This window comes from Pezoporus flaviventris, unplaced genomic scaffold (assembly GCF_033815535.1).
Source record: "Pezoporus flaviventris isolate CSIRO_AGI_PZ_B2104156 unplaced genomic scaffold, CSIRO_AGI_Pfla_v1 ptg000046l, whole genome shotgun sequence".
In the NCBI taxonomy this organism is placed as follows: domain Eukaryota; kingdom Metazoa; phylum Chordata; class Aves; order Psittaciformes; family Psittacidae; genus Pezoporus; species Pezoporus flaviventris.
The window spans coordinates 1067931-1136679 of record NW_026892594.1 but is presented as its reverse complement, the minus strand read 5'-3'; the positions used below and the strand labels follow the sequence as shown (position 1 = coordinate 1136679).

The following is a 68749-nucleotide window of genomic DNA, read 5'->3' as shown; positions in this document are numbered from 1 at the left end:
ACTCCTGGACGCTGTGATTTCCCACACTCCGATGCTAAAGGCACCCTCTCCGCAGCTACTCATCTTGTTCTCATTCATCAAGTGGTCAGCAGAAAGTTGGGGTCTGGTGACCAGAGAGACCATAAACACAAGGGCTAAATCTGCAAACAAACCCACGGAGACTAAATTCAACAAAACCATCCAGTACATTGTCAGAAAAGACAAATCCATATCCCTGCATGCAGAAGCCAAAGCCACTTGGCAAACAAGTCTCAATAGAAAATGGCTCCGTTCATGGCAATCTCTCTGCAGTGAGACGTGATGAGCATCAGCGGAGAGACAAACATGAAGTACAACTGTCAGACCAGACAGACAGTATTTGGGAGCCTATGTCAGCAGAGCTGCTCCACCAACACAGCCAAGACCTGAGATCCTGCTTTTCCTCACCTTCAACTTGCATATGGAAGCAAGTTACTCCCCCCAGGGAGCCAGGAGGATCCACACTGCCTCCCCCTCTTAGGAACAACCCTTCCCATGGCAGCAGATCCAGGAGGGCACGGGCAAGCCCTTAGAGGACCCACTGGCTGCAGAGAAGTTTTCTCAGGTCACACTTTCAAGGTCTCCAATAAGAATTTAATTCAACAACCCAGTTACTGCATAGTAAATCCCCTGCGTACTAGGTACATGTCTTGATTGCTGCTAAACCTCAGCAAACGACTCTTAATCATCCATTGGCAATTAATTATCAAACTAGAACTAATTGCAACAGATAGGTAGCCGCTTAGATTGAAGTCACTTGTTTTACGTTAATTAAATATAGAGGTCCGTGAATTACACAAACATGCTCTAACCAACATACAGGCAGAGACGAGCAGTGGGGGGGGAAACGAGTTATTATTTATTGGCCCAAGAAAGCAGCCACAACAAGTGCAGGCTGCAGCATGACATCCTCAGCACAGCTCCCTTGGGCCTGGCGCTGGCAGCAGGGCGCTACTCCTCCACACGTGGGGTGAGGCATGAGCAAGTGAAAGCCTTGCGCAGAGCCCTCAGCACTCTCCTGAAGCGGGAGAGTCGTCGCCGTGGGGCCGCTCCTTGGTCTGGAAGAGTGGCAATGCCTGTGGAGGAAGAAGAGCTGTAGGCAAGGGACTTCCTTTGGCAACCCGTTCCAGTGCCTCACCACCCTTACAGTAAAGAACTTCTCCTTAACAGCATCCTCATTGGCCTCCTTCAGATACTGGAAGGTCTGCTAGGAGGTCTCCACGCAGCCTTCGGCCGATGGAGGGGAGGCTGGGACACACCCGAACTCACGCAACCACTGCTGCCGGTCTGGCCTGGGTGCCACCCAACTCGGGCAAGTACCTGGCTGGTTCTCCCTGTCCTGAACTACAGCAGGCGACGTTGACGGTGACTCCACATCCAAGCTTTGTGCCACGTCTGGCTCTTTCACCTGCTGCTGCCTTGTTCCCTGGATGACAGTCACAGCCTTGCCCAGGCTGAGCAGGGCAGGTACCTGCCTCTGTGCCTGTGGTGCTGCCTCCTGCTCGACGCAGGCAGGAGAAACTGGTGCCGGTTCCACCTCCTCCTGTGCCACTGGAGTGAGACGTGCGCGGTGCTCCTCTTCCTCCGCAGATGCAGCTAATGTAGAAGCTGTCGACTCAGTGGCTGTGGGTCCGGCTGGGATAGGAGACGTGTTCTGCAGGTCTCCACCTGCCTCCCCTGTCACTTCAATGTCCATGCTGCTGGGGAAGTCAGACCCCTCCTGGATATCGGCCTGGGGGTCCTGGAAGAGCTCTGGGACGGAGGGGTTGACCCAGAGGTTGCGTATGATGATCTCTTCCACTTGGGACAGCACTTTATCAATGTCCTCTACCCACTCTTTCTCCTCTTTGTCCACTGCCGCATCCAGCATTTGGGTCATGCCCTGAGGTTCCAGCAGCTGCTGGCTGGTTTCCTGATCCACTGCCACAGCCTAGACCAGAGGCTCCCTTGTGCTGAGCAGGGCTGCTCCCTGTGGAACCAACTCACAGGCATCTGGGCTGAGCAGGACAGATGCCTGACTCTCTGCCTCTGGTGCTGCCTCCTCATCACCATTGTGAGAAGAATCTGTTTCCTCTGCCTCCTCCTCGATCATATTCCAGAACTGGGAGCTTGCACTGACACTGGGTGTGACACGCACTTTTGCATCTCTTACTACGATGCTGTCGGAGGCAGGTGCATTGCACTGTGCTTCTGCTGCCAGAGCTTGACTGTCAAAGCCACAAGAGGCTGCGGTCTCTGCCTCCTCCTCAACAGCATCTCTGAAATGGACCTTCCTGAGGATGCTCTTGGGTGTGACCTTCATATCCATGTTGCTTTCTTTGTGGCTGTGCGGGGCAGGTGCCCGGCCCTGTGCTCGTCCTGCTGCAGCCTGCCTGCCGATGGCGGGAGAGGCTGGTGCCTCTATCACCTCGACACCAGCTCTGAAAGGAAGCTTCTTGACGCACCTGGATGGGAAATTCAGATCTGCGTCATTTTCTGCTGAGCTGTTCATGGCAGGTGCCTGGCGCTGGGCTTGTGCTGCAGCAGCCTGCCTGCTAAAGCCACGAGATGCTGGTGCTGGTGCCATGGGAACGAGAGGTGCCTGGTACTCCTCTTCCTCAGGAGCTCTGGCCAAGCGGCTCCTCCTGGCGTGTTGCAAAGCCTCGATGTTGCTGCGCAGGGCGGGCAGAGGCTTTGCAAGAACCTTCTTGTGCAGCCCCAGCAACTTGTCATTGAGGCTGCCCTCTCGCCCCGTCTTCCTGCTCTGGGAAGCAGCAGTGCTCGCACGGGTGTTAGGATCAGGAGCAGGCTGAGTGGCGGTGGCTTTGCTGCCGTTAGGTGCCCTGACAGTGTATCTTCTTGTCATTGCAGCCCTGCTGTATGCTGGGTCCTGGCATGCCACTGCCTGCTGGTAGGGTCCCCGGCTCTCAGCGCTGTTGTTGCGCAGGACCACGCTCACATTTCTTGTGCCCTGCGCTGTGGCACAGGCTGTGGGCCTGTGTGGGGCAGGCTGCCAGCTCCGTGGCCTCGCAACAGTGCTGCCATGTGCGGGGATGTGGTGCTGCTGGGCAGCGGTTGTGAAAAGCTGCTTTTGGCTGTTGCTTGTCCTGCCGATGGCCATGTCAGTGAATCTGGCTGCAGGGGCAGAGGGTGCCCATGTCGGGCGAGGCAGCCTGCTGGCTTCTCTCACTGGCCGAGGTGGCGGCCGAGGTGTCCTTTCCACCACCACTGGCCGAGGAAGTGTCTGCTCCTCTGTCCTCATGCTGCGGGGCAGCACCGCTCTGCACCTCACGCTGCCCACCTGCAAGAGAAGTCGAGGAGAGAGGCTCTGTGATAGTCTCTTGTGCCACGTTCTGTACGTGGGACTGTAGTGGGGGAGGGGGTGTATTTGTGCCCTCCTGCCTACAGGTCCATGGTGACTGCCTGCAAAGTTTGTCAAGCCTTGCCATGAGCTGGACAGACGAATGGATAAACCTGATGCCTCAGCTACAGGAGCTGACCGTGAATACCCCAAGCAGACTGAGATAAACGGTTATCAGTTCTTCAGAAGTAGACAGGTCAAAGTTAAATGTAACATCATTACTCTCTCTCTCTCCCCCCCTCTCTTTTACCAGCTCCGAGAAGCATCACTGCAGTGCGAGGTGGCAGGCTCAACCTTAGCGGGCATCCCTGCAGAGGCTCTGCCTCCCCCACATCGCATGAGGCTTGGGCTTTTATACTGACCAAAATGCACACTCATTCCGACACAGGTGGCCAGCCTGTGCTGGAAGAAGTGGCCAGCAGTATCTACAGAGGTCTCCAAGAGCTGATAGAAACCTGGACATACTTATATTTACCAACTTCTAGTACATGAGTATCACAGAGAAACTGTATGGGCTCTCCCTGTCAGCTGCAAGAAAAAATCATAACATATACAGCTTGAGTATAAGAGGATTTTAACGCATACGCGGTCACTGTTTATCAGGCCTCCTTAACTATTTTGAGATCAAGAGCTTCCCACCCTTTAGCCCCCTGCTGTGTAGTAAACACACGATATGCAAAGATGCCCATTGCAGAAAATTCCCCAGTAATGATCAAATATTTGGTTACCCATTGTTACAGCTGAGCGTCTCCAGGGCCAGTAAGTCTGAGCAGACCTACCCGGGAGACGAAGAGTCAGGGTCTGGAAGCAGAGGATATAAATCTGGCTCGGATTCAGGGGATTCGGGGGCTGATCCTGCGCCGAACTCGGGGTCTCCGTTGCTCGCAGCTGTGTCTTTCTTATCAGGTGTATTTCGTTCGGTATGTAGCCATCTGCAGACCTGGCTCCTCCGTGACTGAGTTACAAATTTTTTTTCACTCTAGGGCGTAGTGGGTTGGAGAGGCTCGCGGTTCCTTTAAATCTCCCGCTCGCGCATGATCCCTATTTTCTACTGCGTGCTTCACAGTGGCGCCGCAATCGATCCGGCGCCGAGGCACCGCCCTCTTTCTTTCGGATTTCTCGACATTTATCATGCGTATACCTTCTAATATACTTTCTCTGTCCTTTTCAAAGTCCCTACTTTCGGAACTGGGGTGGTGGGGGAGCAGGGGGTTACACCTCCTCCGCGGCACCTTCTGATGGAGGGGGAGAAAAGGAAGGCGGGGGTGCGGGGTGGGGGGGTTGGGAAACCCTGTGCTCCCGCGAGTTGGGGGGGGGGGGAACGAGTTGTAATCTTCCCCCGGTTTCAACCGACCGGGGACGTCTGTTCCTAGTTTCTCCGTTGCTACCGCGGCAGTTTTCTTTTCTGCCTTGTATCTTTTTATACAGTTCATTACTTCCCTCCGTGGTTTACCGAGTTTCTTTGCCTTTTTATAATCATTAAGCACTGAGTCAAATAGTTCATCACCAAACTTTCGCCACTCACTCTCCTCAAATATTGTATTAGGATCTGCAAAAAAAATCTCTTAGCCTTCCCTAGCCACTAGACCTGCTAGCTGCTTTAGAGTCTCAGGCTCAATTCCCCGCTTTTATAAAAAGCACTGTAATAAGTCCAGGGCTACCTCTCGGTCCATTTTCATGGCCAGCCTTTTCCGGATCGTCTTCTTCTGGGTCGTCCTGTAACCTCGGTCTCCGGATCGGCCTCCCGACGCAGCAGTGTCTGGTACGCCCCAGCGGCGGATTCTTTCGGTTAGTCCAAGCACCCGGGTCCGTCACGCCACCGCAGCAGCATTGCCCGCGCTTCCCGGCCGCTGCCGCCGGCGCCGCTCACTCGCCGTTCCGGGTCCCCGTCGACCGGGGGCCTGTATCCCGGGTCCCCGCTAGTCGGGGCCCTGTATCCCGGGTCCCCGTTAAACCGGGGCCCTGTATTCCGGGTCCCCGTCGACCGGGGCCCTGTATCCCGGGTCCCCGCTAGTCGGGGCCCTGTATTCCGGGTCCCCGCTAGTCGGGGCCCTGTATTCCGGGTCCCCGCTAGTCGGGGCCCTGTATCCCGGGTCCCCGTTAAACCGGGGCCCTGTATTCCGGGTCCCCGTCGGCCGGGTCCCTGTATTCCGGGTCCCCGCTAGTCGGGGCCCTGTATCCCGGGTCCCCGTTAAACCGGGGCCCTGTATTCCGGGTCCCCGTCGGCCGGGTCCCTGTATTCCGGGTCCCCGCTAGTCGGGGCCCTGTATCCCGGGTCCCCGTCGGCCGGGGCCCTGTATCCGGGGCCCTGTCGACCGGGGCCCTGTATCCCGGGGCCCTGCTAGCCGGGGCCGTGTATCCCGGGTCCCCGTCGGCCGGGGCCCTGTATCCGGGTCCCCGTCGGCCGGGGCCCTGTATTCCGGGTCCCCGCTAGTCGGAGCCCTGTAATCCGGGTCCCCAGCGACCAGGGCCCTGTAGTCCGCGTCCCTGTTCGGGCGCCATTTGTAAGCAGCGAGGAGAAGCAGACAGGCCAACCCAATATGGGTGATAAGCAACTTCTACTTTATTTGTGACGCAGCTCACACATATATAGGAGTGGTATTCAGCCACTCCTTCTTGGCATAACAGTATTGGTTAGCCCCCACAGCTTCCTCCACATTCTCCTCCCAGGTCCGGTCTCCGGCCACCTGTGGGGGCCACCCCCTGCCTTGCTTGCACAGTCCTCCAGAACTCTATGGTCCTGCTCTTAGAGTCATTCTGCAACATGTATCCACTAAAATTCCACTTTATTTCCTCTAGTCCCTAGTTTTCATGTAACCAGTGGATCTGCTAGGGTAGATTCCCCAGGTCCCTTGTCAGTCCAGTTGCAATTCAGCTACCGGAGCCACCCCATGACACTCCCCTGCCCAGGGCAGTCTTACTTCCAACGTCCAAAACACCCTACAGCACGCACACACACACATCCGGTCCCATAGGAGAAGAACCCACTCCCCCTCCGCCAGACATCCCTCCACCTCTGCCTCCCCAGCACTCATCCCACGCTCAAACACAGGAGCTGCCCGAGCTTCTCTCCTTTCCCCCTTGGTTTTCCTTAACTTTAAGCATTTTCACCAGTATCACAAAGACCAAAATCAGAACTGTAAGAAGCCACAACATAAGTCAAATACCAGTAAAATCCAAAACCTTTTGTACAAGACGGAACATTGGAACAGGCTGCCCAGGGAGGTTGTGGAGTCTCCATCTTTGGAGACATTCAAAACCCGCCTGGACACATTCCTGTGTAACATTATGTAGGTGTTCCTGCTCCGGAAGCGGGACTGGACGAGATGATCTTTTGAGGTCTCTTCCAATCTCTAGCATACTGTGTGTAAACTAGAACTAATTGCAACAGATAGGTAGCCGCTTAGATTGAAGTCACTTGTTTTACGTTAATTAAATATAGAGGTCCGTGAATTACACAAACATGCTCTAACCAACATACAGGCAGAGACGAGCAGTGGGGGGGGAAACGAGTTATTATTTATTGGCCCAAGAAAGCAGCCACAACAAGTGCAGGCTGCAGCATGGCATCCTCAGCACAGCTCCCTTGGGCCTGGCGCTGGCAGCAGGGCGCTACTCCTCCACACGTGGGGTGAGGCATGAGCAAGCGAAAGCCTTGCGCAGAGCCCTCAGCACTCTCCTGAAGCGGGAGAGTCGTCGCCGTGGGGCCGCTCCTTGGTCTGGAAGAGTGGCAATGCCTGTGGAGGAAGAAGAGCTGTAGGCAAGGGACTTCCTTTGGCAACCCGTTCCAGTGCCTCACCACCCTTACAGTAAAGAACTTCTCCTTAACAGCATCCTCATTGGCCTCCTTCAGATACTGGAAGGTCTGCTAGGAGGTCTCCACGCAGCCTTCGGCCCATGGAGGGGAGGCTGGGACACACCCGAACTCACGCAAACACTGCTGCCGGTCTGGCCTGGGTGCCACCCAACTCGGGCAAGTACCTGGCTGGTTCTCGCTGTCCTGAACTACAGCAGGCGACGTTGACGGTGACTCCACATCCAAGCTTTGTGCCACGTCTGGCTCTTTCACCTGCTGCTGCCTTGTTCCCTGGATGACAGTCACAGCCTTGCCCAGGTGTTTCCTCACAAAGCGTCTGAGCCTACCCTGCAGGGTAGCAAGAGCACAGGCAGGGGATGGGGGCAATGTCAGTGGGATGACACAGGCAGCACCAGAAATAGCCCTGTCACAAAACCTGGGAGCTGCCGTCCAAGGCCTTGGGATCCCCGGTGCCAACCACACGCGCCTCACTCACCTGGCGCCGAGAGTCCCGACACAAGGGAGAAGCTGCTGCATCTCCACTATCATCTGCTCCTGGAGGAATGTGGGATGTTCCAGGCTCTGTTGCAGGGATCTCAGTCAAGAAAGCAGCCACTTCATCCTCAGGCACTGTTGGGGAGGCAGCGGCTGCACTGGCCTCTCCCTGAGGCTCCGAAGCCACAGCAGACTCAACGTGCTCAGGTGCTGCAGGCGTCAGTGCTGCCATTGACACACTCAGGATTTGGGTCATGTCCTGATACTCCACCAGCTGTTGGCTGGTTCCCTCTCCTGTTGCGTCCATGCCCATGCTGGTGGGGCAGCTGGATCCCTCCTGGGGATCTGCATGGGTGTCCTGGAAGTGGTCTGGGACTGAGAGGTTGACCCAGAGGTTGCGTATGGTGACCTCTTCCACTTCGGAAAGCTCTTTGTCCATGGCCTCTTCCCATTCCTCTTCTTCCTTTCTGTCTAACTCCTCATCGTCAGCTTCCTCGCCCAAGGTCCCTGGCGCTTCCTGTAAACACACAACAGGGATGAGGAAAATCAGTTGAGGGAGCAGTGGCTGGCCACAGGCAGAGGAAGGCTCATCCCGCTGTCCTGTCCCATCCTGTCCTTGGCACTCACCTGCCTGTGACTGGGCATCCGTCCCCGCCGCAAGGCGAAACGAGGCCTCTGGCCCTCCTGCTGCTGGAGCTCCCTTTCCACAGAGCTGCCCAGCAGCCAAGGCAGGCTGGCTCTCCTTTGCATGTCGAGCCTGTGACTGGTGTGGGCCATGCTGCTCCTCTCCGGCTCCTCCAGAGGCTCTGGCATAGGGAGCAGCAGGAATCTCTCTGCCACAGGTAGCCCATGCGAGACTCCTGCTTGAATCTCCACAGTATCTCCGGTGCCAGCCATATGTGCCTCGCTCACCGGGTGCCCAGATTCACGATCAAAGGCAGAAGCTCCTGCTTCTCCTTCGTTGGCTGCTTCTGGGGCAGAGTGGCATGCTCCAGCCTCTGGCACAGGCATCTCAGGCCATGAAGCTGCCACTTCCTCTCTCTGTGTTTCTGGCAAGACAATGGCTGTTTCAGCCTCTCCTTGATGGTCTCCACACACAGGAGACTCAGTGTCCCCAGTCCACACAGATGCCATTAGTGCCATTGCCTCATCTGAGTTTTGGGACATGTCCCGATGTTCCGCCAGCTGCTGGCTGGCTCCCTGGACAACGGCCAGGCTCATGATCAGGACCTCTTCAGAGATGGTCCTGGCCGTTTCTTCTACAACCACCTCACAGGCATCAGGGCTGAGCAGGGCAGGTACCTGCCTCTGTGCCTGTGGTGCTGCCTCCTGCTCGACGCAGGCAGGAGAAACTGGTGCCGGTTCCACCTCCTCCTGTGCCACTGGAGTGAGACGTGCGCGGTGCGCCTCTTCCTCTGCATATGCAGCTAATGTAGAGGCTATAGATTCAGTGGCTGTGGATTCGGCTGGGATAGGAGACGTGTTCTGCAGGTCTCCACCTGCCTCCCCTGTCACTTCAATGTCCATGCTGCTGGGGAAGTCAGACCCCTCCTGGATGTCGGCCTGGGGGTCCTGGAAGAGCTCTGGGACCAAAGGGTTGACCCAGAGGCTACGTATGGTGATCTCTTCCTCTTGGGACAGCACTTTATCAATGCCCTCTACCCACTCTTTCCCCTCTTTGTCCACTGCCGCGTCAAGCATTTGGGTCACAACCTGAGGTTCTGCCAGCTGCTGGCTGGCCCCCTGGACAACGGCCAGGCTCATGATCAGGACCTGTTCAGTGATGGTCCTGGCCGTTTCTTCTACAGCCATCTCATAGGCATCAGGGCTGAGCAGGGCAGGTACCTGCCTCTGTGCCTGTGGTGCTGCCTCCTGCTCGACGCAGGCAGGAGAAACTGGTGCCGGTTCCACCTCCTCCTGTGCCACTGGAGTGAGACGTGCGCGGTGCTCCTCTTCCTCCGCAGATGCAGCTAATGTAGAAGCTGTCGACTCAGTGGCTGTGGGTCCGGCTGGGATAGGAGACGTGTTCTGCAGGTCTCCACCTGCCTCCCCTGTCACTTCAATGTCCATGCTGCTGGGGAAGTCAGACCCCTCCTGGATATCGGCCTGGGGGTCCTGGAAGAGCTCTGGGACCGAGGGGTTGACCCAGAGGTTGCGTATGGTGATCTCTTCCTCTTGGGACAGCACTTTATCAATGTCCTCTACCCACTCTTTCTCCTCTTTGTCCACTGCCGCATCCAGCATTTGGGTCATGCCCTGAGGTTCCAGCAGCTGCTGGCTGGTTTCCTGATCCACTGTCACAGCCTGGACCAGAGGCTCCCTTGTGCTGAGCAGGGCTGCTCCCTGTGGAACCAACTCACAGGCATCTGGGCTGAGCAGGACAGGTGCCTGACTCTCTGCCTCTGGTGCTGCCTCCGGTGCTGCCTCCTCATCACCATTGTGAGAAGAATCTGTTTCCTCTGCCCCCTCCTCGATCATATTCCAGAACTGGGAGCTTGCACTGACACTGGGTGTGACATGCACTTTTGCATCTGTTACTATGATGCTGTCGGAGGCAGGTGCATTGCACTGTGCTTCTGCTGCCAGAGCTTGACTGTCAAAGCCACAGGAGGCTGCGGTCTCTGCCTCCTCCTCAACAGCATCTCTGAAATGGACCTTCTTGAGGATGCTCTTGGGTGTGATCTTCAGATCCATGTTGTTTTCTTTGTGGCTGTGCGGGGCACGTGCCCGGCCCTGTGCTCGTCCTGCTGCAGCCTGCCTGCCGATGGCGGGAGAGGCTGGTGCCTCTATCACCTCGACACCAGCTCTGAAACGAACCTTCTTGACGCACCTGGATGGGAAATTCAGATCTGCGTCATTTTCTGCTGAGCTGTTCATGGCAGGTGCCTGGCGCTGGGCTTGTGCTGCAGCAGCCTGCCTGCTAAAGCCACGAGATGCTGGTGCTGGTGCCATGGGAACGAGAGGTGCCTGGTACTCCTCTTCCTCAGGAGCTCTGGCCAAGCGGCTCCTCCTGGCGTGTTGCAAAGCCTCGATGTTGCTGCGCAGGGCGGGCAGAGGCTTTGCAAGAACCTTCTTGTGCAGCCCCAGCAACTTGTCATTGAGGCTGCCCTTGATGTCTGCCGCCAGCATTGCTCGCTGGTGCTCTGCCTCTCGCCCCGTCTTCCTGCTCTGGGAAGCAGCAGTGCTCGCACGGGTGTTAGGATCAGGAGCAGGCTGAGTGGCGGTGGCTTTGCTGCCGTTAGGTGCCCTGACAGCGTATCTTCTTGTCATTGCAGCCCTGCTGTATGCTGGGTCCTGGCATGCCACTGCCTGCTGGTAGGGTCCCCGGCTCTCAGCGCTGTTGTTGCGCAGGACCGCGCTCACATTTCTTGTGCCCTGCGCTGTGGCACAGGCTGTGGGCCTGTGTGGGGCAGGCTGCCAGCTCCGTGGCCTCGCAACAGTGCTGCCATGTGCGGGGATGTGGTGCTGCTGGGCAGCGGTTGTGCAAAGCTGCTTTTGGCTGTTGCTTGTCCTGCGGATGGCCATGTCAGTGAATCTGGCTGCAGGGGCAGAGGGTGCCGGTGTCAGGGGAGGCAGCCTGCAGGAGCTGCTGGCTTCTCTCACTGGCCGAGGTGGCGGCCGAGGTGTCCTTTCCACCACCAGTGGCAGACGAAGTGTCTGCTCCTCTGTCCTCATGCTGCGGGGCAGCACCGCTCTGCGCCTCACGCTGCCCACCTGCAAGAGAAGTCGAGGAGAGAGGCTCTGTGATAGTGTCTCTTGCGCCCGTATCCCAGCTGTTGGGAGCTCATGCAGTTGGGCTCCCCTGCCAGCCCCACGGCAAGGCTCAGGCCCACAGGTGGCTGCTGCCTGCTCCCAGAGCTGGCTGGGGAAAGGGCTGGCCACCCGCAGGCCATGGCCCCAGCCCACAGCAACCCCGGCATGCCCGGGCAGCCTGCGGGGCACAGCATGGGCGGCTCAGCTTCCTCCCTCCTGCTCCTCCCACCTGCCCGTCAGCAGTTCCCGTGGTTGGGAAGGTGTTTGGCCCTGTCTCCCTCGGGGTCCCTACCTGTTCCTGCTGGGTCTCGATGGGCTGATACCTTCGTTGGTAGGGCAGCTGTGGTACCGTGATCCCACGCCGCCCTTCCTCAGGCTGTGGCCTGTGGCCCACCTGCGGGCAGGAGGAGGAGGAAGAGGTGTGTGATGGAGGCGGCTGCCTTGGCACAGCAGCCCCCGCAGTGCCGGCAAGCCCGGCCCCGAGGCAGCTCCATGTGGCCCCGTCCCACCACCGGCCTCTCACTCCTGCCCCAGCCCTCACCTGGCGCCTCCTTTGCACTCCTGGCCTGCCCTCGGCAGGCTGGGAGCGGGCGTTCGATCCCTTGTCCACTGGCATCTTCTGTGTCCTCGGATGCAGACTTGCTGTGGATTCACAGGGCAACTGCCACCTCTAGGGTGCGCCAGGGCCTTAAATACCCCACATAAGAGTCGTAACAATGCCCCCGTGGTTTCCATGGAGACGCCGATGCCCTCACCAGTTCCAAAGGGTCCCAGCTCCTCATGGGCAACTCCACAGCAACCACTGAAGCTTTGTGACAGCGGCAGCATCGTGCCCATGGCCACTGGGCAGTCAGGGATGCACTTTTCTCCTCCCTGTTTTTTTCCTTGACAAGAAGAAAAGGGAACGGAGAAAAGAAGGATGGGTAAAGGAAGGAAAAAAACAACCACAAGAGTAAACTACTTGGTAACTGGCACTCTCTCAAGTGCAAGCACGATTTTCTGAGAATAACATAACAGAAAAGCACTTTGGAATTAATTAAATAGTACATTTGTGGACACTTTTTTTTCCCAGCTCATCGACCCAGGGCTTGTCAAGCACCAAGGCCTCAGAGCTCATTCCCAAACACTTTTTCATGCAAATCTTATCGCCTTCACTCCCCACAGATCCTTGCTCCCCAGACCTTTCAGCTGCTTCTGTTGGGATCTGGGATCATCCCCGCAGCCCAAAAGAGCGTTGGGGTGTGATGTAGGAGCAGGGGTTCCTGCCTGGGTGATGCAAGGCAGGTGCCCAAGTTTGGAGTCAGGAGGATCTGAGCATGGTGTGAGAAGGACAATGCTGGAGATGTACAACATGGGGTTTAGTTTGCTTCTTTGGAGCTCAGCGGCTGCAATTTATAGGCTTTTGTTAACAACTGGAGCTAAACTTGATTCTCTCCAGGGCCTCTGGAAGGATTTTGGGCTGGTGGGTGTGAGCTGAGTATCCGCATCTGGTGGGGTTTGTGAGCATCCTTCTCCCCCAGCGTGGAAACTCCTCTCTGCTCCCAGTGGGAACAACCTCCAGGCAAAGCACACCACAGAGCTCAGCCTCTCCAGTGGGTGCTCACTGATTGCCTCTTGATAATGAAGAATGCTCACTCAAGTCCAGCAACAGAGGCACTGGCTGATGCACTCCCCACTTGGCACATCCCTTTGGGGCACAGTTTTGCAGCGTCACCTCTGCTGACAGCAGAGCCAGTGCCCAAATATCTCTAACCCCTTAAATGCCATGTGTCAGAGTATTGGTGCATTTCTTGAGTGCAGCTTCCTGTCCTTGGAAAGCTTCTTGTAACCCAACGGACTCGAATCTGGTGTTTAAATTGTGAATCTGATGACCTTTCAGATTCCTCCACACGCAGTGGTTCAGCGCTGACTCTTCTTCTGTGAGGTAATGAAATGGTTTCAGAGCCACCACAAACCCATAAGACCCTGTGTGGGCTTTCAGCAGACTGATTTCACCCTGACATTGTGTAGGACCCACTTTCTGTCCCTTGTAGAATAAATAATGCAAGACAAGTAATTGGAACATTGTTAAACAGTATAATACCTTGTTTTGGAAGTACCAAAGGCAATTTCTTCCGACCGAGGCTCGCCCTTTAGTGCAAAATATTTACAAGAAATTAGCAAAAATTAGAGCTTGATTGGCAACTACATGTTCCGTACAGGCCTCAGGCCAGTGGGCAAGTAGAAAAGGTGATCAAACAACAGATTAGTAAAATATGTCAAGATATTGATACCAAGCTTTAGACTGGCTCTATTAAGAATTTGAACTAAACCTCGGTCGAAAGAAGAGGCTATCCCATGTAAAATCTTATATGGAAGACCGTATCAGTCCCAGTTTAAAGGAGAAAGTCTTCTGGAAGTGGGAGAAGGCTATCTCCTAGAGTTTCTGATCAATCTGGGCAAGTAATTAGAGGAAATAAGAGAATACTGGGGACAAGAGCGAGAGGCATGGATTATCTGACTCACCCTTTTAGATCCAGAGACTGGGTTTATGTTAAGAATTTTTCAGGAGATCCTCTACAGGAGAAGTGGAGCAGACTGTACCAGATAATGGAACAACCTTTCTTCAAAAACGAAGAAAGCACCAGAACCAGAGAAGACATGGCGGATCGAACCTTCAGGCCCTTCACATATGAAATTGTATCAGTCGTAATTTGGATTTATGTGATAACTGACATACCAGCTTGGGACCAATACTTACACCTGATTAATATTAATTGTTTGAATATTGATTGCTTGTGGTATAACAAAATTTTCTTCCTGAAATTGTAAATGATCTATGATAAATTATGAAGATTGGAAAAAAGAAATTAAATTTAAATATCAAGTAGAAACAGGGAACTATTTCAAGAAGACCCTAGATGGTAATGGCAGTTAAAATAAAATTTTGCAGGAGAATTTTCAAAAGGACAGAAAAAGGGGATATAATAGACATTTGTTGGTACTAACAGACACCTTTTCAGGTTGGCCAGAAGCCTTTCCAACTAGAAGCGCACAAGCCCGGGATGTAACAAAGATATTGTTACAGGATGGTTGTGGGGATTTCGAAAGTATGTGCTGCATGAACTTAACTGACCATTCTGAATCAATTCATGCTAAGCTGCGAAAAGAAATGAAAATACGCAGGAGCTTAGAATTGTTGGAGGTGGAATGGATGACTGGCTAAATAACCTAGGAGTTACTGGATGGTTCAGAGAAATACTTAAACAAGGCCTTCTAATCTTAGCTATAGGACTTCTCATTTTAATGATTGTACCTTGCATAACACAGTGTATATCAAAATCACTTCATAAATCAATAGAAGGAACATGGATAGCTCTGTCATAAATAGTATAGTAAAAGAATTTACTCATTTTATAGAAAAAAGGGGGGATTGATACAGGGTTAACCAATGTACAGGGAGGTTGTACAGGGGGGCTGTACAGGGGGGGTTAGAGGAATTCCCTTGCTTAAACAAAAGTATTGTCTGTACCTATCATGCCTACTAAGCAGAACAAAGGCACTATCCATTGATAAGGAAAAGCAGACACCTGAAGGGGGAGAAGCAGATGGTTTATGGCTGGGACACCGACCAAACCCTAAGGCCATGCGTGAAGACTAAAAGGTGAAAAGTTCAAGAAGAGGAAGACTCATTTACTTCATCTTGAAGACCCCTACCCACAGGAGGAAGACTCATTTACTTCATCTTGAGACCCCTGCCCATGACCAGAGGGGGCACTGCGCAGGTGCAAAGGACCTTCTAACTCATTATAATATGAAGCGGGGATAAGACATGAATATGTATAGGCGTATTGTGCAACCTTATGAATATATATAACTTTAGAGAATAAATGTAGAGAGAAACAACACTGAGGCACACATGACTTTGAGGAATTATCCCTGTGCGTCTCAGCACTGAATAAAAAGCATACCTACTTTACAACTTTAACGAGTTGTGGAGTCTATCCGCGTATCAATTCAGCGCTGACTCCTCTTCTTCTGTGAGGTACTGAAATGGTTTCAGAGCCACCACAAGACCCATAAGACCCTGTGTGGGCTTTCAGCAGACTGATTTTGCCCTGACGTTGTGTAGGACCCACTTTCTGTCCCCCTGCCCAAGTGAAGCAGGATGGAGTTTAAAGAGACCTGAGGACAACCACCCTTTTGATGCTGGTTGTGACTTACTGCACTGCCTGGCACAAAGGTGAGGATGTTTCATCTCCTTTTCCAACCCAGAGGCATTGCACTGGGAGCAGAGGACCCAAATTCGCTCCCATCTCAGCCAGAAAGGATCCAAACCTTATCTTCTGATTCAGAGAAGACTTCAGGAACAAACTCGCCAACAGAGTTTCAAGTTGACAAGCAGGTATTCTTTATTGCGGCACCGGGAGACACGGGAATAGCTCCTTCTAATGTGTGTCTCTCCCAGGCATCAACCAGGCCGTGATTATATTGTCCTTAAACATACATATGCATTAGATTACATACATTATTACATCATAGTTCTCAGACAATGCCTCCTGTATGCATACAAAAATGTGGTAGTGGGCTTTCAGACCCCTGGTGGTTATTTCTTCATCACTTTCTTTTAGGATCATTGTCATATCAGTAACCACCAGGTGGTTCTGGCAAAGCTTATCTTGGTAATTTTGCTTTCTCTATAGTTGCTAACAAAGCCTAACATCTTGAGGTTACTTATTTACAACCCTATTCTTCAATCAACCCCGTTCTTCAATCCATCCTGTTCTTCATTCAACCCCACTCTTCAATCCCCCCTTTTTCTTGTCCTATTGCAAATTCTTTTGCAACTGAGTTATTTCATTTTTATTTAAAGTTTCCCAAAGTATTTCCCTGTTTCTAGTTGATGCTTAATATTGTTTCTCTTCCATTCGTCATAGTTCATCATGGTTTGTTTGCAACACCAAAAGGAGCATTGGACCGTTATGCATGTAATTACAACCATTCCAATTATTACAAATACAGTAAAAAAAAACCCACTGTCTCAACCAGGAGAGATTGGGTACCTGTGATGTTAATTTTTCCCAAATTTCCTCAAATCCCCATGAGGTGTTTTCCTGAGCCACCTCATGAAATATTTTAACTTGTTTCCACATTTCCTTTAGATCAGTAGTAACTCTTCCACTTTGATCTATATAGGAACAATCTATTCCAATTTGTCTTAAAGGGGATAGGGAGGCCAATTAAAGGAATGCCCAGTCTCTCTCCTGATTTAGGTAGCTGAGTACAGATCCAACAATCACTCTTGTTTAAGACATAAGTAACATTTTGTATCAATCTCAGATATAGATTTTGATTCCATGCTTCTACACCTATTATTATACAAGTCTAAATTATGATCGATGTAGTCTCATATGTGTGGGTCCTGAAGACTCAACATGCCATACTTTTTCCCTCTTCTGATGTGTTTCTGGCTCTTGAATAATGTATCCAAGCAGGTTGTTCCTTTATCTTCACTGCTGTAAAGGTGGTCAATAATATCTGGTACGGTCCTCTCCACTTCTCCTCCAGAGGTTCTCCTGAAAAATTCTTAACGTAAACCCAGTCTCCGGATCTAAAAGGGTGAATTGGATAATCCAGACCTCTTACTCTTGTTCCTAATATTCTCTTATTTATTTCTTCTAAGTGTTTTCCCAGATTGACGAGAAACTCTAGGAGATAACCTTCTCCCACCTCCAGAAGACTTTCTCCTTTAAACTGGGACTGATAGGGTCTTCCATATGAAATCTTACATGGGATAGTCTCTTCTTTCGACCGAGGTTTAGTTCAAATTCTTAATAGAGCCAGTGGTAAGGCTTGGTATCAATATCTTGACATATTTTACTAATCTGTTGTTTGATCAGATGGTTCATCTTTTCTACTTGCCCACTGGCCTGAGGCCTGTACGGAACATGTAGTTGCCAATCCATTTGTAATTTTTGCTAATTTCTTGTAACTATTTTGCACTAAAGGGTGAGCCTCGGTCGGAAGAAATTGCCTCTGGTACTCCGAAACAAGGTATTACACTGTTTAATAATGTTCCAGTTACTTGTATTGCATTATTTATTCTACAAGGGAATGCTTCTGGCCACCCGGAAAAAGTATTCCTTAACACCAACAAATATTGGTCTCAGACAAATTCAGAAAAATGTGTCAGTGCTGTCCCAGATAACTTCCTCCCCAGATTTCTATTTTCAATTTTAGGATTGTTCTTGAGACAGAGCTGACATTGTCACTAATTGAACTATGTTACATAGATTCCTTCCTTCAATTTGTTCATCTAAGTATTTATACAAAGAGTTGCTACCCCAATGAGTTTTATTCTGTTCCTCCTGAACTAGCATCCAGAGTTGGTTATAGGGGATTACAATTCGCCCATCAGGTATCTGAACCCAATCTTCTTTGTTTTCCTCTCCTTTGAGATCTCCAATCAATTTTCTATCCTCCTTTGAATATCTAGGTTTAGATTTCCCAATTGTTAGTTTGCCGTCAGGGATTAAGGGAATGAGTTTAGATTGTTCAGCTTCTCGTCTGGCTTCAAAATCGGCCAAATTTCACCTTGTTGATGCCCTCGACAATACATAATAGCTACTTCCTCAGGTAGCTGAACAGCTTTCAGTAGCCATAGAATTTCTGCCAGATGGAACTGTGTGCATGGACCACACCAAATGCATATTTAGAATCAGTCCAAATATTTATCCTTTCGTCTTTAGCCAATTCCAGGGCTCTCATTCAGCATGTTCCAGAGGTTTCGTTCAAATCTGGTCAGCTTGAATATACAGTCTCTATAGTGGGCAAGCAGTCGTGTGTCAATAGTTCTGTCGGTTGTTCCTGCAAAAGGATGCTGGATTCACATTAGTGACCATGATTTCTGTATCATCGTGTTCCACAAAGGTGGCCCGGTATTTTAAAAAACATGAAGGAGATAACCAGTGGGCTTCTTTCTGTTCCAGGACTGCTGATACAACATGGGACACTAGCACAGTAACCTTTTGTCCCAAGGTAAATATGCGGGTCTCTCCAATCTTCATGACGACTGCTGTCACAGCCCTTAGGCATCTGGGCCATCCTTTGCTCGCTTCATCCAGCTGTTTTGAAAAAATACACCACTGCCCTCTTACAGGGTCCTAGTTTCTGAGCAGGGACCCCCAGAGCTATTCCTGTTCTTCATAGGAATATAGCCAAAGGATTTAGTCACATCCAGAAGTCAGAGCTGCAGCTCTCATTAGCTCTGTTTTTAAATTTCTAAAGCCCTTCTCTGCTGAACCAGTCCATTCCAAAGAGAGAGGGGTCTCTTTTAACACTTCATATAGGGGTCTTAACCAGAACACCGTAATCATGCATCCAAAGTCTGCATCATCCAGTCATTCCCAGGAACGTCTGGAGCTCCTTGATGGTCGACAGTCATGGAGTTTGACAAATGGCTTCTTTTCTAGCAGTTCCAAGTTCTCTCTGTCCTGTTATTTCATATCCTAGGTAGGAACCCCGGGTTTGGATTAGTTGGGCCTTTTGTCTGGTTACCAAATAACCATTCACCCCAGAAAATTCAATAATCTCACCATTCACCGGACACATTCTTCCTTTCTTTCTGTGGCAATTAATAGGTCATCCACGTATTGTAACAGAGTCCCAGTCTGAGTGGGTGGTTTCCATGATTCTAGTTCCAGTGCTAACTGATTTTGAAAAATTGTTGGACTGTTTTAAAACCCTTGAGGTAATACTGTCCAAGTTAATCGGGTTTTCCTTACTGTGTCTGGATTTTCCCATTCAAAAGCAAATAAATTCTGGTTTTCTTTGGCCAACGGTAAGCAAAAGAGTCTTAAATCCAAGATGGCAAACAATTTCTGATTCAATTTAGTCTATAAGGTATACGGATTAGCTATTACTGGATGAATATCCTCTAAAAATTTGTTGATTCCTGAGATCTTGAACCAATCTGCAACTTTTCTTTATTGGCAAGATAGGAGTGTTATATTCCAATTCCTATTCAATTAATAATTTATATTTTAAAATTTATCAATGGTTTTTTTTTAATTCCCTTTCCTGCAATTTTAGGGGATATTGTTTTATTCTAATTGGGCAGGCCCCTCCCTTTTTATTTCTATATTAACAGGCAAAGCATTTTTTGCCTTACCTGGAACTTCCATACTCCCAGATATACCTGGATTAAGGATTTCTTCTATGTCAGGGAGGTCCTCCTGTTCGCTTTTTCTGTTGAATTAAAGATAAACTCAAAACTGCAATTAATTGATCGTTTTTAACTCTTAATTCCATTTTGATTTCTTTAAATGTTGCTTCTTGCCCTAATAAAGATTTCAAAGAGCTTAGCATGCATAAAAATTTTATGCGTTCCTATTTGTTTTCCCAATTTGTACTTTAAGGGTTTCAGAAAGAATGCCTCTTGTTGCCTTTTTTGGTTTCGGGTTTTGGTTTTTTTTTTTCTTTTCCTTGGTGGGCAGTAGCTCCCCCATCTGTAACAAATTCTTTTCCCTCTGATTTAACGCCGAATAAGTTGCTCCTGTATCTGTAAGCGGCGAGGAGAAGCAGACAGGCCAACCCAATATGGGTGATAAGCAACTTCTACTTTATTTGTGACGCAGCTCACACATATATAGGAGTGGTATTCAGCCACTCCTTCTTGGCATAACAGTATTGGTTAGCCCCCACAGCTTCCTCCACATTCTCCTCCCAGGTCCGGTCTCCGGCCACCTGTGGGGGCCACCCCCTGCCTTGCTTGCACAGTCCTCCAGAACTCTATGGTCCTGCTCTTAGAGTCATTCTGCAACAATTCCCCCCTTTTTCTTTGTGCAAGCAAGGCATTATGGGTTATTCTGTTCACCTGTTTTATCACACAACTATAAACAAGTCTAACAGCTACGATGATTAACCTAATCAATGATACATAAGTGCAATACTTTAAACAGCAGTGTTTGACTCAACCTGTAATGCCCCGTGAAAACAACCATCTAATTATTCTTAGAATACTGCTCATTTACTATTGCTGGGTAAGCTGAGCCAGGGTTCTCAGCTGTGCGTGCATCGAATTAGCATAATTAGAGAGACTCATACAACACATTCCATCAAACTCTTCACATCCATGCCCCTGTTCCAACAACAAAAGGTTCTGCAGTGTTGCATGTCTTACAGAGTCAACATTAAAACAAATCAGGAATTGCCTTCGATGTAGAATTGTCTGCTTAGCAACTCAGCAACCCAGTCTGCTTAGTTGAGCTGAAGCACTTACAGTGATTTGGCATATTATGATTGGATGCATGTTTTGAAGACCCTTAGTGACTAACATATAATTGTTTAAACACAGGTGTGAGAACTCAACCTTGAAAGCTTGCCAACAGTCCACAGTTCTCATTAACTTGGTGAATTCCAGCCTCTTATCTTGCTTGCTTAAGCTTCTTCAGGCCTCTCATGGCCTTGCTGTATCTTTCAGGACTATTCAAAGTTTATGTACCAATTATGCATTCTCCTGTGAGAACACTGTCTCCACATCTCCCCCCTTTTGTTTTATCCAGTAACAAGTCGCTACTACAGCAAGGCACACACACATTTACATTAGCAGAGTAACTATTACAGGGTGCAGCAGCATGTTGAAGATGCTGATGGCAGTGAAGGACTAGCCAAAGAAATTTCTTACCAGTGGAATTCTCCCCCCTCTTAAATTTGTTCCATCACCTGCTTTATAACACTACCATTGTATTAAAACTTTTCTAGCTTTTGCCTTAGCATTTTCTAGCAGCTACTGCAAATTTCCATACTCTAACATCTCTTTTACAAGTGACAAATCTATACAATACAAGGTGCAGTTTCTTATTAGCAACTAGCTAGTAAATACAGGTGGTTTTATACACAAAATCACAAGCTCTAATAATAGCTACTTTACAAGCACACATATTCAGGATGTTACTTTTCATCTGCCCCCAAGTGATGTTTTGCAGTCATTCGTTTTTCTCTATCTCAGTCTGCTTGGGGTATTCACGGTCAGCTCCTGTAGCTGAGGCATCAGGTTTATCCATTCGTCTGTCCAGCTCATGGCAAGGCTTGACAAACTTTGCAGGCAGTCACCATGGACCTGTAGGCAGGAGGGCACAAATACACCCCCTCCCCCAGGTTATCAGTTCTTCAGAAGCAGACAGGTCAAAGTTAAATGTAACATCATTACTCTCTCTCTCTCCCCCCCTCTCTTTTTTTTTTTTTTTCAGTCCCTGCAAAAGCCATCATTACTCCCACTACAGTCCCACGTACAGAACGTGGCACAAGGACCCTGTGGAGACTAACAGCAAACCAGCTCCGAGAAGCATCACTGCAGTGCGAGGTGGCAGGCTCAACCTTAGCGGGCATCCCTGCAGAGGCTCTGCCTCCCCCACATCGCATGAGGCTTGGGCTTTTATACTGACCAAAATGCACACTCATTCCGACACAGGTGGCCAGCCTGTGCTGGAAGAAGTGGCCAGCAGTATCTACAGAGGTCTCCAAGAGCTGATAGAAACCTGGACATACTTATATTTACCAACTTCTAGTACATGAGTATCACAGAGAAACTGTATGGGCTCTCCCTGTCAGCTGCAAGAAAAAAATCATAACATATACAGCTTGAGTATAAGAGGATTTTAACGCATACGCGGTCACTGTTTATCAGGCCTCCTTAACTATTTTGAGATCAAGAGCTTCCCACTCTTTAGCCCCCTGCTGTGTAGTAAACACACGATATGCAAAGATGCCCATTGCAGAAAATTCCCCAGTAATGATCAAATATTTGGTTACCCATTGTTACAGCTGAGCGTCTCCAGGGCCAGTAAGTCTGAGCAGACCTACCCGGGAGACGAAGAGTCAGGGTCTGGAAGCAGAGGATATAAATCTGGCTCGGATTCAGGGGATTCGGGGGCTGATCCTGCGCCGAACTCGGGGTCTCCGTTGCTCGCAGCTGTGTCTTTCTTATCAGGTGTATCTCGTTCGGTATGTAGCCATCTGCAGACCTGGCTCCTCCGTGACTGAGTTACAATTTTTTTTTCACTCTAGGGCGTAGTGGGTTGGAGAGGCTCGCGGTTCCTTTAAATCTCCCGCTAGCGCATGATCCCTATTTTCTACTGCGTGCTTCACAGTGGCGCCGCAATCGATCCGGCGCCGAGGCACCGCCCTCTTTCTTTCGGATTTCTCGACATTTATCATGCGTATACCTTCTAATATACTTTCTCTGTCCTTTTCAAAGTCCCTACTTTCGGAACTGGGGTGGTGGGGGAGCAGGGGGTTACACCTCCTCCGCGGCACCTTCTGATGGAGGGGGAGAAAAGGAAGGCGGGGGTGCGGGGTGGGGGAGGTGCGGGGTGGGGGGGTTGGGAAACCCTGTGCTCCCGCGAGTTGGGGGGGGGGGAACGAGTTGTAATCTTCCCCCGGTTTCAACCGACCGGGGACGTCTGTTCCTAGTTTCTCCGTTGCTACCGCGGCAGTTTTCTTTTCTGCCTTGTATCTTTTTATACAGTTCATTACTTCCCTCCGTGGTTTACCGAGTTTCTTTGCCTTTTTATAATCATTAAGCACTGAGTCAAATAGTTCATCACCAAACTTTCGCCACTCACTCTCCTCAAATATTGTATTAGGATCTGCAAAAAAAATCTCTTAGCCTTCCCTAGCCACTAGACCTGCTAGCTGCTTTAGAGTCTCAGGCTCAATTCCCCGCTTTTATAAAAAGCACTGTAATAAGTCCAGGGCTACCTCTCGGTCCATTTTCATGGCCAGCCTTTTCCGGATCGTCTTCTTCTGGGTCGTCCTGTAACCTCGGTCTCCGGATCGGCCTCCCGACGCAGCAGTGTCTGGTACGCCCCAGCGGCGGATTCTTTCGGTTAGTCCAAGCACCCGGGTCCGTCACGCCACCGCAGCAGCATTGCCCGCGCTTCCCGGCCGCTGCCGCCGGCGCCGCTCACTCGCCGTTCCGGGTCCCCGTCGACCGGGGGCCTGTATCCCGGGTCCCCGCTAGTCGGGGCCCTGTATCCCGGGTCCCCGTTAAACCGGGGCCCTGTATTCCGGGTCCCCGTCGACCGGGGCCCTGTATCCCGGGTCCCCGCTAGTCGGGGCCCTGTATTCCGGGTCCCCGCTAGTCGGGGCCCTGTATTCCGGGTCCCCGCTAGTCGGGGCCCTGTATCCCGGGTCCCCGTTAAACCGGGGCCCTGTATTCCGGGTCCCCGTCGGCCGGGTCCCTGTATTCCGGGTCCCCGCTAGTCGGGGCCCTGTATCCCGGGTCCCCGTTAAACCGGGGCCCTGTATTCCGGGTCCCCGTCGGCCGGGTCCCTGTATTCCGGGTCCCCGCTAGTCGGGGCCCTGTATCCCGGGTCCCCGTCGGCCGGGGCCCTGTATCCGGGGCCCTGTCGACCGGGGCCCTGTATCCCGGGGCCCTGCTAGCCGGGGCCGTGTATCCCGGGTCCCCGTCGGCCGGGGCCCTGTATCCGGGTCCCCGTCGGCCGGGGCCCTGTATTCCGGGTCCCCGCTAGTCGGAGCCCTGTAATCCGGGTCCCCAGCGACCAGGGCCCTGTAGTCCGCGTCCCTGTTCGGGCGCCATTTGTAAGCAGCGAGGAGAAGCAGACAGGCCAACCCAATATGGGTGATAAGCAACTTCTACTTTATTTGTGACGCAGCTCACACATATATAGGAGTGGTATTCAGCCACTCCTTCTTGGCATAACAGTATTGGTTAGCCCCCACAGCTTCCTCCACATTCTCCTCCCAGGTCCGGTCTCCGGCCACCTGTGGGGGCCACCCCCTGCCTTGCTTGCACAGTCCTCCAGAACTCTATGGTCCTGCTCTTAGAGTCATTCTGCAACATGTATCCACTAAAATTCCACTTTATTTCCTCTAGTCCCTAGTTTTCATGTAACCAGTGGATCTGCTAGGGTAGATTCCCCAGGTCCCTTGTCAGTCCAGTTGCAATTCAGCTACCGGAGCCACCCCATGACACTCCCCTGCCCAGGGCAGTCTTACTTCCAACGTCCAAAACACCCTACAGCACGCACACACACACATCCGGTCCCATAGGAGAAGAACCCACTCCCCCTCCGCCAGACATCCCTCCACCTCTGCCTCCCCAGCACTCATCCCACGCTCAAACACAGGAGCTGCCCGAGCTTCTCTCCTTTCCCCCTTGGTTTTCCTTAACTTTAAGCATTTTCACCAGTATCACAAAGACCAAAATCAGAACTGTAAGAAGCCACAACATAAGTCAAATACCAGTAAAATCCAAAACCTTTTGTACAAGACGGAACATTGGAACAGGCTGCCCAGGGAGGTTGTGGAGTCTCCATCTTTGGAGACATTCAAAACCCGCCTGGACACATTCCTGTGTAACATTATGTAGGTGTTCCCGCTCCGGAAGCGGGACTGGACGAGATGATCTTTTGAGGTCTCTTCCAATCTCTAGCATACTGTGTGTAAACTAGAACTAATTGCAACAGATAGGTAGCCGCTTAGATTGAAGTCACTTGTTTTACGTTAATTAAATATAGAGGTCCGTGAATTACACAAACATGCTCTAACCAACATACAGGCAGAGACGAGCAGTGGGGGGGGAAACGAGTTATTATTTATTGGCCCAAGAAAGCAGCCACAACAAGTGCAGGCTGCAGCATGGCATCCTCAGCACAGCTCCCTTGGGCCTGGCGCTGGCAGCAGGGCGCTACTCCTCCACACGTGGGGTGAGGCATGAGCAAGCGAAAGCCTTGCGCAGAGCCCTCAGCACTCTCCTGAAGCGGGAGAGTCGTCGCCGTGGGGCCGCTCCTTGGTCTGGAAGAGTGGCAATGCCTGTGGAGGAAGAAGAGCTGTAGGCAAGGGACTTCCTTTGGCAACCCGTTCCAGTGCCTCACCACCCTTACAGTAAAGAACTTCTCCTTAACAGCATCCTCATTGGCCTCCTTCAGATACTGGAAGGTCTGCTAGGAGGTCTCCACGCAGCCTTCGGCCCATGGAGGGGAGGCTGGGACACACCCGAACTCACGCAAACACTGCTGCCGGTCTGGCCTGGGTGCCACCCAACTCGGGCAAGTACCTGGCTGGTTCTCGCTGTCCTGAACTACAGCAGGCGACGTTGACGGTGACTCCACATCCAAGCTTTGTGCCACGTCTGGCTCTTTCACCTGCTGCTGCCTTGTTCCCTGGATGACAGTCACAGCCTTGCCCAGATGTTTCCTCACAAAGCGTCTGAGCCTACCCTGCAGGGTAGCAAGAGCACAGGCAGGGGATGGGGGCAATGTCAGTGGGATGACACAGGCAGCACCAGAAATAGCCCTGTCACAAAACCTGGGAGCTGCCGTCCAAGGCCTTGGGATCCCCGGTGCCAACCACACGCGCCTCACTCACCTGGCGCCGAGAGTCCCGACACAAGGGAGAAGCTGCTGCATCTCCACTATCATCTGCTCCTGGAGGAATGTGGGATGTTCCAGGCTCTGTTGCAGGGATCTCAGTCAAGAAAGCAGCCACTTCATCCTCAGGCACTGTTGGGGAGGCAGCGGCTGCACTGGCCTCTCCCTGAGGCTCCGAAGCCACAGCAGACTCAACGTGCTCAGGTGCTGCAGGCGTCAGTGCTGCCATTGACACACTCAGGATTTGGGTCATGTCCTGATACTCCACCAGCTGTTGGCTGGTTCCCTCTCCTGTTGCGTCCATGCCCATGCTGGTGGGGCAGCTGGATCCCTCCTGGGGATCTGCATGGGTGTCCTGGAAGTGGTCTGGGACTGAGAGGTTGACCCAGAGGTTGCGTATGGTGACCTCTTCCACTTCGGAAAGCTCTTTGTCCATGGCCTCTTCCCATTCCTCTTCTTCCTTTCTGTCTAACTCCTCATCGTCAGCTTCCTCGCCCAAGGTCCCTGGCGCTTCCTGTAAACACACAACAGGGATGAGGAAAATCAGTTGAGGGAGCAGTGGCTGGCCACAGGCAGAGGAAGGCTCATCCCGCTGTCCTGTCCCATCCTGTCCTTGGCACTCACCTGCCTGTGACTGGGCATCCGTCCCCGCCGCAAGGCGAAACGAGGCCTCTGGCCCTCCTGCTGCTGGAGCTCCCTTTCCACAGAGCTGCCCAGCAGCCAAGGCAGGCTGGCTCTCCTTTGCATGTCGAGCCTGTGACTGGTGTGGGCCATGCTGCTCCTCTCCGGCTCCTCCAGAGGCTCTGGCATAGGGAGCAGCAGGAATCTCTCTGCCACAGGTAGCCCATGCGAGACTCCTGCTTGAATCTCCACAGTATCTCCGGTGCCAGCCATATGTGCCTCGCTCACCGGGTGCCCAGATTCACGATCAAAGGCAGAAGCTCCTGCTTCTCCTTCGTTGGCTGCTTCTGGGGCAGAGTGGCATGCTCCAGCCTCTGGCACAGGCATCTCAGGCCATGAAGCTGCCACTTCCTCTCTCTGTGTTTCTGGCAAGACAATGGCTGTTTCAGCCTCTCCTTGATGGTCTCCACACACAGGAGACTCAGTGTCCCCAGTCCACACAGATGCCATTAGTGCCATTGCCTCATCTGAGTTTTGGGACATGTCCCGATGTTCCGCCAGCTGCTGGCTGGCTCCCTGGACAACGGCCAGGCTCATGATCAGGACCTCTTCAGAGATGGTCCTGGCCGTTTCTTCTACAACCACCTCACAGGCATCAGGGCTGAGCAGGGCAGGTACCTGCCTCTGTGCCTGTGGTGCTGCCTCCTGCTCGACGCAGGCAGGAGAAACTGGTGCTGGTTCCACCTCCTCCTGTGCCACTGGAGTGAGACGTGCGCGGTGCGCCTCTTCCTCTGCATATGCAGCTAATGTAGAGGCTATAGATTCAGTGGCTGTGGATTCGGCTGGGATAGGAGACGTGTTCTGCAGGTCTCCACCTGCCTCCCCTGTCACTTCAATGTCCATGCTGCTGGGGAAGTCAGACCCCTCCTGGATGTCGGCCTGGGGGTCCTGGAAGAGCTCTGGGACCAAAGGGTTGACCCAGAGGCTACGTATGGTGATCTCTTCCTCTTGGGACAGCACTTTATCAATGCCCTCTACCCACTCTTTCCCCTCTTTGTCCACTGCCGCGTCAAGCATTTGGGTCACAACCTGAGGTTCTGCCAGCTGCTGGCTGGCCCCCTGGACAACAGCCAGGCTCATGATCAGGACCTGTTCAGTGATGGTCCTGGCCGTTTCTTCTACAGCCATCTCATAGGCATCAGGGCTGAGCAGGGCAGGTACCTGCCTCTGTGCCTGTGGTGCTGCCTCCTGCTCGACGCAGGCAGGAGAAACTGGTGCCGGTTCCACCTCCTCCTGTGCCACTGGAGTGAGACGTGCGCGGTGCTCCTCTTCCTCCGCAGATGCAGCTAATGTAGAAGCTGTCGACTCAGTGGCTGTGGGTCCGGCTGGGATAGGAGACGTGTTCTGCAGGTCTCCACCTGCCTCCCCTGTCACTTCAATGTCCATGCTGCTGGGGAAGTCAGACCCCTCCTGGATATCGGCCTGGGGGTCCTGGAAGAGCTCTGGGACCGAGGGGTTGACCCAGAGGTTGCGTATGATGATCTCTTCCTCTTGGGACAGCACTTTATCAATGTCCTCTACCCACTCTTTCTCCTCTTTGTCCACTGCCGCATCCAGCATTTGGGTCATGCCCTGAGGTTCCAGCAGCTGCTGGCTGGTTTCCTGATCCACTGCCACAGCCTGGACCAGAGGCTCCCTTGTGCTGAGCAGGGCTGCTCCCTGTGGAACCAACTCACAGGCATCTGGGCTGAGCAGGACAGATGCCTGACTCTCTGCCTCTGGTGCTGCCTCCGGTGCTGCCTCCTCATCACCATTGTGAGAAGAATCTGTTTCCTCTGCCCCCTCCTCGATCATATTCCAGAACTGGGAGCTTGCACTGACACTGGGTGTGACATGCACTTTTGCATCTCTTACTACGATGCTGTCGGAGGCAGGTGCATTGCACTGTGCTTCTGCTGCCAGAGCTTGACTGTCAAAGCCACAAGAGGCTGCGGTCTCTGCCTCCTCCTCAACAGCATCTCTGAAATGGACCTTCCTGAGGATGCTCTTGGGTGTGACCTTCATATCCATGTTGCTTTCTTTGTGGCTGTGCGGGGCAGGTGCCCGGCCCTGTGCTCGTCCTGCTGCAGCCTGCCTGCCGATGGCGGGAGAGGCTGGTGCCTCTATCACCTCGACACCAGCTCTGAAAGGAAGCTTCTTGACGCACCTGGATGGGAAATTCAGATCTGCGTCATTTTCTGCTGAGCTGTTCATGGCAGGTGCCTGGCGCTGGGCTTGTGCTGCAGCAGCCTGCCTGCTAAAGCCACGAGATGCTGGTGCTGGTGCCATGGGAACGAGAGGTGCCTGGTACTCCTCTTCCTCAGGAGCTCTGGCCAAGCGGCTCCTCCTGGCGTGTTGCAAAGCCTCGATGTTGCTGCGCAGGGCGGGCAGAGGCTTTGCAAGAACCTTCTTGTGCAGCCCCAGCAACTTGTCATTGAGGCTGCCCTCTCGCCCCGTCTTCCTGCTCTGGGAAGCAGCAGTGCTCGCACGGGTGTTAGGATCAGGAGCAGGCTGAGTGGCGGTGGCTTTGCTGCCGTTAGGTGCCCTGACAGTGTATCTTCTTGTCATTGCAGCCCTGCTGTATGCTGGGTCCTGGCATGCCACTGCCTGCTGGTAGGGTCCCCGGCTCTCAGCGCTGTTGTTGCGCAGGACCGCGCTCACATTTCTTGTGCCCTGCGCTGTGGCACAGGCTGTGGGCCTGTGTGGGGCAGGCTGCCAGCTCCGTGGCCTCGCAACAGTGCTGCCATGTGCGGGGATGTGGTGCTGCTGGGCAGCGGTTGTGCAAAGCTGCTTTTGGCTGTTGCTTGTCCTGCCGATGGCCATGTCAGTGAATCTGGCTGCAGGGGCAGAGGGTGCCCATGTCGGGCGAGGCAGCCTGCTGGCTTCTCTCACTGGCCGAGGTGGCGGCCGAGGTGTCCTTTCCACCACCACTGGCCGAGGAAGTGTCTGCTCCTCTGTCCTCATGCTGCGGGGCAGCACCGCTCTGCACCTCACGCTGCCCACCTGCAAGAGAAGTCGAGGAGAGAGGCTCTGTGATAGTCTCTTGTGCCACGTTCTGTACGTGGGACTGTAGTGGGGGAGGGGGTGTATTTGTGCCCTCCTGCCTACAGGTCCATGGTGACTGCCTGCAAAGTTTGTCAAGCCTTGCCATGAGCTGGACAGACGAATGGATAAACCTGATGCCTCAGCTACAGGAGCTGACCGTGAATACCCCAAGCAGACTGAGATAAACGGTTATCAGTTCTTCAGAAGCAGACAGGTCAAAGTTAAATGTAACATCATTACTCTCTCTCTCTCCCCCCCTCTCTTTTTTTTTTTTTTTTTTTTAGTCCCTGCAAAAGCCATCATTACTCCCACTACAGTCCCACGTACAGAACGTGGCACAAGGACCCTGTGGAGACTAACAGCAAACCAGCTCCGAGAAGCATCACTGCAGTGCGAGGTGGCAGGCTCAACCTTAGCGGGCATCCCTGCAGAGGCTCTGCCTCCCCCACATCGCATGAGGCTTGGGCTTTTATACTGACCAAAATGCACACTCATTCCGACACAGGTGGCCAGCCTGTGCTGGAAGAAGTGGCCAGCAGTATCTACAGAGGTCTCCAAGAGCTGATAGAAACCTGGACATACTTATATTTACCAACTTCTAGTACATGAGTATCACAGAGAAACTGTATGGGCTCTCCCTGTCAGCTGCAAGAAAAAATCATAACATATACAGCTTGAGTATAAGAGGATTTTAACGCATACGCGGTCACTCTTTATCAGGCCTCCTTAACTATTTTGAGATCAAGAGCTTCCCACCCTTTAGCCCCCTGCTGTGTAGTAAACACACGATATGCAAAGATGCCCATTGCAGAAAATTCCCCAGTAATGATCAAATATTTGGTTACCCATTGTTACAGCTGAGCGTCTCCAGGGCCAGTAAGTCTGAGCAGACCTACCCGGGAGACGAAGAGTCAGGGTCTGGAAGCAGAGGATATAAATCTGGCTCGGATTCAGGGGATTCGGGGGCTGATCCTGCGCCGAACTCGGGGTCTCCGTTGCTCGCAGCTGTGTCTTTCTTATCAGGTGTATCTCGTTCGGTATGTAGCCATCTGCAGACCTGGCTCCTCCGTGACTGAGTTACAAATTTTTTTTCACTCTAGGGCGTAGTGGGTTGGAGAGGCTCGCGGTTCCTTTAAATCTCCCGCTCGCGCATGATCCCTATTTTCTACTGCGTGCTTCACAGTGGCGCCGCAATCGATCCGGCGCCGAGGCACCGCCCTCTTTCTTTCGGATTTCTCGACATTTATCATGCGTATACCTTCTAATATACTTTCTCTGTCCTTTTCAAAGTCCCTACTTTCGGAACTGGGGTGGTGGGGGAGCAGGGGGTTACACCTCCTCCGCGGCACCTTCTGATGGAGGGGGAGAAAAGGAAGGCGGGGGTGCGGGGTGGGGGGGTTGGGAAACCCTGTGCTCCCGCGAGTTGGGGGGGGGGGGAACGAGTTGTAATCTTCCCCCGGTTTCAACCGACCGGGGACGTCTGTTCCTAGTTTCTCCGTTGCTACCGCGGCAGTTTTCTTTTCTGCCTTGTATCTTTTTATACAGTTCATTACTTCCCTCCGTGGTTTACCGAGTTTCTTTGCCTTTTTATAATCATTAAGCACTGAGTCAAATAGTTCATCACCAAACTTTCGCCACTCACTCTCCTCAAATATTGTATTAGGATCTGCAAAAAAAATCTCTTAGCCTTCCCTAGCCACTAGACCTGCTAGCTGCTTTAGAGTCTCAGGCTCAATTCCCCGCTTTTATAAAAAGCACTGTAATAAGTCCAGGGCTACCTCTCGGTCCATTTTCATGGCCAGCCTTTTCCGGATCGTCTTCTTCTGGGTCGTCCTGTAACCTCGGTCTCCGGATCGGCCTCCCGACGCAGCAGTGTCTGGTACGCCCCAGCGGCGGATTCTTTCGGTTAGTCCAAGCACCCGGGTCCGTCACGCCACCGCAGCAGCATTGCCCGCGCTTCCCGGCCGCTGCCGCCGGCGCCGCTCACTCGCCGTTCCGGGTCCCCGCTAGTCGGGGCCCTGTATCCCGGGTCCCCGCTAGTCGGGGCCCTGTATCCCGGGTCCCCGTTAAACCGGGGCCCTGTATTCCGGGTCCCCGTTAAACCGGGGCCCTGTATCCCGAGTCCCCGCTAGTCGGGGCCCTGTATCCCGGGTCCCCGTTAAACCGGGGCCCTGTATTCCGGGTCCCCGCTAGTCGGGGCCCTGTATCCCGGGTCCCCGTCGGCCGGGGCCCTGTATCCGGGGCCCTGTCGACCGGGGCCCTGTATCCCGGGGCCCTGTCGACCGGGGCCCTGTATCCCGGGGCCCTGCTAGCCGGGGCCGTGTATCCCGGGTCCCCGTCGGCCGGGGCCCTGTATTCCGGGTCCCCGCTAGTCGGAGCCCTGTAATCCGGGTCCCCAGCGACCAGGGCCCTGTAGTCCGCGTCCCTGTTCGGGCGCCATTTGTAAGCAGCGAGGAGAAGCAGACAGGCCAACCCAATATGGGTGATAAGCAACTTCTACTTTATTTGTGACGCAGCTCACACATATATAGGAGTGGTATTCAGCCACTCCTTCTTGGCATAACAGTATTGGTTAGCCCCCACAGCTTCCTCCACATTCTCCTCCCAGGTCCGGTCTCCGGCCACCTGTGGGGGCCACCCCCTGCCTTGCTTGCACAGTCCTCCAGAACTCTATGGTCCTGCTCTTAGAGTCATTCTGCAACATGTATCCACTAAAATTCCACTTTATTTCCTCTAGTCCCTAGTTTTCATGTAACCAGTGGATCTGCTAGGGTAGATTCCCCAGGTCCCTTGTCAGTCCAGTTGCAATTCAGCTACCGGAGCCACCCCATGACACTCCCCTGCCCAGGGCAGTCTTACTTCCAACGTCCAAAACACCCTACAGCACGCACACACACACATCCGGTCCCATAGGAGAAGAACCCACTCCCCCTCCGCCAGACATCCCTCCACCTCTGCCTCCCCAGCACTCATCCCACGCTCAAACACAGGAGCTGCCCGAGCTTCTCTCCTTTCCCCCTTGGTTTTCCTTAACTTTAAGCATTTTCACCAGTATCACAAAGACCAAAATCAGAACTGTAAGAAGCCACAACATAAGTCAAATACCAGTAAAATCCAAAACCTTTTGTACAAGACGGAACATTGGAACAGGCTGCCCAGGGAGGTTGTGGAGTCTCCATCTTTGGAGACATTCAAAACCCGCCTGGACACATTCCTGTGTAACATTATGTAGGTGTTCCTGCTCCGGAAGCGGGACTGGACGAGATGATCTTTTGAGGTCTCTTCCAATCTCTAGCATACTGTGTGTAAACTAGAACTAATTGCAACAGATAGGTAGCCGCTTAGATTGAAGTCAGTTGTTTTACGTTAATTAAATATAGAGGTCCGTGAATTACACAAACATGCTCTAACCAACATACAGGCAGAGACGAGCAGTGGGGGGGGAAACGAGTTATTATTTATTGGCCCAAGAAAGCAGCCACAACAAGTGCAGGCTGCAGCATGGCATCCTCAGCACAGCTCCCTTGGGCCTGGCGCTGGCAGCAGGGCGCTACTCCTCCACACGTGGGGTGAGGCATGAGCAAGTGAAAGCCTTGCGCAGAGCCCTCAGCACTCTCCTGAAGCGGGAGAGTCGTCGCCGTGGGGCCGCTCCTTGGTCTGGAAGAGTGGCAATGCCTGTGGAGGAAGAAGAGCTGTAGGCAAAGGACTTCCTTTGGCAACCCGTTCCAGTGCCTCACCACCCTTACAGTAAAGAACTTATCCTTAACAGCATCCTCATTGGCCTCCTTCAGATACTGGAAGGTCTGCTAGGAGGTCTCCACGCAGCCTTCGGCCCATGGAGGGGAGGCTGGGACACACCCGAACTCACGCAAACACTGCTGCCGGTCTGGCCTGGGTGCCACCCAACTCGGGCAAGTACCTGGCTGGTTCTCGCTGTCCTGAACTACAGCAGGCGACGTTGACGGTGACTCCACATCCAAGCTTTGTGCCACGTCTGGCTCTTTCACCTGCTGCTGCCTTGTTCCCTGGATGACAGTCACAGCCTTGCCCAGGTGTTTCCTCACAAAGCGTCTGAGCCTACCCTGCAGGGTAGCAAGAGCACAGGCAGGGGATGGGGGCAATGTCAGTGGGATGACACAGGCAGCACCAGAAATAGCCCTGTCACAAAACCTGGGAGCTGCCGTCCAAGGCCTTGGGATCCCCGGTGCCAACCACACGCGCCTCACTCACCTGGCGCCAAGAGTCCCGACACAAGGGAGAAGCTGCTGCATCTCCACTATCATCTGCTCCTGGAGGAATGTGGGATGTTCCAGGCTCTGTTGCAGGGATCTCAGTCAAGAAAGCAGCCACTTCATCCTCAGGCACTGTTGGGGAGGCAGCGGCTGCACTGGCCTCTCCCTGAGGCTCCGAAGCCACAGCAGACTCAACGTGCTCAGGTGCTGCAGGCGTCAGTGCTGCCATTGACACACCCAGAATTTGGGTCATGTCCTGATACTCCACCAGCTGTTGGCTGGTTCCCTCTCCTGTTGCGTCCATGCCCATGCTGGTGGGGCAGCTGGATCCCTCCTGGGGATCTGCATGGGTGTCCTGGAAGTGGTCTGGGACTGAGAGGTTGACCCAGAGGTTGCGTATGGTGACCTCTTCCACTTCGGAAAGCTCTTTGTCCATGGCCTCTTCCCATTCCTCTTCTTCCTTTCTGTCTAACTCCTCATCGTCAGCTTCCTCGCCCAAGGTCCCTGGCGCTTCCTGTAAACACACAACAGGGATGAGGAAAATCAGTTGAGGGAGCAGTGGCTGGCCACAGGCAGAGGAAGGCTCATCCCGCTGTCCTGTCCCATCCTGTCCTTGGCACTCACCTGCCTGTGACTGGGCATCCGTCCCCGCCGCAAGGCGAAACGAGGCCTCTGGCCCTCCTGCTGCTGGAGCTCCCTTTCCACAGAGCTGCCCAGCAGCCAAGGCAGGCTGGCTCTCCTTTGCATGTCGAGCCTGTGACTGGTGTGGGCCATGCTGCTCCTCTCCGGCTCCTCCAGAGGCTCTGGCATAGGGAGCAGCAGGAATCTCTCTGCCACAGGTAGCCCATGCGAGACTCCTGCTTGAATCTCCACAGTATCTCCGGTGCCAGCCATATGTGCCTCGCTCACCGGGTGCCCAGATTCACGATCAAAGGCAGAAGCTCCTGCTTCTCCTTCGTTGGCTGCTTCTGGGGCAGAGTGGCATGCTCCAGCCTCTGGCACAGGCATCTCAGGCCATGAAGCTGCCACTTCCTCTCTCTGTGTTTCTGGCAAGACAATGGCTGTTTCAGCCTCTCCTTGATGGTCTCCACACACAGGAGACTCAGTGTCCCCAGTCCACACAGATGCCATTAGTGCCATTGCCTCATCTGAGTTTTGGGACATGTCCCGATGTTCCGCCAGCTGCTGGCTGGCTCCCTGGACAACGGCCAGGCTCATGATCAGGACCTCTTCAGTGACGGTCCCTGCCATTTCTTCTACAACCACCTCACAGGCATCAGGGCTGAGCAGGGCAGGTACCTGCCTCTGTGCCTGTGGTGCTGCCTCCTGCTCGACGCAGGCAGGAGAAACTGGTGCCGGTTCCACCTCCTCCTGTGCCACTGGAGTGAGACGTGCGCGGTGCTCCTCTTCCTCCGCAGATGCAGCTAATGTAGAAGCTGTCGACTCAGTGGCTGTGGGTCCGGCTGGGATAGGAGACGTGTTCTGCAGGTCTCCACCTGCCTCCCCTGTCACTTCAATGTCCATGCTGCTGGGGAAGTCAGACCCCTCCTGGATATCGGCCTGGGGGTCCTGGAAGAGCTCTGGGACCGAGGGGTTGACCCAGAGGTTGCGTATGATGATCTCTTCCACTTGGGACAGCACTTTATCAATGTCCTCTACCCACTCTTTCTCCTCTTTGTCCACTGCCGCATCCAGCATTTGGGTCATGCCCTGAGGTTCCAGCAGCTGCTGGCTGGTTTCCTGATCCACTGCCACAGCCTGGACCAGAGGCTCCCTTGTGCTGAGCAGGGCTGCTCCCTGTGGAACCAACTCACAGGCATCTGGGCTGAGCAGGACAGATGCCTGACTCTCTGCCTCTGGTGCTGCCTCCGGTGCTGCCTCCTCATCACCATTGTGAGAAGAATCTGTTTCCTCTGCCTCCTCCTCGATCATATTCCAGAACTGGGAGCTTGCACCGACACTGGGTGTGACACGCACTTTTGCATCTCTTACTATGATGCTGTCGGAGGCAGGTGCATTGCACTGTGCTTCTGCTGCCAGAGCTTGACTGTCAAAGCCGCAAGAGGCTGCGGTCTCTGCCTCCTCCTCAACAGCATCTCTGAAATGGACCTTCCTGAGGATGCTCTTGGGTGTGACCTTCATATCCATGTTGCTTTCTTTGTGGCTGTGCGGGGCAGGTGCCCGGCCCTGTGCTCGTCCTGCTGCAGCCTGCCTGCCGATGGCGGGAGAGGCTGGTGCCTCTATCACCTCGACACCAGCTCTGAAAGGAAGCTTCTTGACGCACCTGGATGGGAAATTCAGATCTGCGTCATTTTCTGCTGAGCTGTTCATGGCAGGTGCCTGGCGCTGGGCTTGTGCTGCAGCAGCCTGCCTGCTAAAGCCACGAGATGCTGGTGCTGGTGCCATGGGAACGAGAGGTGCCTGGTACTCCTCTTCCTCAGGAGCTCTGGCCAAGCGGCTCCTCCTGGCGTGTTGCAAAGCCTCGATGTTGCTGCGCAGGGCGGGCAGAGGCTTTGCAAGAACCTTCTTGTGCAGCCCCAGCAACTTGTCATTGAGGCTGCCCTCTCGCCCCGTCTTCCTGCTCTGGGAAGCAGCAGTGCTCGCACGGGTGTTAGGATCAGGAGCAGGCTGAGTGGCGGTGGCTTTGCTGCCGTTAGGTGCCCTGACAGTGTATCTTCTTGTCATTGCAGCCCTGCTGTATGCTGGGTCCTGGCATGCCACTGCCTGCTGGTAGGGTCCCCGGCTCTCAGCGCTGTTGTTGCGCAGGACCGCGCTCACATTTCTTGTGCCCTGCGCTGTGGCACAGGCTGTGGGCCTGTGTGGGGCAGGCTGCCAGCTCCGTGGCCTCGCAACAGTGCTGCCATGTGCGGGGATGTGGTGCTGCTGGGCAGCGGTTGTGCAAAGCTGCTTTTGGCTGTTGCTTGTCCTGCCGATGGCCATGTCAGTGAATCTGGCTGCAGGGGCAGAGGGTGCCCATGTCGGGCGAGGCAGCCTGCTGGCTTCTCTCACTGGCCGAGGTGGCGGCCGAGGTGTCCTTTCCACCACCACTGGCCGAGGAAGTGTCTGCTCCTCTGTCCTCATGCTGCGGGGCAGCACCGCTCTGCACCTCACGCTGCCCACCTGCAAGAGAAGTCGAGGAGAGAGGCTCTGTGATAGTGTCTCTTGCGCCCGTATCCCAGCTGTTGGGAGCTCATGCAGTTGGGCTCCCCTGCCAGCCCCACGGCAAGGCTCAGGCCCACAGGTGGCTGCTGCCTGCTCCCAGAGCTGGCTGGGGAAAGGGCTGGCCACCCGCAGGCCATGGCCCCAGCCCACAGCAGCCCCGGCATGCCCGTGGTTGGGAAGGTGTTTGGCCCTGTCTCCCTCGGGGTCCCTACCTGTTCCTGCTGGGTCTCGATGGGCTGATACCTTCGTTGGTAGGGCAGCTGTGGTACCGTGATCCCACGCCGCCCTTCCTCAGGCTGTGGCCTGTGGCCCACCTGCGGGCAGGAGGAGGAGGAAGAGGTGTGTGATGGAGGCGGCTGCCTTGGCACAGCAGCCCCCGCAGTGCCGGCAAGCCCGGCCCCGGCCCCGAGGCAGCTCCATGTGGCCCCGTCCCACCACCGGCCTCTCACTCCTGCCCCAGCCCTCACCTGACGCCTCCTTTGCACTCCTGGCCTGCCCTCGGCAGGCTGGGAGCGGGCGTTCGATCCCTTGTCCACTGGCATCTTCTGTGTCCTCGGATGCAGACTTGCTGTGGATTCACAGGGCAACTGCCACCTCTAGGGTGCGCCAGGGCCTTAAATACCCCACATAAGAGTCGTAACAATGCCCCCGTGGTTTCCACGGAGACGCCGATGCCCTCACCAGTTCCAAAGGGTCCCAGCTCCTCATGGGCAACTCCACAGCAACCACTGAAGCTTTGTGACAGCGGCAGCATCGTGCCCATGGCCACTGGGCAGTCAGGGATGCACTTTTCTCCTCCCTGTTTTTTTCCTTGACAAGAAGAAAAGGGAACGGAGAAAAGAAAGACCGGTAAAAGAAGGAAAAAAACAACAAAAATAATGAAATCATTCTTGTGAGACCTCACCTGGAGTACTGTGTGCAGTTCTGATTTACTCAACATAAAAAGAACATGAAACCAACACCCCCAAGTCCTTCTCCGCAGGGCTGCTCTGAATCTCTTCTCTGCCCAACCTGTAGCTGTGCCTGGGATTGGTCTGACCCAGCTGTAGGACCTTGCACTTGGCATGCTTAAACTTCATGAGGTTGGCATCAGCCCACCTCACAAGCATGTCGAGGTCCCTCTGCATGGCATTCCTTCCCTCCAGCCTATCAACCGAACCACAGACCTTGGTGTCATCGGCAAACTTGAAGTTTCCTCAGCAGCTCCTGATCCATCCAAGGAGGTCTCCTGGCCCTCCTGCTGCACTTCCTTCTAGCTGGGACGCAACACTCCTGAGCTTGTAGGAGGTGATCCTTGAATATCAACCAAGAGTCTTGAGTCCCCCTGCCCTCTAGGGCTATGTCCCATGGAACCTCACTAAGCAGGCTCCTGAAGAGGGCAAAGTCTGCTCTCTTGAAGTCCAGGGCAGTGAGCTTGCTGCACGCTCTTCTCACTGGCCTGAGGATCTCGAACTCGACCATCTCATGATTGCTATGAGCAAGGCTGCCCTGGAGCGTCACATTTCCTACCAGCCCTTCCCTGTTGGTGAGCACGAGGTCAAGCACGGCACCTCTCCTTGTCAGCTCCTCTATTACTTGCAGAAGGAAGTTGTTTTCCACACAATCGAGGAAGCTCCTGGACTGCTTGTGCCGGGCCGTACCGTCCCTCCAACAGGTATCAGGGTGGTTGAAGTCCCCCGTGAGGACAAGGGCCTGAGAGCTTGAGGCTGTTCCTATCTGTCTACAGAGCACTTCATCTGCAGAGTCCTCTAGATCAGGCGCTCTGTGACAGATCCCCACACTAATGTCTCCCATAGCTATATTCCCTTTAAGCCTGACCCACAAAGTCTCTGTTGACTGCTCACCTTCCCCAGACAGAGTTCCATACTCTCCAGCCTATCCCTAACACAAATAGCAGCTCCTCATCCCCATCTGCCAGGCCTGTCTTTTCTGAAGAGTCTCTAACCTTCCATTCCAACACTCCAGGCATAGGAGCCATCCCACCAGGTTTCTGCGATGCCTATTACATCATATCCCCGTAGACGTGCACACATCCCTAATTCCTCGTTTGTTCCCCGTACTATGGGTGTTTGTACAGAGGCATCCGAGCAGAGCTCCAAATGAAGCCGGCTCCTCGGCTGGAGTGGCTGCATTATCCCTACATTGATCCGAGCATTTATTATCGGTGCTGGCAACTGACCGGGAATGCTGGGATGGAAAAATATGTCTGCCTTCACACACTGCATGTTCCCCTGGTCTTCCTATTTCATTCTGCTTTATCTACCAAAACTATATTAACCCCAAAGCCTATCTTCTTGTGTATCATCTTCTTGTCATTGCACCCATGTGGGTTAACCATTTCCACTGCAGCCCCATCAATACCCCTACTTTGCCATGCCTGCACAGGCCAGGAACCCACCCCTTCCTCCACCCAGCTTCAGGAGAGCAATGCCAAAGTTCCACTCGCTATAATCCCAGCATTGCAACACAAAACCTTGTTGCTGGGACATGACTTCCCACTGGAAGGCACCAAATTCTCCTCCTACGCACCAAATAAATATCCAGCGTGGCAGATTCACCAGGATTACTATGTGGGTCACCAATACAAGAGGAGAGATCATCTCACCATCAAGGGTTTTAATGGAACTAAGTGCAAAGGTTTCTTCTTTCTCAAAGTCATCTCCCACTTCTTCCCATGCTGCTGCAAAGTTTGGCTTTAAAACCACCTGAATATGATCAGACATGGTCACCTCCAGGTATTCCAACTGACAGAAAAGCAAAGGACATTTCAGACTTACAGAATATAAGGAGTTAGAGAAATGATCCTCATCTTAGAAAGGGAAAGACAAAGAGAGGCCGCAGCATTTTGCCAAGAGAACCCTGGCATGCGTGGCTTTAATTGCAGAAGCACATAATAACAGCATATAAAAGCAGAGAGGAAAAATAGTATTTATGGTGGTTATCTGTAAAGCTTAAACACGTTTCCTCAAACATGCGTGAGGCTCAAAGAGAGCAGAAAATGGGGCAATCACTTTGGGAGTCAAAGCCCATTGTAGCTTCTACTGAGCAGCTGAGGAGAGACACTCTCAGAATCCTGAAGGAGCCTTTGCTGCATCCAAGCCCCTAAACCAGGCACTTTCCTGAGATCTGACTTGTATTTCCATGAGTGATAACATGAACACAATAAACAGAAGTACAAATGCCTGGGAGAGATTGGGCTGGAGGTCTGAAAACAGACAAAGGAAGTTCTTCCTTCCTTCCTTTCCAAACCCACAATTCCTTCCGGTGCCTAAAGGGGTGTCCTGGGTTCAGCAGTAGCAGTCATGTTTCTCCTTCTTGGTAGCTGGTGCAGTGCTGTGTTTTGACTTCCAGCCTGGGAACAGTGCCTGCGATACCGATGTTTTCGGTTGTTGCTAAGTGATGTTTACCCTGACCAAGGACTTTGTGAGGCTCATGCTCTGCCAGGGAGGAGGGGAAGCTGTGAGGAAGCAGAGACGGGGCGCCTGACCCAGGCTAGCCAAGGAGGTATTCCATACCACAGCAGGTCATGCCCGGGGTGGGGGGTAACTGGGAGTTACCCGGAAGGACACGGGCTTCCGGGTGGCATTCGTTTCTTGGCCGGTGGTAATGTATTCTCTTTCCTTGTTATTTTCTCTTATCATTGTTGTCATTGGTAGTAGCAGTCGTGATCTGTGTTGTACATTGGTTGCTGGACTGTTCTTGTCTCAACCCGTAGGAGTTGCACTCTTTCGATCCTCCTGCCCGTTCCTCCAGGAGTGGGAAAGGGGAGAGGCCCGGGGTGGGTGGGGGGGGGGGCCTTTATTGCTTTCAGCCTGGCACCACTCACTGGAAGTGTGTGAACAAGCTGCCTGGCTAGGGTTTAAACCACGACAAGGGATGCAGAGAATCAAATCCTCGTTTATTACCACCAAGCCCTTTCTGTGCACCTGTTTGGTACTTTCCCAACCTGCACATACGACAACGTTCAATCTCATTGGCCCCTGTAAAACTCTCCAGGTAAATAGTCCAATCACGATGCTGCAGACCCTCTCACAACCCCCACAGCCTGTGGCCTCCACCTGAGATTCCCCCCACAACTACATCCTGGCCCATCCTCCCAAGGCCTGCTTCCTTTCCCTTCCTTGGCCTTCAAGGTTCCAGCTCATCGACCCAGGGCTTGTCAAGCACCAAGGCCTCAGAGCTCATTCCCAAACACTTTTTCATGCAAATCTTATCGCCTTCACTCCCCACAGATCCTTGCTCCCCAGACCTTTCAGCTGCTTCTGTTGGGATCTGGGATCATCCCCGCAGCCCAAAAGAGCGTTGGGGTGTGATGTAGGAGCAGGGGTTCCTGCCTGGGTGATGCAAGGCAGGTGCCCAAGTTTGGAGTCAGGAGGATCTGAGCATGGTGTGAGAAGGACAATGCTGGAGATGTACAACATGGGGTTTAGTTTGCTTCTTTGGAGCTCAGCGGCTTCAATTTATAGGCTTTTGTTAACAACTGGAGCTAAACTTGATTCTCTCGAATCTGGTGTTTAAATTGTGAATCTGATGACCTTTCAGATTCCTCCACATGCAGTGGTTCAGTGCTGACTCCTCTTCTGTGAGGTACTGAAATGGTTTCAGAGCACCACAAGACCCATAAGACCCTGTGTGGGCTTTCAGCAGACTGATTTTGCCCTGACATTGTGTAGGATCCACTTTCTGTCCCCCTGCCCAAGTGAAGCAGGATGGAGTTTAAGGGGACCTGAGGACAACCAACATTTTGGTGCGGGTTGTGAGTTACTGTACTGCCTGGCACAAAGGTGAAGATATTTCATCTCCTTTTCCAACCCAGAGGCATTGCACTGGGAGCAGAGGACCCAAATTTGCTTCCATCTGAGATGGAAAGCATTCAAACCGTATCTTCCCATCTCCTGAAACTCAAGCTGTTTCTCCCTTCCTACATGAACTTGTGCTGTTCTCCAGCAGGCCTCTGAATTGACTGCACTCAAAGAAACCACCTTAAGCAAGTCACTAAGATGGGGATGACCAGCAGAGTGATCCTGTGCTGCTGCTGCTGCCCCAAGGAGGTTGCCTGGGAAGATGCAGATGCCACCTCAGTCTCATGGCACAGGCACACACTGCCCTGGGAGCAGCAGTGCAGCTCCTCAGGGCACCTTCTGCTGAGTAACAACAGGTTTCTCTTCAGTATTTTGCAGTACATAAACCAGAGAAAGAAGCAAAGAGAACGCTGGGTTGGGGCTTTGATGTCCACCTCTGTCCCATGTGAGTAGGAACCTGGTTTGGTTTACTTCGTGGGATGCGTGCAACAGTCTTCTTGGCTTAGTTTAGGGATGTCCTTGCGTATAAAAGCTCTCTCTGCTTCTCTCTCGCAGTGCATCTCATCTATGGGCCCTTGGTCCCTGTGAATCCACACCCAGAGTTCCTTCAGCTTTACAAGTAAGATAACGCCCACCACAAAGTGCGAATGCACAACTGGGGTTCATTTTGAGGGAGGACTTTGTCTTGGGGCTTTCAATTCCCTTTTCAGGGAGGCTGGTTTTTAGGCATCAAAGTCAGAATTCTCAGTCAAAACAATGAGGTATTTGAAACCCTCAGCAGACAGAGGTAAAATGTATTGACTTGAGGTAGTCTTCTCCTTCAGACTACCCTGAAGTAAATCCAACACTTGGAAGAGTGGTCATATGTAGCTGATACAGGCTTTGTCCCCAAACCATGTTACAGGCAGAATACGAGTGGGTAATGTCCTGCTTCAGTGGTGGCACCTTGCTGTATTCTCCCACCAGGAAGGTGCCTCCCATGTCCACAGTGTCTGTGCTGGACGACCACATCAGCCACTATCCACAGCTGGAGGATCCAACAGGCTTCCTGAATGCTTATCTCGACTTGATCAACTCCTTCTGAGCTGCTGCACCTCAGTTCTTGCACCTCATGGCAGGCTTTGGGGACAGGAAGAAACGTTGATTTTTTTACCTCCAGATCCAGCACTTTGCATTAACAACCTCATCTTTGGCTACCAAACTGCTGCATTGATGCAGGTAAATCCTTGAAGCACCAGAAAAGATGAGGCTGGGATAACAGATGAGCTCAAAGGACAACAGGAACACATGTCTGTTGCAAGAGTCCTTATTTGCCGTCACTGTAAAGCCATGCTACATGTCACTGGTAGCCAGGACCACTTGCAGTCAAGATCTGATGCTTACACTCCCACCATGGATGCAGTTGAAATGATATCCCTCTGCTAAGAGTTGTAATACTTGACCACCTTGTCAGGCCTGAAGAATTTGAAGTAGAGTTTGCCTACACTAACTACAGCAGGAGAGCTGGACCTGTAATCCCCCAAGTACTGGCAATGACGCCCTGCACACATAAAGGAGCATTTAAAGACTGTAATTACCTTCAGTAACCTCTTTTTAATGGCCAATGACCCAAAGGCAAGCTCTAAACCTCAACGGTTTTACTACTTCCCTTGTTTCTCTGCTCTTCAGTTGAACAAGCAGAGCTGCTCAGTGATGCTGCACCCCTGGGACTACCCAGGATCTTTGCTGAAGCCTGGTTGTAGCTCCACCAGGGCAGGCTCATGCCTCTTTCACTAGGGCAAGCTGAAGAAGCAGTGTTCTGGGGCCTAGCAAAAGCCAGTGCTCTTGTGAGCAATAGCTACTGAAGCCATAGGGATGTAGGACAGGTAATTAAAGTGGTATTGGAACGCTATTCCTTCTTTCCTTCCTCACCCTGGCTTGATAACTAAAGAAACAGCAGACCAGCAGAGAGATACAGAACTTCCCTCATAAGGAAGTTACCATAAGGTCCCTCCTTCCCTGTCTCTTCCCAGCTTTTGATATGGGATGTTTCACACACCAGTGTTTGGGATTATTAATGTAAGGCTCGCCACTGACTATGCTTTTGGAGGTGAAGGTTAATCTCTCTCTGTACACTGATTTTTCCGTGTGGAACAGAGGAGATGAGCATCAGGATACCATAAACTTGGAGGCTGGGTGGGTTTTAACTGCTTATGTTTGAACTTTCTTAGTGTCCCTTTAGGAATAAGGGGCTTTTTCTGAGTAAGCAGCCATCATGGGCTACTTTTTTCTGTACTGAAACAGCCAGAACTAGAACAAGAAATGTCTATTTTATTACCAGTACTTCAGATGAATTCCACCACTTGGACCAGGGTTTATTTTCTGTTAATAAAAAGCAATTTTGACAAAAGTCTGATGCCATTTTTCTTCCCACCTGCCTCTTTCCCCTTCCCTGCTCTACTGCAAGTGGCCAGAGGTGCAATAAATTAGATGGGAATGGGTAAGTGACAACAAGGGAAGGGACATGGGAAAGGCTCAGTTCCAGCCACCTATTGCCACTACTGTAACGTACAAAATATACCAAATGGAGGAGTAAAAACTACATGCAGAAGGGCAGGCAGGCTGCTTGACGGCTGGTAAATACCCAACCAGTGTTTGCTAAGGGGGTTTCCACCACAGTTGTGCTGGAACACTCAGCCTACAGAAGCCAGGATGACATCTACAGGCGGTTCTTCTTTGCTCCTAACAGTCACCTGCATGGTGACTCCGTCTCCGAGCGCGAGCCTGGACCTCACCAGCACATCACAGCCACCTCTGTAGACACCTGAGGGGACAAAGCAATGTTTGAGATTGGCTTTAGGAGATGACTTGAAGAGATTTTCTTGTAGACACCACTTCAGGAGAGGCTCAGTGATCTAGTCCTAACCCAGGAGCCATCAACAGACATGCTGAGTCTATGCCAGTTGCAGAGAAGGGGGAAGTGACTAACAAATACCCAAACCCCCAATTTCTCCTAAGCTCTTGAGGCCAAGACCAAAGATAACAGATAATGCTGTAATGAAAGAGAGTCAGCAACTGCTGCTGGAGGGCTTGGGTGACTTAAACAGGTAAAAAGCAGAAAAGTGGGTAGCTGAAGCTCACTTCTGGTTTGAGAAGGCCACACACACTGCAAGGCTAGTACACTGGCTCAGTGCCCTTGCCCTTAAGGGAGAAATAGTCCTGAGGATAGAGCCAGGAGGGGGCTCTGTTCCCTCTGCTCCCAAGGAACAAGGGATGGGACAGGAGAAAACAGCCTCAAGCTGCACCAGGGCAGGTTTAGATGGAGCTGAGGAACAATTCCTTCCCCAAAGGGTGCTCAGGCATTGGAACAGGCTGCCCAGGGCAGTGGTGGAGCCACCGTCCCTGGAGGGATATGGAAGATGTGTACACGTGGTGCTTAGGGACATGGGTTAGTGTTGGCCTTGGCAGTGCTGGGTTACCAGTTGGACTCGATGACCTTAAGGGTCTTTTCTAACCTAAATGACTCTAGGATTCCGTAAGAAGCTGTGGCTACTGCAGGTCAATTCAGGATGTGTCTGTAAGATGGTCCTAAGAACCTCCTTCCAAGATAAGCACAGGCAAGGAACTTAGTCAGGTGCCTGCTCTGAAAGTTCTTCATTCAAAGGATTCACTACCATTCCCATAGGCAGAATACATCCATTCTGATCAACACAGAGAAAAACCTCTCAAAGTAAGAGCAGAATCTCCCAACCCGTTCCCCTCCCTTTAGTAAAGCCCTGTGGGGACAACAGGGCCATGGAGTCCTGCAGTCTGAGTACTTACCAGCTAAGTAGAGTGTGTGAGAATTCTTGTTCTCTGGCACTTTATCTGACCTCTCACAGGCCTGCATGCCCAAGAACTTGATGATGTTATTGACAGCTTCTGCATGCAGAGATCGAGGAAGAGAATTACCTCCGGTTAGTGCCAAGCTCTTCTTCTCCTCTAAGCACCCATGTGGGTTAACCATTTCCATTCAGCAGCTTGACTGCAACCCCATCAATACCCCTACTTTGCCATGTGCAAAAGTCCAGCCCAGGAACCCACCCCTTCCTCCACCCAGCTTCAGGAGAGCAATGCCAAAGTTCCACTCGCTATAATCCCAGCATTGCAACACAAAACCTTGTTGCTGGGACATGACTTCCCACTGGAAGGCACCAAATTCTCCTCCTACGCACCAAATATATCCCCAGCATGCCAGATTTACCAGGATTACTATGTGGGTCACCAATACACGAGGAGAGATCATCTCACCATCAAGGGTTTTAATGGAATTAAGTGCAAAGGTTTCTTCTTTCTCAAAGTCATCTCCCACTTCTTCCCATGCTGCTGCAAAGTTTGGCTTTAAAACCTTCTGAATATGATCAGACATGGTCACCTCCAGGTCTTCCAACTGACAGAAAAGCAAAGGAGAGTTTAGGCTTACAAAATATAAGAAGTTAGAGAAATGATCATCTTAGAAAGGGAAAGACAAAGAGAGGCAGCAGCATTTTGCCAAGAGAACCCTGGCATGCGTGGCTTTAATTGCAGAAGCACATAATAACAGCATATAAAAGCAGAGAGGAAAAATAGTATTTATGGTGGTTATCTGTAAAGCTTAAACACGTTTCCTCAAACATGCGTGAGGCTCAAAGAGAGCAGAAAATGGGGCAATCACTTTGGGAGTCAAAGCCCATTGTAGCTTCTACTGAGCAGCTGAGGAGAGACACTCTCAGAATCCTGAAGGAGCCTTTGCTGCCTCCAAGCCCCCAAACCAGGCACTTTCCTGAGATCTGACTTGTATTTCCATGAGTGATAACATGAACACAATAAACAGAAGTACAAATGCCTGGGAGAGATTGGGCTGGAATTCTGAAAACAGACAGAGGAAGTTATTCCTTCCTTCCTTTCCGAACTCACAAATCCTTTCTCCATAGGGCACAACAGGAGGAAAGTTTTGGGGAAGGACCTAAAGTTATGAGCTACAGTATTGTGGTGTTTTGGGCAGGTTTGCTGCTCTCTCTTTACGGATTTAGATCTGAAAGGAAACTGTCAGCCCCATGGCCACCTGTATGAAACTAAAACAAGTTCTGAACTTACCACATATTCATCATCATAGCCATCTTCTTCTGGGACACCCGTGTTTGGGTCACAGTCTCGAACAGTGAACTTCATTGTGCAACTGAAAGTACAAGCAACTGGGGAGGAGAGAAAAGCCTGTAGGTTAGGGGTACTGCAGTTCCTTCTCTTCAAGCAAAAAAGAGACCTGAAAGAATCTACCTCAGCTTTGCCCCAGAAGATAGAGACACGGATGTGGTCAGAGCACTCTTCAGCTGCATATGTATTTCCACCAGGCTCCCCAGGCTTAAGATGAAGACCAAAGGAGGATCACAGAAGAGGTGTATGCCAGGGCCATAATGTAACAAGCTCAGGCCTCCCAGAGTGCAGGCTCTGAGAGGAGAAACTCTGCAAAGGGTTTCTGAGAAACGGATCATGAGCCAACCCCCCAGGTCAGAGAATTCACACTAATTCTAATCTTCCGTGGTATTAAAGGGATAACAAAGAAACCCCCTCGCTGATGAGCATGTTAAATCAACTGAAAATGGGCTGACAGGCTGAGAGTACACTGCAGCTGTTGAGCCAGGAGAAGATAAGCTGCATGGAGACCCCAGAGCAGCTTCCAGTGCTTAAGGGGGCTACAAGAAATGTGGAGAGGGGCTTTGGACAAGGGCCTGTAGGGACAGGCCAAGGGGAATGGCTTTAACCTGCCCGAGGGGAGACTGAGATGAGCTCTTAGGCAGAAGCTCTTCCCTTTGAGGGTGCTGAGGTGCTGGCACAGGGTGCCCAGAGAAGCTGTGGCTGCCCCATCCCTGGCAGTGTTCAAGGCCAGGTTGGACACAGGGGCTTGGAGCAAGCTGCTCTAGTGGAAGGTGTCCCTGCTCGTGGCAGGGGTTGGAACTGGAGGAGCTTTAAGGTCCCTTCCAATACAAACCAGTCTGGGATTCTACATCCAATGAAGTTTCTTGTAAGTGTGAATAACAGTAATAAAAAGAAGTTTTATGCAGGCCCAGACTACTGATATTTTATTTTCCTTTCAATGATTCTGCTCTTGAATACAACAAAAATCCATGTTTTCAAATCTGCTCCTTTCACTGATTGAAGGCAGTAAATTCCATTTCCTAATACCTGCACCAATTCCTATTACCTCTCCAATCCTCTTCAACATCCCATTTGCAGAAATACTGCTGATTATTTCAAAATGTTTACACTATGTTGTAAAACTTGTGTATATTATTTTGCACAAACACAGGTTCTACATGAAAACCAGCACATGACACATGACAAACAGTCATTTCCGGAATCTCAATGTATTCCCCAAACTCCACCCCCTCAACATTTCATGCTGTTCTCCCAAAGCTTCCTTTGAGGGAAGTGTTGGGCAGAACAACTCCTTCCCAACAGGTACCTGCAGTGGAGTCATCCTGCGGGATCTGAACGAGGGTGTAACACACGCCTGGCTGGTTGTAAGCCAGGCTGGGTGCTGGGATGAAGCAGATCACATCATAAGCATCTGATGGTTCCATCTGCACAGTGACTCTCTCCAACAGCTGATCATTTAAGGTGTTTGTGCAATCAAACTGCAGAACATATTGAAAAGGACTTAGAGAAGAAACATTCCTAATCAAGACTTTTGCCCTCAAATCCACAGTATAAAGCAGACTCCCACTTCATTGAACAAGCTGCTGTTCACAAAAACAGCTTTTCTCTCCAGTTTTACTAGAAATCCTTAACACATGGGATCATAACCCCCATCCTTATTTGACTGTTGAAGAAAGCAGCACACACACCCTTAATTCTACACTGCAGTTCCCCTAAGAGAGAAGCTGTACTCCCCAGGGCACTGCTTATGCTTCATTTAGATTAGATCGAAGGCAGAAGCTCTTCCCTGTGAGGGTGCTGAGGCGCTTGCACAGGGTGCCCAGAGAAGCTGTGGCTGCCCCATCCCTGACAGTGTTCAAGGCCAGGTTGGACACAGGGGCTTGGAGCAACCCACACTAGTAGAAGATGTCCCTGCCTGTGGAAGGGTGTTGGAACTGGAGGAGCTTTAAGGTCCCTTCCAACCCAAATCACTATGTGACTCTATGATTAAAGGGCAACTCCAACTGCACCCAGGCAAAAGCACGTAGCTTCTCTTACCTGGAAAACAATGTGATTTGTGAACACATGTTTAATACAACAAACAAAATACTCTGTTTCTGCTTCTGTGAGGTGCACTGGCTCTGAAGACTTGAACAATGGGCCCAAGCTCTTGAACTCTGGAATGGCTGCCAGTTGTTCTAGGCAGAAAGGAAAAGAAGGTGACACTTAGTGAAAGGCTTGTTCATTGCTCCCTCCTGACCTGTTATCCTCCCAGCACTTCAAGCACTGGAGACCCGCTGTTCTTGTCTCACCTTGAAATATATCCTGCCGTGAAGGTGCAACTTTCTCGGGCTTGCTGGTGACAAGGGCAATCTCTGGAAGAAGAAACAAAGACTTTGTGCTGTCACCTACATCATTCAGGAGTTTTAAATGCTGCTATAACTCCACTAAAAACTCCTTAACCCGTAGTGTTGCACACATCCTGCTATGAACCATTGCCAATTTGGTTCCTCACACATACATACTGAGATATCTTTACCACAAGGCAATACTGGGTTGTAAGGAGAAAAGAGGAGAGGTGTTTGGGTCTCAGGAGACCCCACTTGCAGCACTGTGTGCAGTTCTGGTGTCCCCAACATAAGAACATGGAGCTGTTGGAGCAAGTCCAAAGGAGGCCACGAGGATGATCAGGGACTGGAACACCTCCCACACAGAGACAGGCTGAGAACATGGGGGCTGTTGAGCCTGGAGAAGCTGTGTGGAGACCTCAGAGCAGCTTCCAGTGTCTGAAGGGGGCTACAAGGATGCTAGAGAGGGACTCTTCATCAGGGACTGGAGTGATAGGACAAGAGGTAACGGGTTCAAACTGAAACAGGGGAAAATTTAAAGTTGGATATAAGGAAGAAGTTCTTCCCTGTGAGGGTGCTTAGGCACTGGCAGAGGGTGCCCAAAGAAGTCATAAATGCTCCATCCCTGGCAGTGTTGAAGGCCAGGTTGGACAGAGACTTCGTCAAGTGAAAGGTATCCCTGCCCATGGCAGGGGTTGGAACTGGATTATCTTCAGGTCCTTTCCCACCCAAACCAGTCTGGGATTCTATTATTCTATGACATAGGCACACTTCAGTGCAAAATATTCAGAAAAAAAGCTGGAAGAAGGAGGAGAAGGGGGAAAACCCCCTCAAACTCTTATTAAAGTTGCACAAAGTCAGAATGGAAGAACTGAGCAAGAACACTGAAGAAAGCCAGTGAAGTGAGTTAGCACTCCTGGAATGTATCCACCAACCAATGTTGATCTAGGTACAAGCTCCTCTCTAACAACTAAACTAACAGAACAACCACATTCTTGCCAACACATGTTTCTTTGGAAGAAGCGCTCTCTTCCTTTATCTGCGAATACCAAGGAGGCAAAGCCAGTGATGCTGCACCCTGTTTAGCTGAGCCACCACATGTCTTGGCCTGAGCCTACTGGGATGGAGCCAATTTACAGACATGAAGTTTCACTATGGCAACATTAATGCTTATAGCTTTGTCCATGGCCTATTTAAACATCAAACCCCAGACTGGTTTGTGTTGGAAGGGAACTTAAAGCTCCTCCAGTTCCAACCCCCCACCATGGGCAGGGACACCTTCCACTAGAGCAGCTTGTTCCAAGCCCCTGTGTCCAACCTGGCCTTGGTTAGCCTGAGTGTTACCTGCTTTCTGTTCAAAGACTGGTGCAGTAGCCAGTGGAACTGTTTTCATATCAAAAGGTTTCTCAGAAGGCTCCAGTGTGTATTGGTGCAGGGCTTTCTCCATCCCAGGAACAGAGACTGTCAATCCTGCAAATAAACACAGGCAAGAAAAGTCAGTTCTAACAGCAGGAACTGTCAGAGGCCCATGGCAATAGGATTTACATGTGAAGAGTGGGAATTTTGGAGGGCCCACTGCAACAAAAGCAGTAAGATGCCCGAGTCTGAAAATTTACCGGTGTCTTAGTTACATCCACCTTGAGATATAAGCAAGAAAGATTATTTAAAGAGCTCTCCTCTGAAGCCTGTCAACTGGATCAGGCTGCAGAGAAACTCTTGTAAGAAATCTAGAGTTTACAGCTAGATGCAGTTTGGACTTCAGCTAATAAAAAACTAACAAAAGCACGTTTGTGTCTCAGTAACCACAAACACACACTAAGTACTTCACAGTGCTAGATAGGATAAAAACACTGCTCTGCAGATGACACAGGAAGTTGTTATTCCAGATTGAACTGCAGTCTGAACAGTTCACTCCAGAAAAGTCATTTTGCAGTCCTCTCACGTGTGTTGACTACTCTGCTCCCATCGACTCAACTACAGACCATAATCCAGTTTTATAACTAAAACTGGCAACAAGATGTGGCATCCTCACTTTGTAATGGAGACGAGGAAGCCAAGATTAAGAAACCTGTCCCAGGTGAGTGATGGAAGAAGCAATGATGAAAAAAGCTTAATTCATACTTTTCCTCCATTTCCTACACAATCCTTCCCATATTTTGGCAAATTTGCCATTTTCAGTACCTCAAAAGGAAAGAACTTGGGTCAGAAAAAAAAAAGTTGTGTCCTTTGTAGTTATTCTGACCCAAGTTACATTAGAGAAAATTGTTACAGCAAAGCCCCCCCCATAATAAAGTTAAATAACAGCTCATAAAATAACCCTTTCCATCACTGACCGTTGAAAATATAGGCAGCATTCAGTGCTATTTGCCTCTGCTGTAGGACATTCAAGTAGAAGGTTGCTCTGTCCCGAACTTCGTCATCACTGTCTATCATGCACCTGTGTTGGGGAACAAGAGGACAGCAGTCAGCAGCTGAGGACATGAGGAGAGCTGAGCTAGAAAAGGCATCAAGATTGGACTTGATACTGCAATGATGCTCTGAGATCCCTCAACAGCTATTCTAATTAGACAAAAAAATAGTTCCTACAACACAGTAGTTGAAATTTAAATGTGTCTCATCAGAAAACCAAGATTAAAGGAGATGTGCGAGCTGTTCACACCATGCACACTCGCTAGGTTATAAAATATACACCTCCAAACCTTACGAAGTTCAACCAAGCCAACTGAAAGGTACAGGAACTTGTGACATGGTGTATGGCATCACTACTCAGCCATAAACAAATGTTATTCATGAGTAACATTGGAAATACGTTTTCTTGCCTCAAGGGATGCAAAAAGATGTGTGCCTATAGGAACGCAGATTTATTACCTGCAGAGGAATGTTCTCAGAGTTTACTATCAGGTGTTCCAATCACATTATTCACTTGCTCATCTCCGGCAGTGCTTTGCTGCCCCCAGCCAGGAAGGCTGAAGGGAACCATCTCCCAACTCCTCAACTGGTATGTTGTGGCAACCCCAGTCCAAGTTCTGACCAGACCGGACCTTGATTCCTCTGTGGAGCCAGACCAAGTGTCACCAAGAAGCTCAGCACAGGTACAGCTGTGTCCACTCACCTCTGCAACAGCACCAAGATGCTGGGAAGAAGATTCTCATTCTGGGCACCAAACTTGGCCAATGCACTGACAGCAGCTGAGAGGAAAACAGGAAGATGTCGGAGGTGCAAGAGCTATACACAAACACATCCTCAGAGTCATGATTCAAGGCATCTCATCTCAGTCTCCCCTCTGGCACATTAAAGCCATTCCCCTTGTCCTGTCCACACAGGCCTTTGTCCAAAGCCCCTCTCCAAGTTTCTTGTAGCCTTTTAGGCACTGGAGCTGCTCTAACACCTCCTGGAGCCTTCTCCAGGATGAACAGCCCAGCTCTTTCAGCTTAGCAGCATTGCAACTCTGTTCTATGAGAACTCTCTTTTTAAACTGGAAAAGGGTTTGAACTGGACTAGATGAGCTTTAAGGTCCCTTCCAACCAAACCATTCTGTGACTCTATGTGAAGAGATGAAACACACTGCAGGATAAAAAAACACCTTCACAGCTCACTCATTCAAGAGCTCGACCTTCACAATGCCTGTGGAATAACCATTGCCTCCCATTCCCAAACCCAGTTTCAGCCCCGAGATTTCCAGCAGACATGAAAACATCAAACATAAACTGAACTCACCAGCCCTCACAGCCTCATTCTCCAGCACCACCCTGTTGAAGATGAAACGGATGTACTTGGAAGGGGATGGAGTCCTCGGCCCCTCTTTGCCCAGGAGGTGCAGGATCTTCGTGGCCAGGACAGTATGTTCACAGTCCTCGATGAACTCGCAGAGGTGAGCCAAGCCTGCTTCCTTACTCTCAGGATTCTCCTCAATGATACTGATTATACAATCCACAATGGCTCGTTTGTACTCAAAGCCACCCTGGGAAAGGAAAATCAAGGACACTGACCCAGAAGGCAGAGCTCAGACATCAGTGCTGCTCAGTTCCCCTCACACTTCAACTGCTTCCTGCCATTAAGAAGAACAACCATTGTGCATCAAGAGAACAGAGGAGCAGTGCTGGTTGACCTAACAGGGTCTTCCTAGTGCCCCCATGCCCACAAAGGCACATCTGAGCATCAATTCCAATCAGTTGCTGATGTACAGACAAGTTTGACCCATGACATAAGAGAGGTTACTTAATCACTCAGACCCCATCATTGCTGTATACTGACATAAGACAGAAAAGACCCTTCATGCTTGCAGATTACTTATTCCTTCCACCTGACACATTATCAGAGCTTCCCCCCCATCACTACACAAAGAAAAGTTTGTGCATCATCCACGTACATCATCCCTGAGCATATTGGAGAGGAAGGTCATCATGACACTGTGCTTCCGAGGGTATTTCTGGCATAGAGCACTGATAGCCTGTACCACCACCACCTGCAAACCAATAGAGGAGGACATTAGTCACATGCATTTATTATGAAGAACGAAGTCTATGAAGAACACACACTTCTCACTAGCTCAAGCTGTCACAGTGACAGATGAAATTAATGTACAAGGATCCTAATCAGGTGGTGGAGTCTCAGCATGAGCATTAAGTCCCCTGGGCTGGCATGGTGCAAGACCTGGCTCTATTAGAGGACCGTAATTTAAAATAGACTCCATTTATTCAAAGCTTCCTCTCACTTCCTCCCTCTGTCCAGTGATGATCCTGACCTAATTCTACCTGAAGTAGTTATATTTTCTCATTAAAACTCTTTGCAATTTGGAATTTCTCTAATCCCCATTTCCTTTTCTCATAAACACAAGAACTTACGGCCACTGTGCACTAGTGGAAACTGACTTGGTAGAGACATACTATCCTCTACTACATGCCTTCAATTAGTAGAGACATGCTCCTCAAGGCAACTCTGTGGTGTAAAGGGATGAGTACAAGTCAACTACCACCCTTAACCAAGTTCTTAGCCAAGTTTAGTCAATATAGGAACATGTAATTCATACTATTTCCTAACTATCACACTTGAAGTGATACAGACTCAATCAGAGCAGTTAAAATCCCTCTTCCTCTCCAAAGGAACAACCAGAAGGCAGTACAATGGTTTGCAAGACACTGCACAAGAGCCAGAAATCGACCAAACATTTATCCTTCCTTGGAGTGATGGAAGGAAATGACACAGCATATTTCAGTTGGAAAGCAGAGCACTACACCTTCTGAATTTCAAGCTGGCTTTGCTCTATCAGACTAAGCCACTAAAGGATTAACAAATGGGAAAAGCTTCATAATAACAAGAATGGGAGAAAAACCTGCAGCTGGAAAGAGCAGAGGCCTCCAGTGCCACACCTTAAACTCATCTGGTATCTCTGACACGAAGGAAGAGATCTGTTTCATGAGCCTGTCTACACTGCTCTCACTGCCTGTCTTCAGCAGGGTGGTGATGGCGAGAGTAGCGATGCTGCGGTTGGAGTCAGTGATGAGGTTTTCCAGGTCCAGATTGCAGGCAGTGACTGCAGATGGATGCTTCATGGCCACCTGCAAGGAATGCAATTCCAAACTAGATGGGAGCAATAATGTAGGATCAGAATCATGGAATGGTTTGTGCTGGAAGGGACCTTAAAGCTCCTCTAGTTCCAACCGCTTGCCATGGGCTGGGACAGCTTCCACTAGAGCAGGCTGCTCCGAGTCCCGTTCAACCTGGCCTTGAGCACTGGAAGGGATGGGGCAGCCACAGCTTCTCTGGGCAACCTGTTCAGAGCCTTATAACCCCTAAAGAGCTTCTTCCCAATACCTAATCTAAATCTCCCCTGTTAGTTTAAAGCCTTTCCCCCTTGCTCTAGTCCTACTTGCTCTTATAAAATCTAAAACTCAAACTTTTCATGAGGCAAGGATGAAGGATTGCAGCTAAACCTACATCACACTGCTGTTGGCAGGATGCAATCAAAGCTCATGTTCTTTCGTTTCAGTGTTTCAAATGAACTCCAAGTTACAGTTCATGAGTTTGACAGTCACAAACTGTTTCTGCTGTGTGCAGCTTTTACATAGAATGTTATTTCCTTCACACACATCCTAGTCACACTTTTGGCACTATTAAATATCTGAGACTTTGCTTCCTTGCAGCTCACAAGTTATCAACCTACATATAGCTCTGTGGTCCAGAAATGAGCAAACAGAACTTGGATGCAGAGAACATTTCCATCACACCAGGAGATGTGGCATGGACAAACCAATTCTCCATCATGGAGTATCTGCAAGTAATCATGAGAGCAGTAACTCTACTGTAGGTAACACACCCTTAGGAACTGAAGTCTGGCTTCCTCTGATGCTCAGAGGTTTCTGCTTGTTTAGATGGCTTTGGCAGCACTCACTTTATTCAGGGTCCGTACAGCTGCGTATCTCAACACAGGTTTGGGAGAGCTACAGAACAGCTGCAACACTGAAAAAGAGGAAGAGAAAAATAAGAGAAGTCACTCACAACAAGATGTTACAGAGCAGAGACTGTTTAACAAATGCCAGCTCCCAGTAATGCAACTCTAGGCACCTGGAATGTGTGGGGAGCAGAAGGGGAGAGCCCTCGCAACCAGATAAGGAAAGGGAAATTGCCTTGAGCCAGCACTTTGATATTGGCAATGCAAATAGTTCAGTCAGAACTCACTGCAGCAGGAAATCAGATCATGTCTCTTTGAAAGAAATGGAATAGGGAGGAATGTCCAATGTACCCATGCTCAGCTACACACTGCTAAACATTCATGTGGCTCTACCCATAACTTATTATTGGCTTCACAAGCAAGTTCGAAATACCCTCCTGGTTTTAATCTTGCATCAGTAATAGGTGGTTTGCACAGCTGCCTGTGGCACATCTGGGCTATCAAATTTTCATCTACCTTCCCTTTACCCCAAATTCCTGCAGCTGGAAAAAGGAAAATGCCACCGCTACTGCCTGTTCCCAAAAGCTCTGAAGGAAATGGGGAAAAGGGATCACTGTGCTTCTCATCCCAAAGCCCTCTAACTGGGGAAGAAACAGGAAATTCACAGTTTGAGTCCAGTATTTATGTTGTGCTGTCTCTTACGTGCTTTACCACCCTTTCAGCTGCTTGAGGGATACTAAGGACTCCATGACCAACCTGAAACAGCGGGTGCCAGCTCCCTAGCTGTGCAGTTTGGGAGATGGATGATTGCAGAAGCAGCTTCATAAATAACCATTTCATGCTTGTTCCTCAGACAGCTCTCGATGAAGTCAAATAGTGGACTCTCATGGCTACAACCAAAAGAGGATTCACAGCAGGAATAATGCTGAATTACTTACAAACCACTAAAACTGCATTTCTGAGAACTTCACTCGCACAGCTAATGCACTGGCTTTCATTTTTCCTAGGCCATCAGACTGCTCAACTCATACTTGAGCTCTAATTATTCTATTTATTGTTAAACTGTTCATCTTGACATTATCCTCTTTGGGTTAGAAATGCTGCTTTCTACATATAAATACATTACCATTAATCATGTGTCATTTACCATGAATCATATATCATATTATCACATGTCATATGTTATTTCTACAACAAATATCCAGTGATAAAAGAATTTCATCAGATAACTGTATCCTCCCCTGCTAATATGAGGGCAGGATAGGAGAGATCCTTCTGTTCACATCCCCAAAAATATAGGTGGAACCTTATTGCATTTGAAATCACAGAATCACGCAGAACAGTTTAGGTTGGAAAGGACCTAAAGATCATCCAGTTCCAACCCCCTGCCACGGGCAGGGACACCTTCCACTAGAGCAGCTTGCTCCAAGCCCCTGTGTCCAGCCTGGCCTTGAACACTGCCAGGGATGGGGCAGCCACAGCTTCCCTGGGCACCCTGTGCCAGCGCTTCAGCACTCTCATAGGGAAGAGCTTCTGCCTTATCTCCTACCTGAACTTCCCGTTTCACTTTGAACTCATCACTCCTTGTCCTATCACTACAGTCCCTGATGAAGTCCCTCTCCAGCACAGAGAAGGTCCCTTCCAACCCAAACCATTCTATGATTTTATGATTCTATCCATATTTACATTTCCACAAGCTTCAAACCCCACAAGTTTCCTAGCTACCCTTTACCTCAAAATAATAAGTAGGTTTTGTAACACACACTGCCTCTTACTTACCCCTCTTCAGATTCCTTCAAGAGCCTGCTTGCAATTCGGATCAGCATGCAGTAAGCAAACTGGGATTTCATGCCAGATTTAGTGAACTTATTCAGCATCTTGGAAACTGCAAGACGATCATTTTTGCGAAGGTGATAGAGCAGCCCCAAAGCATGATACTAGGAAATGAGAAACAAAGATGTGCAGCTATTGAATACACCCTTCAGTGGGAAACGCCAGACTGCAAGACCTAAAAGAGTGCTGGTAATTAGTGTTTCCTAGCTGAAATACCCTCTAACCTCAAATGAACCTGACAAGTTACAAGTATCTGCAGTATTTCCTTCCCCTTCCTGTCCACCATAAGACAGGCTCAATGCATTCCTGAAGATTAAAAGAGCCAAGAAGGGAGTTTACTCCCCTTTCTCCCCACTAAATGTCAGAATTTCAAAGGCTCACTGAATTATCCTGCACAGTAACACTTGCATTTCCAGTACACTCAACATCCAGGATATCCCAAGGCCTACAAATGACAGCTGACCTTACAAAAATGTACAGTAAAAGTACAAAGAAACATTTCTAGTTGCCAAATTGTTTGGATTTGTTTTTTTTTTGTTGTATGACCGGAGTGAGTCCAGAAGAGGCCGCAAAGATGCTGCAAGGGCTGGAGCAGCTCTGCTCTGGAGCCAGGCTGAGAGACCTGGGCTGGGTCAGCCTGGAGAAGAGAAGGCTCCTGAAGGGGAGACCTGAGAGCAGCTCCAGTGATTAAAGGGGCTGCAGGAAAGCTGGAGAGGGGCTTTGGACAAGGGCCTGTAGAGACAGGTCAAGGGGAATGGCTTTAACCTGCCCGAGGGGAGACCGAGATGAGCTCTTAGGCAGAAGTTCTTCCCTGTGAGGGTGCTGAGGTGCTGGCACAGGGTGCCCAGAGAAGCTGTGGCTGCCCCATCCCTGGCAGTGTTCAAGGCCAGGCTGGACACAGGGGCTTGGGGCAAGCTGCTCTAGTGGAAGGTGTCCCTGCCTGTAGCAGGGATTGGAACTGGATGAGCTTTAAGGTCCCTTCCAACCCAAACCAGTCTGGGATTCTATGACTAATGAAGCTGCTCACTGGATAAGAACAGACTTGGTTTTGATGGTTAGTCTGTAACACTGACTGAACACACAGAACACCTTCATTTCCACAGCTCTTTAGAGTATTTGTACCAATTATAATTTCACTAACATGGATATCTTACTGATATCTGGGCTAATCTCCATGGGCCTATAGTAACTGCAAATGTTCTGAAGGCCAAGGCAAGAGATGCTGGTGTTGTGGGTGGCAGAGAGATAATTTCTTAAGCTCTTTGAAAACTCAGATTCAAAGCCTTTCTGTGACAACTACTGTGAAACAGTCAGTGGCATCCCAGCCATCAAAAGGTTGGCAGGGAAAGGGCAAGAGCACTGTACTGAAAAGCCAGCTCCTCAAAAGAATCTTGCACTGGGATCACCAAACTTGTGAGTTTCTGAAGTAGTTGTTTCCTTCAAGTTACAGTCAGAATCATACAATGATTCTAACAGAATCATAGAATTGGGTTGGAAAGGACCTTATGACCATCCAGTTCCAACCCCCTGCCACAGGCAGGGACACTTTCCACTAGATCAGGCTGCTCCAAGCCCCATCCAACCTGGCCTTGAACACTGTTATTTTTGAAAGAATAAAGAAAAAAGGAAAACCAGTTACTCCTTAATTTACTTTAAGAACTCACAGAATGCTGTGAAAACCCTCCAGTGTGTTAACTGCTTCCTGAAGCAACCACCCTCTAACATACCTGCACCATGATGTTGTCACTAGAAGCTGCTTCTTGAGCTTCATTGATCCACCGCTTGACTATGTCGTAGCTGATTTTCATCATATGCTGGAAGAAACCACAAATGGAGACTGGTGACAAACTAAAATCAGAAGCAGTGAGGTACCACAAGCCTTGTTTTACCGGCTTTGAGAGAACTGAGAGCTTTGCTGTGTACTACAGGTAACAAAGAGTAACTCACATCCATAGTTTATATGGATGCACTTGTTTCAATGAAGAGAAAAGTAACTTGGAGAGTTATGTTCAAACAGGACTGAAGACAATAGGAGGAGAATGCACCTGCTTACAGTTATCCCAGTAGGTCAGTATTAATTCAGTTGTTAGTATTAATGCAACTTTGCACCCTCAGGGTCCTAACAGAGGCTTCACTCCACCTCAGCTGGACCTTTTACCTCCTGCCTTCTTGATTTACCAAGGCAGCCAGCGTCTGTATAGCTATAAACCACTGGTTTTCTTACATCTCAGTCTTAGACTACCCATGCTCTCATTTGTATTCTCCTCTTTATTAAAGAATTAACCTAGCAAGGTATTTTCCAGCCTTTTCTCCCAAATAAGGGAGGAACACCTTCAGACTGAACTTCATCTTGCCCTTCTATCTATTAGCGAAAATGATCTTGAATTGCAGCAGGGCAGCAATTTCATGGATCTTTTCTTTTGCAGAGCACAAAGCCAACTGCTTTTACTGCCTGTCACAGAATTCATACACTTCTTCACAGTCACTTGTGTTAGTTCTTCCACAGCACAGGCTGTTTCTTAGTTACTCTCACCAAACCAAGAGACACTTTCATGGTCTTCACTGTGCTTGAGTACTCTAAACTCAAGCCTCTAAAGGCTCTTTCCCAGAGAAACTCGTCCTACACTGGCTGCATAGAGAGATGACTGAGCACTTTGCACTTAGCTATTATAACTGATGTACTCTAAGGTAAGAGAACATTAAGGAAGGAGTTTGAGAGGACAGAGTCTGCCTGAGTCACAGGAAAACTCCACTACCACTGCTTCTTGTTTTCCAGTGAGCAGATGAAGACGAGAAAGAAAAGAAACATCTCAAAAGGAAAAGAAGAAAGAACAAAACAAAGGCCAAGCAGAGCTACAAATGCAGCAGAGTAGCCTCCTACCCACAACACAACACACAGATTCCCAATCATCTACTGCTTTACTTACTAAGGAAGACACCAGTGCAGAACTAGACACACTGGGGACTTTGTCCACAATGGCTTGTTTCATATATCTCTCAATGGCTTGTAGCATTGTAGCCTGTGAGGGGGAAAAAGAGAAGTGTTGATACTTAGGAAGCAGACCATAAAAGCAGTATGAGGCAAAAATACACACACAGCATATTCAAAATGCATCATGAACTGTTCTGCAAGGGAGAGATTAGTATCAATTGCCTGGTCCTGGAGGTTTAGTGACAGAAACAAAGTCTACAGCAAAGCAATCTTAGATCAGAAACCAGAGCTCCAAAGCTCCTGCCTTCTCACTCCATGTTTACAGTGCTCCAGCTCCACAGAGCTCCTCGCATCTGCAGCAGGCTCCAGAGCTGTCCTCCCTACAGCAGAAATTCCATTACCACTACAAGAATACACCCTGCAAGAGAGGGCTTTTCTATTTTAATTTTCTATTTTAGTACTTTTCTATTTTATTCTATTTTAAACACACTCATCTCTCCCATGACAGAGATGTGATTTGGACTTACATCAGTGATCCTGCAGAGTGCTCTGATGGCCGGGCCTCGGTACACATCTTCCTTCCCTGTCATGTCTTTGGTCAAACTGAAATAATCATAGACACTCTGTTAACACCACTTTAACATCCCAATGCCTGGTCTTTTTGCGACATTTGCCTCATCTCACATAGCTGTTGGTCAAGCTGTTACCACCTAACTGCTGAGCTCTAGTACTGGCTAGAAACAACCTCTTAATAATCAGCTACTTAAGAATTAACAGCATGGGATTCTGTGGAAACAGAGAACATTACAAAATGCGCAGTTCATAGAATCAGAGAATCAGAGACTGGTTTGTGTAGGAAAGGATGTTAAAGCTCCTCCATTTCCAGCCCCCTGCTACGGGCAGGGACACCTTCCACTAGAGCAGCTTGCTCCAAGCCTCTGTGTCCAACCTGGCCTTGAACACTGCCAGGGATGGGGCAGCCACAGCTTCTCTGGGCACCCTGTGCCAGTGCCTCAGCACCCTCATAGTAAATAATTCCTTCCTTATATCCAACCTGAACTTCCCCTGTTTAAGTTTAAAATAATTTGTTCAAGTTTTCATAATACACCTTTGCCACATGCCTGGTTCATTCAGCTCAGTTGTTCTTCTCCTAAGTGCTTGCTTTCTACCACGTGACATTTTGAGTTAGGTAACAGCAAAGTTTCAGCTGCTGAGCAGCTTTAAAAAATATAGAAAATAAAACAGACACATCAGAGATCCCATTTTGCTCTCCAGCAACTATAACATCTATCCTGCAGTCCAAAAACCTGACAGTTCAGCTGGAGGACTGAACTGGGCTTTGCTCTGCTTGTCCCTAACTGCTCTGACAGCAAAGCAAAACAGAATATCACAGCCTTGGTGTGAAAAAAACATCAAGAACCAACAGTTAAAAGGAATCAAAACCAACTCCCCCCCTATCAAGAAACCCACAAGAAACCAAAGTTTCATCCAACTGAGAAACTGCAGGCAAGCCTCTTCCCTTTTTAGTAAAGAGTAACACCACAGGAAGAAGAAATCAACATTTCATGTGGTAACATACTCTGTATCATAGGACAGTTTGTTTTCCTTTCCTTTATTATCCTTCATAACGGAGAATTACAGCAGCTAAAAGAAACACAGAGATAGAGCTACTTGTTTAGGAGCTCTGATACTGTGCTGTCTGTGGTTCTACTACCTGCTTGTGACTATGATGACGTCCTCAGAAATATTGGCCATCTCTTTGATGGTAAAGTAACACATTCTTCTAAGGGTTTGCTGTGAAAATGTAGTGCAGAAAACTATTAATGGCAAGCATAAATAAACACTTCCTACAAGTTTTGAAGTTAAATAAAAGTTCAAATATTCAACTTTAAATTTTGAGCAAGCTTTTAAATAGAACACCCTCTTCCCCACTTCTATACAAAGATAAAGCAGTGGTGTACAAAGCACACAAGTTAAATTGTGTTTGATAACTGGGGAATAGCCTTACTGTCAGTTATCAAACAAATCAGGAGAATAAACATATCTCTATCTTGTAAGATAAGACTAAAACCAAAAATCCACGTTAATCATGATAGAAGTGAAACATCTGAATGCAGAAGCCTCACAGTTATCACTTAAAAGCTTTAAACCCAACTTCCTCTGATCTATTTGCTATTGTAAAGCAAATATCCAAAGAGCACTGACACTTTAACTCTTGGAAAGCAAATAACACATTTACATCAACCACCCCTCCCGCCCTTCCAACACATGGATATGAGAAAGGTCCCAAGCACTCTGTAGTTCCAACACAGTTCCATGTTCAACATTCCTCAGTCAAATCTCTAAACACCTGAGGTGCCAGTTTATAGTGAACAAAAATTAATGAATAAAAACTCTTCTGAGTTCTTACACTCTGCAAAAGAGATCAGAGAAGGAATTTACACTGGGCTAAATCCAAAGTTTAATCTAGCTTTCTTAGGGTGTTCTCACCCCTTGACTCCATGGTGATTCCTGAATAGAGCAAGCTGTTCTAGGGAATAGCTGGATTTAGTCTACAGGCAACTTTTAAATTCTACTTTGAGTTCAGCAGATGGTGATTATTTGTAAGTGTAAGAAACAGTCATAAAATGATACTGATTTGTATATTAAAGGCTTTTGTCATGATTCACATGCTTTAGAACAGTAATTCAATGCAGAAAAGAATAAACCCAGCACCAAATACAACCTGCAGAAGTAACTGTGTGTTATTATTCAGTCACTTGTTTCCAGACCATGACTTGCCTCCAGCTAGTACTTGGCGTGCAGAGCTTGTTCTTTGAAGTGCTCACCTCCCACATCCCAACATCCAACTGTAGTTGGATGTAATCTGTAGTTACCACAAATTCAGACAAAAGCAGGGAGGCAGCAAGTGCTAAACAACCAGGTACTTACATCATTGGATTGAAATAATCTGGTCATTGCAAAAAAAGCTTCTGTGGCTTCAGTGGTTCCAAAGTGTTCACCCTGAAAACAGCACATAAGAAGCAAGAGAAAAATCACCATTGTTACTGAGCTGCCTCCACCTTTCAGCCTCCATTTTTAACACCTACCCACACACCAAGGATCTTTGCTTTGAGGCTTTTTCTCATGTTAGAAACCATCCCTCCCTCACCTCGTGTTTCCTGAGGAGTACCTGTCAAATTTACCACTACTAGCTACTTGGTTTCAACAAATGCCATCCATAGCTGTACAGCAATGGAACAGTTTGTTAAGTAGCCTGTGCTCCCTTTTCTGGCATCCTTGGTTTTGTCTTACCTAAAAGGGATCTACTTGCTGCCTGAATTAAGACTGAACAGCAGAGGTCCAACCTACTTTGATGTTAAATACAACCTGACACACACGAAACCTGATCTACATAAACATCTGAAGAAAATCTTTCTTATCATGCTTCTAATTTAGCCCCAGACAAAAAGACACCCTTCTACCTCATCACTTCTTGGCCTATGTTTTCACTTCGTCTCAGCCATTCCCACTTTAGCTGGGCAAACACAAGTGTCTCTTTCATTGCACAGGGCTGTGATGGCCACAGATCAAGCAGCAGCTCTCACTTGGCACTCATGGAAAAAGTATTAAAAGCTTCAGTGATATGTATCTCACTCCAGTTAGCAGCAAGTCAGAGGGAAGAACATAATACTAAAGCATAAACACCCCATTCTGGATCTCCTTAAAAAGCTACCTCCCAAATCTGTCAGGAAGAGGTACAAAACTTCTTTCACACTGAAAGCTATCAGAAATTAGAATCACAGCATCACAGAATGGCTTGGCTTTGAAAGGACCTTAAGCTCATCCAGTTCCAACCCCTTGCCAAAGGCAGGGACACCTCACACTAGACATGTCTCTCAAGGCTCTGTGCAACCTGGCCTTGAACACTGCCAAGGATGGAACATTCACCACTTCTCTGGCCTCATCACCCTCACAGTAAAGAACTTCTTCCTTATATTAGCCTTGGGAATATTCATTCTGGCTGGGAAGAAATGATAACACTTACCTGGTTCAGCAAGTAAAGGATTTTGGTAAGGATGTGCAGACATCTTCGTGGATTTATAGGGGTCTCGTTAAAGATACGAGCCTACAGACACAGCATAAAGAGAGTATTACAGTGTAACTCAACAATCATCATTTCTCTTTCATCATAAAAAGTAAAGCCGTTTGTTTTCAACCAAGTAGCTTTTCATTCTAAAAATGTGTCCCAGAGAACATATTCTTGTCATCCAGCTCAGGCATATTTAGTTTGCTGGATGGGCAGCAGCCTGAGCAAATGACAACTGGTACCCTCTGGAACTAGCAAACTAACAACTTCATCTTTCAACAGCATCTGTAGCCCAAACACTACTTGACAGTAGGAACACTTCTTTTAGCTACTTGCAACCAACAAAATTCAGCATTATTTCACAACAGAGTCACTTCATCACTAGCAATTATTCCTGGAGAACACAAAGAGAAGCAGGAAAACCTGCTACACACAGTAGGTCGAATGAACATAGGGAAACATGGAAGACACCAGTAAGAGCACCCCGAGATCTCACATGTCCACATGGAGGGCATAAGCCACAGATAATCATAGAATAGTTATGGTTGGAAAGGACCTTAAGATCATCTAGTTCCAACCCCCCTGCCATGGGCAGGGACACCTTACGCTAAATCGTATCACCCAAGGCTCTGTCCAACCTGGCCCTGAACACTGCCAGGGATGGAGCATTCATAACCTCCCTGGGCAACCTATTCCAGTGCCTCACCACCCTAACAGGAAAGAATTTCCTTCTTATATCCAACCTAAACTTCCTCTGTTTAAGTTTTAACCGGTTACCCCTTGTCCTGTCACTACAGTCTCTAATGAAGAGTCCCTCTCCAGCATCCCCATAGGCCCCCTACAGATACTGGAAGGCTGCTATGAGGTCTCCACGCAGCCTTCTCTTCTCCAGGCTGAACAGCCCCAACTTTCTCAGCCTGTCTTCATATGGGAGGTGCTCCAGTCCCCTGATCATCCTCATGGCCCTTCTCTGGACTTGTTCCAAGAGTTCCTGCTGATCATGCTCCTTTTGATGCAGCCCAGAATACGGCTGGCTTTTGGGGCTGCAAGCGCACACTACCAGCTCATGTTCATTTTCTCATCAACCAACACCCCCAAGTCCTTCTCCGCAAGGCTGCTTTGAATCTCTTCCCTGCCCAACCTGTAGCTGTGCCTGGGTTACTACAGATAAACCCCTCAGAGACTAACTTGATAGACTCCCAGACTGATTTGAGTTGGAAGGAACCTTAAAGCTCATCCAGTTCCAACCCCCTGCCACAGGAAGGGACATCTTCCACTAGAGAGGCTTGCTCCAAGCCCCTGTGTCCAACCTGGCCTTGAACACTGCCAGGGATGGGGCAGTCACAGATTCTCTGGGCACCCTGTGCCAGCACCTCAGCACCCTCCCTGACCTACTGCTCACACTGTGCGGGTGCAGCCCAGCACTCAGAGGGGATTCTGGGCTCAAGCACACACTGAAGTCGGGTCATGGAGAGCTTTGTCACCCAGCAACCCAAATCCTTCCCCTCAGGGCTGCTCTCAAGCCATGTGCATTTAATTTACATACCCCGTGCTTTTAAATTAACTGTTTGAATACAGCCATTCAAATTTGGGAGCTGCAGCGCAGAACTTCCTCAAGCTGCTAACACACTCTGAAGGAAAAGAGTTCAACAGTCTGATGACCATTCATACCTCCTGCAGCACAGCACTCTTCTCCAAATGCTGGAAAGGATTAGAGCCACTACCTGAGGAACAAAAGAGACCTCTCAGTTAAGGAAATGCATTCCTCACAAAAAAAAAAAAAAAAAACAACAAAAAAAATGAACTGGAGGAACAGTCCCTAAACTTTAAAAAACCACCCCATGCTACAGTGAAATCCCTGATGTTCTCCACCAAGAGCTTTGAATCCACTTTCCTCAGCGGTATATTCACAGGTACAGGAGGAAAAGGTGTGGAGGAAGCAGTACCAACGTAGCTGGAAGGCAAGGAAGAACAGTGTAATACTCCCTCTTTACATAAAGCCATTTACTCTATTTTTCCCTAGTACCCCTATTTTTATTCCTTCAGGCACAGAAAGCACTGAAGGCATCAGGACAGAGCTAATGATCTGGATCTCAAACAGAAGTGCATCAATCAATTATCCACTAAAATGGGCTACTCAGCAAGCTCTAAATAGAGTCTGGCTTCCACACATCACAAAATCATTAGCAGCAGAGTATCATCATCCTGTAACACCTCAGCCTTTCAACAGGCCAGAACCAGCCCTTGAGAGTAATAACTTATTGGTGATGACACTTGCTATTGTCAGCTGCAGACAGCAGCCTTCTAATCCATTCCCAGTGAAACCAGCCCTAACAGCCACTGTTGCAGATACATAACCCCCTCCAAACCCTCACTACTGCTTCTAACCCTTTTCCTTCAGCAGAGATTTTTCCTTTTCAGCTCATTTATTCTTCACTTCTTACATCCAAAGCAAAAGGAAATTGAGAACGAAATGTCTCTCAGTCCAGCTGGGCTCAGAAGACCTATCATCAGCAGCAACATATAACTCAAGACAGCACAGAATCACAGAATGGCTGGAGTTGGAAAGGACCTTAAGATCATCTTAAGCTGCACATGCTCTTGGGGTGCAGCCCAGCACGGGGGGGGGGGGTGGGGTGTGTGTGTCTGGGCTCAAGCACACACTGAAGCCGGGTCATGTTCAGTTTCTCATGGACCAATACGCCCAAATCCTTCTCCGCAGGGATGCTCTGCGTCAGCTCTCCACACAACCTGCAGCATCAGTTACTACAGGAACCTAAACTTAATTTCCAGGAGGTTTCATGGAGGGAAAAAGTGCAAGCGATGGCCTCATCCACAACAACTCTGCCTGACGGGATGGTTTTATCCCGCCCACAGGGTACTTTACTACAGCCGGTGCTAACGCAGCCTAAACCCCAGTGCACGCAGCCAGCTGCTGCCCAGCTTACCAGGCGGAGGTGCAGACCCCGACCAAACCCTCTCCTTCTCATGCTATGAAGGAGGAACAGACCCAGCCGCAGCCCGCAGGCTTGCGGGGAACAGCTTCCCTCCAAGCGTGACCCCAGGGGCCGGTGCGGGCCCTGCACCCCGCAGACCGTCCCGAAGAGCCGGGGGAGGCTCAAACGCCTGGGCACAGAAAGCAAACGGTGCTTCCTTCCCCAGCAGTTACCCCCTCTCACCTCAGCGGCCATGACTTACTTACTTACTTCCTCCCTCACCTCAGCGGCCGCTACAAGCCGCGGGACGCTCTGAGCGCCTACCGATCGCTCCGCACAGGGCGGTGCCGCCGTGCCCCCTCCCCTCAGCTCGGCCCTGCCGCCGCCAGCCCCATACCGGACTCCTCGTCCTTCTTGTCAAACTTCTTAATCATGGCGCCGCCCGTCACCCTCTTCCCTCCGAGCCGCACCGCCACGGGGACACCCGCCGGAAGTCCCGCCGCCTCAGGGCACGCTCTGCGTTCTGATTGGCCTGCGGAGCTGACGCTCAACGCCCATAGGCTGCGGAGGTGAGGGAAGACCTCATGGGGGCTGAGGCAGGTCCGGGGGTGAGGGCGTTCCTTAAAGGAGCCGCGTTGCCATTTTGTAGGGGGGTGGTAGCGCCTTCCTGCTGCGCCCTGAGGTGGTCACAGCTTCCCTCCTAATTGTCCTTTATGGAAATAATAAAGGTGGAAGGTAGTTGACATTAATACCTCGGTCAGGTCTTTCTTACAAATGGAGCAGAAAACTTGGGATAGGATCCCTGAAAATCCCCAGAGCTGGTATGGATCCCCCACTGTGGTACCATTCCTCACAGCGATGGCTGACCCATGAGGCACCAGAGGGGTCTATTGGGTTGTGGGTGCCACTGAGCTGCTCAGCAGCCACTGGCCGTGCTGGAAACCATCACTGCCGGATCATAGAATTATGGAATGGTTTGCGTTGGAAGGGACCTTAAAGTTCCCGCAGTTCCAACCCCTGCCACGGGCAGGAACACCTTCCACTAGAGCAGCTTGCTCCAAGCCCCTGTGTCCAGCCTGGCCTTGAACACTGCCAGGGCTGGGGCAGCCACAGCTTCTCTGGGCACCCTGTGCCAGCGCCTCAGCACCCTCACAGGGAAGAGCTTCTGCCTAAGAGCTCATCTCAGTCTCCCCTCTGGCAGGTTAAAGCCATTCCCTTTGGCCTGTCCCTATGTTAGCGTAAGAACTGACACATGACCACCGGAATGGTTATATGACGTGCCTTATTGCACGCGCCCAAATCTGGCTTCGACCCCGTCACATCGCGTTCGCAATTTATACACTAAAAATTTCGTAACTAATACATATTCAGCACAGATTACTTCATTGACTAATACATATGCATCAAGGATTACTTTATTAGTCCATTACGA

General features: G+C 50.3%; 4 protein-coding genes and 1 long non-coding RNA gene across 7 annotated transcripts; 1 reads left to right on the top strand and 4 right to left on the bottom strand.

Annotated features, from left to right (window-relative positions):
- Positions 1-860: 860 nt before the first annotated feature.
- On the bottom strand, positions 861-1472 carry LOC133276752 (uncharacterized). Its single transcript, XR_009745987.1, has 2 exons — positions 1339-1472; positions 861-1094 (listed from the first exon to the last, which is right to left on the bottom strand). It is a non-coding gene; the product is annotated as an uncharacterized LOC133276752 (long non-coding RNA).
- Positions 1473-26023: 24551 nt separating this feature from the next.
- On the bottom strand, positions 26024-26992 carry LOC133276744 (uncharacterized). Its single transcript, XM_061467880.1, has 3 exons — positions 26395-26992; positions 26160-26284; positions 26024-26065 (listed from the first exon to the last, which is right to left on the bottom strand). The coding sequence occupies exons 1-3, from the start codon at positions 26990-26992 to the stop codon at positions 26024-26026; spliced, it is 765 nt and encodes a 254-aa protein (XP_061323864.1).
- Positions 26993-33701: 6709 nt separating this feature from the next.
- Positions 33702-34962, bottom strand: LOC133276743 (uncharacterized). Its single transcript, XM_061467879.1, has 3 exons — positions 34332-34962; positions 33949-34221; positions 33702-33709 (listed from the first exon to the last, which is right to left on the bottom strand). Exons 1-3 carry the CDS (start codon positions 34960-34962, stop codon positions 33702-33704), a joined length of 912 nt encoding a protein of 303 aa, XP_061323863.1.
- A 6448-nt stretch (positions 34963-41410) lies between these two features.
- LOC133276748 (mesoderm-specific transcript protein-like) lies at positions 41411-42775 on the top strand. Its single transcript, XM_061467884.1, has 3 exons — positions 41411-42120; positions 42231-42294; positions 42642-42775. Exons 1-3 carry the CDS (start codon positions 41874-41876, stop codon positions 42757-42759), a joined length of 429 nt encoding a protein of 142 aa, XP_061323868.1. The 5' UTR covers positions 41411-41873; the 3' UTR covers positions 42760-42775.
- Positions 42776-43965: 1190 nt separating this feature from the next.
- LOC133276776 (coatomer subunit gamma-2) lies at positions 43966-67812 on the bottom strand. 3 transcript variants are annotated; one of them, XM_061467932.1, is made up of 24 exons: positions 67715-67812; positions 66053-66105; positions 64340-64420; positions 63244-63315; positions 62027-62106; positions 60840-60915; positions 60308-60400; positions 59108-59194; positions 57327-57484; positions 56304-56437; positions 55548-55615; positions 54526-54714; positions 53526-53621; positions 52874-53117; positions 52269-52344; positions 51490-51593; positions 50501-50626; positions 49121-49183; positions 48867-49006; positions 48136-48307; positions 46770-46867; positions 45945-46083; positions 45477-45575; positions 43966-44478 (listed from the first exon to the last, which is right to left on the bottom strand). In XM_061467932.1, exons 1-24 carry the CDS (start codon positions 67749-67751, stop codon positions 44348-44350), a joined length of 2616 nt encoding a protein of 871 aa, XP_061323916.1. In that variant the 5' UTR covers positions 67752-67812; the 3' UTR covers positions 43966-44347. The 3 variants fall into 3 exon arrangements, with proteins under 3 accessions (XP_061323916.1, XP_061323917.1, XP_061323918.1); XM_061467933.1 differs by lacking the exon at positions 67715-67812 and having other exon boundaries at positions 65928-66067; XM_061467934.1 differs by lacking the exons at positions 62027-62106; positions 67715-67812 and having other exon boundaries at positions 65928-66067.
- Between the last annotated feature and the right edge of the window lie 937 nt (positions 67813-68749).

What these genes read in the sequence shown, in the direction of transcription:
- LOC133276743 (XM_061467879.1), bottom strand. Translation starts at nt 34,962, where the DNA reads ATGGCAGGGACCGTCACTGAAGAGGTCCTGATCATGAGCCTGGCCGTT. An exon ending in GCCCAGTCACAGGCAGGTGA is followed by an intron (nt 34,222 to 34,331) that starts GTGCCAAGGACA and finishes GTTTACAGGAAG; the next exon opens with CGCCAGGGACCTTGGGCGAG.
- LOC133276748 (XM_061467884.1), top strand. Translation starts at nt 41,874, where the DNA reads ATGGGGATGACCAGCAGAGTGATCCTGTGCTGCTGCTGCTGCCCCAAG. An exon ending in GATGTCCACCTCTGTCCCAT is followed by an intron (nt 42,121 to 42,230) that starts GTGAGTAGGAAC and finishes TCTCTCTCGCAG; the next exon opens with TGCATCTCATCTATGGGCCC. An exon ending in GAGTTCCTTCAGCTTTACAA is followed by an intron (nt 42,295 to 42,641) that starts GTAAGATAACGC and finishes TTCTCCCACCAG; the next exon opens with GAAGGTGCCTCCCATGTCCA.
- LOC133276776 (XM_061467932.1), bottom strand. Translation starts at nt 67,751, where the DNA reads ATGATTAAGAAGTTTGACAAGAAGGACGAGGAGTCCG. An exon ending in GTGACAACATCATGGTGCAG is followed by an intron (nt 57,485 to 59,107) that starts GTATGTTAGAGG and finishes CTCATTTCCTAG; the next exon opens with TATCATGCTTTGGGGCTGCT. An exon ending in GCAGGATGACTCCACTGCAG is followed by an intron (nt 46,868 to 48,135) that starts GTACCTGTTGGG and finishes TCTCCTCCCCAG; the next exon opens with TTGCTTGTACTTTCAGTTGC.
- LOC133276744 (XM_061467880.1), bottom strand. Translation starts at nt 26,992, where the DNA reads ATGAGCCTGGCCGTTGTCCAGGGAGCCAGCCAGCAGCTGGCGGAACAT. An exon ending in GCCCAGTCACAGGCAGGTGA is followed by an intron (nt 26,285 to 26,394) that starts GTGCCAAGGACA and finishes GTTTACAGGAAG; the next exon opens with CGCCAGGGACCTTGGGCGAG. An exon ending in TCACCATACGCAACCTCTGG is followed by an intron (nt 26,066 to 26,159) that starts GTCAACCTCTCA and finishes TGGACGCAACAG; the next exon opens with GAGAGGGAACCAGCCAACAG.